Source organism: Lynx rufus, unplaced genomic scaffold, assembly GCF_022079265.1.
Source record: "Lynx rufus isolate CCGP_SWC_20201006 ecotype Redwood Valley unplaced genomic scaffold, mLynRuf1.p SCAF_6, whole genome shotgun sequence".
NCBI classification, from domain to species: domain Eukaryota; kingdom Metazoa; phylum Chordata; class Mammalia; order Carnivora; family Felidae; genus Lynx; species Lynx rufus.
In genome coordinates, this window is record NW_025814878.1 from 101,434,695 (window position 1) to 101,506,783 (window position 72,089).

The 72,089-nt window shown below is 41.3% G+C and overlaps 1 protein-coding gene across 2 annotated transcripts; it reads left to right on the forward strand.

Moving 5' to 3' along the window:
- The first annotated feature begins 11,078 nt into the window (after window positions 1–11,078).
- On the forward strand, window positions 11,079–39,134 carry ADGRF1 (adhesion G protein-coupled receptor F1). Of its 2 annotated transcripts, none has more exons than XM_047101232.1 (14): window positions 11,079–11,172; window positions 12,490–12,547; window positions 14,511–14,660; window positions 15,907–16,080; window positions 17,750–17,850; window positions 18,704–18,762; window positions 22,897–23,057; window positions 23,765–23,928; window positions 25,335–25,523; window positions 28,276–29,649; window positions 31,507–31,548; window positions 32,566–32,625; window positions 37,410–37,476; window positions 38,960–39,134. In XM_047101232.1, the coding sequence occupies exons 1-14, from the start codon at window positions 11,104–11,106 to the stop codon at window positions 39,031–39,033; spliced, it is 2,742 nt and encodes a 913-aa protein (XP_046957188.1). In that variant the 5' UTR covers window positions 11,079–11,103; the 3' UTR covers window positions 39,034–39,134. The 2 variants fall into 2 exon arrangements, with proteins under 2 accessions (XP_046957188.1, XP_046957189.1); XM_047101233.1 differs by having other exon boundaries at window positions 22,906–23,057.
- The last annotated feature ends 32,955 nt before the right edge of the window (window positions 39,135–72,089 follow it).

Sequence of the window (72,089 nt, forward strand, 5' to 3'; positions counted from 1 at the left end):
ATAACAAGTAAAGAGGAGAATAGCAGTGAGGTATGTAGCCCTCAAACTGTGAAACTGTAGTGAAATCTCGTTGATGAGGGTTCTCAGGCCCCCATAGTGTCTGTGGGTCCTCATTGTAAATTTTTTTTTTTTTTCAACGTTTATTTATTTTTGGGACAGAGAGAGACAGAGCATGAATGGGGGAGGGGCAGAGAGAGAGGGAGACACAGAATCGGAAACAGGCTCCAGGCTCCGAGCCATCAGCCCAGAGCCTGACGCGGGGCTCGAACTCCCGGACCGCGAGATCGTGACCTGGCTGAAGTCGGACGCTTAACCGACTGCGCCACCCAGGCGCCCCTCTGGGTCCTCATTGTAAATGTCAGTTTTTAATCTCTGAGGCCCACACACCTTGGAAACTCTAGTTTTTTTTTGTTTTGTTTTAAATAAAGTCTTTTAAAATTAAGACGTTAAATACAGTCTAAGATAATTTCCTTATTTGCTTTTTTATACTAAGATTAAATAAAAAAAAAAAAACCCTGATCATGTAAGTTCCTTTATTGTTTAGGGGTAAGCACCCATTTACTGTAAATTTGTGGTATTAGGATAACTGTTCACAATGAAACAGGTTCACACCTGCGAAGTTTTGGGTAAAGAGACCTTGTCTTAAGGAGATTATATTTTCTATGAAAACCTTGCACACTTGTGTTTGTAGTTTAGCCTGATTTTGTTTGAAGACTTTTGTATACTTAATCTCTTAGCGAATCTGGCTAATTGTTTCCCGTAAGAAACTTAACGATATAATTCTTAGGCATATAATACTCTACTGTATCGTTGATCAAGATACCAATTAAACAAGTAAATGGCAAAAAAAAAAAAAAAGACACAGTGGTACAATTCACAGATACATAAATCAGAATTTCACTATGTGACAAGGTGGCTTTTAAAACTGTCAAAGAGGGGCGCCTGGGTGGCTCAGTTGGTTAAGCGGCCGACTTCAGCTCAGGTCATGATCTCGCGGTCCGTGAGTTCGAGCCCCGCGTCGGGCTCTGTGCTGACAGCTCAGAGCCTGGAGCCTGTTTCAGATTCTGTGTCTCCCTCTCTCTGACCCTCCCCCGTTCATGCTCTGTCTCTCTCTGTCTCAAAAATAAATAAATGTTAAAAAAAAAAAAAGAAAAAAAAGAAAACTGTCAAAGAATTATCAAGGTGTCTTGAAAAAGAATGGTTCAGTTAAGAAACATAGTTGGGATAACTGGTTGTTCATTTGGGGGAAAATGAAAGTAAACGCCTATTTCATACCAACACCTAAAGTAAGTCCAGAAGGATTAAAAGTTTAAATGTATTTTAAAATGAAAGTTTAGAAGGAAACCTAGAATATTTTTATAATCATTTTATAAAACTTTTTTTTGAGGTTGACTCCTAGTTTAAAATACAAAATGGGAAAGATCGACAGATGTGATTTCATGAACATTTTGAGCTCTTGTGCAGAACATAAAAAGTTAAAAGACCAAAGACAAATGGGCACAGATTTATAACAGAAGAGAAAAAAAGCCAATATCCGTGTTACATAAAAGCTCCAAAGAAGCAGTTCTTAAGAAAAAGTAAACATTTCAATAGAAAAACTTAGAACAATGACTTAAAAAGTCAAGCCAGGAAAAAAAAATACAAATGGCTAATAAACATCTGAAAAACAATGCTTATTCTTAGTGATAATCAAAGACATGGAAATTAAAGCAATTAGAAAAAAATTTTGCTTATCGATTTGGCAAACACTAAAAAAGATGCTGGGGACAGGGTGATGAAACTGGCATTTCTACACCTCACTGGGGTGTGGACAGGGGTACAAACGAGGAGGGCACGTTGGCCATGCGGATCAGAAGTCAAAGTGCATAGAGACAGGACTTCACTCTAACCTGGAAAAATCCCGATTTGCCTGGAATTAAGGATATGCAAGAAGTTTCACAGAAGGAACATTTGAGGGCAGATGGTAAGAGTCCAAATAACGAATTTGCCACCATAATGCGTCTTTATCTGAACATAGAGTGGAGCCTGGAAGGTTTTGGAATATCAACTGCCATAATATTTGCAAGGTAGGGGGAATGCCAGGAAACTGGTTCTATTTCTAGAAGAATCACTTGGGGAATATGATTGAAAAACTTGCTTTTACTCATCGGGAAATTATGATGAAAATACTGTTACTAGGCATAGGGAAACAAAGAATGATTGTTTTTTGGTGTATTTGAAATAATTAAGATTTATCACTCTATGGCTCTAAGCATTGAATGGAAGTTGGATATTTGTGTTATTTAAAAAGATACCCAGGAAGAGCTTGTTACGTCTTTAATCTGAACTTTCACATAAGAAGTTGCCACAAAGCCTGTTCTCTGGTTCTTTCCAGTAGGCCTGATAAAGTGTGTTTTCATCCGTTGACACTGAAGACACTCATATTTGTTAGAAGGATTGCTTTGAAATGTATACTCTTCTTTTTCTTGAACAAAGAAACCTTATTCATAAGGAAGTCAGATGGAGATCAAATTAACAATCCGGATTTTCTTAAAATCATCTCCCAAGCAACAAAATGCATTGGCTCAAAGTCCAAGAGGAAGGTTAGATTGTTTTGGGGAGAGAAATTTAGAGAAATAGTTGATAAATTCTTTTTAAAATTTTTTTTTTTCCAACGTTTATTTATTTTTGGGACAGAGAGAGACAGAGCATGAACGGGGGAGGGGCAGAGAGAGAGGGAGACACAGAATCGGAAACAGGCTCCAGGCTCTGAGCCATCAGCCCAGAGCCCGACGCGGGGCTCGAACTCCCGGACCGCGAGATCGTGACCTGGCTGAAGTCGGACGCTTAACCGACTGCGCCACCCAGGCGCCCCGATAAATTCTTTTTAAAGAATAAAAATCTCTTTACAGGATAAACATTTAAAGATAAGTCTTTATGTAGGATTCAGGCCTGCCCTTTTCATTTTCTGCAAGTGTGAAGTGGAAATAATTCCCACTTTACTTACAACATTGCCAAAATAACAAATCAATCCATATGAAAGTATTTTGTAAACTAGAAAGAATTATTCTTATTTCTTCTTCTTATGTAACCATCACCTCCCTCAAGTGCCATGCAAATACTTTTTCAAAGGAACAATATGAGAGGAAGTTCAAATTCCATGGGTTTTACCCATGGAGTCATGTGAGGAAGAAGTCATCTGGGGATTCCAGGAAGGCTGGGTCCCCATTGCTGAGCTGAAGGCTTGGCTGGAAGAAACAGCTTGGCACCTTCTCTGGAATGCCATTGATCATCGTTTAAGGGCTTGGTGGTAATGTTGACTCTACCGAACCAAGAGTGACAGGAGAAAAGCTTCAGTTACAAGGCGTTGGAATAGAGCCAACCCCTGAGGCTGGCAGTCAGGCTCTTACAACGGGATTGAGTTGGACTTGTCTGTAGGAAATGAACTGTATTAGAACATCCATCTTGGGTGATGAGCTCAGAACAACAGTTCATCCTGTAACTAAGACACAAAGCACAGATGGAATGACTTAAAAAAGCCCAGAATCTTTGTTCGTGGGGAACACACAGCCGTGCTAGGCTGACAGCACCAGCATTAGGAGTAATCCCCTGCAACTGAAGTTCCCATGAGTGGCAAAGGACACACAGACTTGTAAAACGTATGTTAATTTTTGGAACAAAAAGGATCAGAGGAGGAGGTAGGGTCACAAGCTGGACTCTGAAGGGAGATCCCTTCGATGCAATGTTGGAGAGTTTAAATAGGAAACAGAGACCCCAGCAACCCAGAAGTTCTCCTCAAAAGTGGGTCTGGATCGCTGCTTTTGGAGTTTCTCTTAATGGGTAGAGTTAGGGTGTATGAACAGCCCGCCTGACTGTGCTGTGAACCGCCAGTGCTTGGCACGGTGCCTGGGAAATTGGAAGCTCTCAAATTAGAGTTTAGCAGATTGGTAAAATGTCCTGGGGAAGGAATGACTGAGCTAAGTCATTCATTCCTTTGGTCTCTTCCAGGCTTAAAGTTCTAGGATTCTTAAAAATCACACCTCTGTTCTCAACCCAAGGGCATCATTCTTAGTAGGTTTTCAGCCCATTTCAAAAGATGTTCCAGAATTAGAATAACCAGTTTGAAGAGAAAACAGGTATAAAGCCCAGTAAATTTTTTTTTTTTATCTTTCCCAGGTTCTATTTGATGACTGACACACACTAAGGAAAAGAACAATAAATAAATAATATGCAAATAGAACTTGGGAAATGGGCATATAACAATAGAATCTGAATGTGAATGGATTTGAACTCACCTTATTCTATTGGTTATTTTATAGAGGAGGAAACTGAGTCCAGCAAGGTTTTGTTTCGTTTTGTTTTTTAACTTTCACAAGTTCTGACAGATAAGAGACAAACCTGGGGTTGGATTCTAATTAATCTAGGTCTTTTCCACTATGTTTATACAACAGAAGCATGCTAAAAAACCTGCTAAATGTGAAATACGTGCTTAAAATTTACCGTGCACACATATTTATGCAGATACTCACTGAGATTTTAAATAACTTTAAATTAGAAAAAAATTTTATTAATGTTTACTTATTTTTGAGAGAGAGATAGACAGAGTGCAAGCAGGGGAGGGGTAGAGAGAGGGGGAGACACAGAATCTGAAATAGGCTCCAGGCTCCGAGCTGTCAGCACAGAGCCCGACACGGGGCTCGAACTCACAAGCCGTGAGATCGTGACCTGAGTCGAAGTCAAATGACTAAGCCACCCAGGCCCCCCAAGATTTTAAATAACTTTAAATTGTAGTTCTTCCAGAAGGAGTTTGTCTAGCTCATAAGGTTCACCAGACCTCCCAGCATTTTTCCAGATGTGAATGGGTTGCCTTCTCTGTCCCCACCTATCTTTTCACCTTTTCTACTATATCTGCCTACTTAAAGGAGCACAAAGAAACTTTTCTCAACGGCAGAAGGCCCAAGGATTCCTACACAAAGACAGATCCAATGAAAATGTTACCAAAGAGTTATAAAATAAGACATGAAATAAAACCAAGGTTGTATAGGTCCTCTGCCTGTAAAGCAAGCACTTCTATTTGAGTCATGATTTCTTTCAGATCCTAGCTGGAGATCTGCTCTTTGCATTAGCATGTGTGTGTGTGTGTGTGTGTGTGTGTGTGTGTTGTATACACGTGCCCATGTGAGTCCAAGACAGAGAGGAGGGAGACAACTCTACTAGGATTTCTTCTATTTACAGAGGAAGAAACAATCCCATAAATATTGGTGCCAACAAAGCAGCTCAACGGGTCAACCGTGCCTAAGATTAGAATGTTGCTAAAAATTCTGGGAAGTGTAGGTGTGAGCAGTTCCAACTAAGCACGCTGTTGATAAGGTGACAGCTGTTGACATAAATAAATAATATTTGGAGCCCATAAATACATAACTGGAAGAATGGAGAGACAATGGACAGCCTTCTCCACAGGCGTAACAGTAAGTCTTAATGATTGTTCTCTGCAAACTGAAGGACAGGGATTATCAGGAATGAATTCACTTAAATGAATTCAAGGAAGTGACGAGAGTCTTGCCATGGCCAAGCCTTCCCTCTGCAGCCAGTGCCAACACAGCTGTGGCTCAGGCATCATTGGCCCCCAGCTGCCAAAAGCAAGTGATGTAAACACATATACTCTGATGACAACAACAGCTCCTTGTTTGTGGCTAAGGCACACGGATTCAGAGAATTTTTAATAATCAGGACCCTTTCAGTTTGGAAAGGAAGTCCTGAGAATACCACGAAGGTTGCCTCGAGTAAAGGCAATGTTAAATGGGATTTAAGATTACCGTACCCTACACACACACACACACACACACACACACACACACACACACACACACAGTATTTCTTGACATCTACACTGTTGATGACCCTCCTTTGAGTCAGATAATTCAGTTACTATGAAACTGTATTACCTTGAGGCTGAAATCCATCCTTCTATTTACATAGCGGTGGCCGTCGACCTGGGAGCGTCTTTATTTGGTAAGTTAATTTGGTTCACAGTCGAAGTCAAATTCTGACACAATTCAACAAGTAACTGTAAAAACTGGTGCTGAAATTGAAATGTTAGTAATGTTCATTTTAACCACTAACATAATTGAGGCTTATCACCCGCCAGGTATTGTTTTGGTTACTTTGTATGCAATAATGCATTCAACTCTCGTAAGAACTTCTGAATTATATACTATTTCCTCCATGGTTACAGGTTAGTAAACTGAGGTACGGGAAGCCTGAGAAAATGTCAGAGGGCATCTACTTGATAATATCAAAGCTGGTAACTGAACCCTGGACAATTCAACTACAGTGCTTGTTTTGATCCATGTGCCTTGAGATACCATTTTCCCACCTTTGACTAGTTGGCAAATAGAGGATGCCCAGTTAAATTTGAATTTCAGAAAAACAACGAATAATTCTGGACAATGAATCGTGTCCCAAATGTTGTATGGCACATACTTAACACTGAAACATTAGCCATTATTTACCTGAAATCCAGTCTTCCAACTCTATCTAAGGAGGAGGGGTTTACACCAAGGGAGCAAAGAAAAAATTTTGATTAGTTTGAGCTTTGGTCCCAAGCCCCAAATTAGAATTCAAATCACAGGGTTGGCCTTAGGGCAGAACTCCTTTTTCCTATCCCAGAACCAGTCTAGAATAATAACTCTCAAACCTGCCTGGAGGCCAGCATCTCTTGGTAACTTTAATAATGCACATGGCTGGGCCTAGCCTGTTTGAGATTTAGTATGCTTAGGGTGGGATGCAGACACTTGCATTTTCTAATGAGCTTCCCAGTGTTTTCTTTTCTCATCCGCTTCTTCTTTCCCCATCTTGTTTTATAGTCTAGCTATTCATGATTGGCCTACAGAGCGGTGACTGGGAATCACTGTTCTGAAGTCCTGACTGTAAGTGACAGTTTACCATTTCTAGCAAGTCCGAGGAGCCAGCCTGGAATACACCCTCCACATGGGAGGAAGAGTGGATAAAGAGGCCAAAAGTATGAGAAAGAGTTTCCTTACGATGCCCAGGCTGTCATCTAGGCCTTATTGGGTTGGGTTTGCAGCCTCCAGTCTAGACAACATAGGTGAGAAAGAAGATTTTTCAGAGAGAGATTGAGAGGGAGAATTGAGAGAAAGAGCCATATGAGGGCGAGCCTCCCACTGGGACACAGACCCTGGCACAAGGACAGGATAGATCACACCTTACAGGCACAGAGACTGTTTCCCTCTTTGAAATCTTCACCACTACAGACCGTGGTCCCAACCGTGCTCAGGAACTGACATTAAAATGTTTTCCCTGGAGGTGGAGAAAAAGTGAAAATGGGGTTGGAAAGAGCACAGGCTTCCTCTGCAATGTGGCTGCACTCCAAGAAGGTATTGGAACTATTGGGACTTTATCAAGATGAAAAGTTTCTGCATAGTGAAGGAAATAATCAACAAAACTAAAAGGTAACCTATGGTATTAGAGAAGATATTTGCAAGTGACATATCTGATACAGGGTTAGTATCCAAAATCTGTAAAACAACTTAACAAACTCAACACTCAGGAAATGAATAATCCAATTAAAAAATGGACAGAAGACATGAATAGACATTTTTCCAAAGAAGACATTCAGGTGGCCAACAATATACATGAAAAGATGCTCAACATCACTCATCATTAGGGAAACACAAATAAAAATCACAATGAGAGGGGCGCCTGGGTGGCTCAGTCGGTTAAGCATCCGACTTCGGCTCAGGTCATGATCTCGCGGTTCGTGAGTTCAAGCCCCGCATCGGGCTCTGTGCTGATGGCTCAGAGCCTGGAGCCTGTTTCAGATTCTGTGTCTCCCTCTCTCTCTGACCCTCCCCCGTTCATGCTCTGTCTCTCTCTGTCTCAAAAATAAATAAAGGTTAAAAAAAAATTAAAAAAAAATCACAATGAGATATCACCTCACATCTGTCAAAATGGCTAAAATCAACAACACAAGAAACAACAGGTGTTGACGAGGATGTGGAGAAAGGGGAACCCTCTTGAACTGTTGGTAAGAATGCAAACTGGTGCAGCCACTCTGGACAACAGCATGGAGATTCCTGAAAAAGTTCAAACTAGAACTACTTTACCATCCAAAAATTTTACTGCTAGGTATTTCCCTGAAGAATACAAAGGGATACATGCACCCTGATGTTTATAGCAGAATTATCTACAATAGCCAAGATATGGAAATAACCAACTGATGAATGGATAAAGATGTGGTATGTGTGTGTGTGTGTGTGTGTGTAATATTACTCAGCCATAAAAAAGAATGAAATCTTGCCATTTGTAATGACATGGGTAGAGTTGGAGAGTATTACACTAAATTGAAATATGTCAGTCAGAGAAAGACAAATAGCTTTCCACAAATGTGGAATTTAAGAAACAAAACAAATGAGAAAAGGAAAAAGACAGAGAGAGAGAGAGATAAACCAAGAGACTTTTAACTAAAGAGAACAAACGGATGGTTAACCAGAGAGGAGGTAGGTGGGAGGATGGGTTAAATGGACAATGGGGACTAAGGAGGGCACTTGCTGTGATGAGCGCCAGGTGATGTATGAAGTGTGAAATCACTATTTTGTACACCGGAAACTAATATTACACTGTATGTTAACTAACTGGAATTTGAATAAAAACAACAGCAACCACACACACACAAAAACAAATAGAAATGTCCAAGGGCACATCTCAGAAATTATTAAGTTCCGTTTCACAGAATTGTTCTGTTATTTAACTATTCCGTTATTTATACATACATACTCCTACATTTTATTATATGTGTGTCTATACATGCACATGTTATAAAATATATTTCTTTTTATCGAGCCTGGTCAAAAAGTTTGAAAAACACTGCCCTAAGCATAAATATCCATCACTTTGAGAACGCACAGAGCAGGCCATTGGGAATAGGACCCGAAGAAGATAAATTTTGAGAAGCAAGAATCTATAAGAACAATCTGGAGCATAGGCTGCTGCTCAAAGAAAGTTAAAATCAGTAGATTTCGAAGGAGTTTTGGCAAGTGGGAAGGTAGCGATGGGAGAGGACCGAAATTCACCTAAGGGGAGAAGGTAAACACAAAAGTTGTATGTGGTTCATTGCTTATTTTTCTTACTTCCCTAGAAAGCCCTGGAAAGGATCGCTGCTGACACGTAGGCCATGCCTGTGGTAGTCTTTATCCTGTCCCTAATGCCTTTTTTCTCTTCTTGTAGAAGAGAGGGCAAAGTGTGGGGGCCTGTCAGGGATGTCAGGACTTGTGTGAGGGTTAAGGTACACCCAGGAAACCAGGTAAGAGCTGGAAGGCAGGGTCCAACTCTGCGTTTTCTGTGCTGCTGGTCAAGCACACTTATTCTAATGGTGGGTTATCGAGGCTAGGAATCCTATTTTTTCGTCGTTTCCTATGGCGATGTGAATGAATGTTGCGAGCCCATTGCACTCCTTCATTTCTGTCGATGCTGTCCAATACCACTTTTCAAACATTGTGAGAAAAACCCCACGTAAAATGTGCCACCTTAACCATTTTTAAGTGTGTGGTTGCGGTAGTGTTAATTAAGTATATTCACATTGTTATACACCAGATCTCTGGAACTTTCTTATCTGGCAAAACTGAAACTTAGACCCATGAAATAACAAGTCCCCATTTCCCCCTCCCCCAAGCCCTTGGCAACTGCCATTCTACTTTCCATTTCTATGAGCTTGACTACTTTAGATACTTTATACAAGTGGAATCATACAGGATTTGCCTTTTTGCAATTGGCTTCTTTTTCTTAATATAATGCTCTTGAGGTTTACCCATATTGTATCATGGGACAGGATTTCTTTTTATTTTAAGGCTGAATAGTATTCTGTGCCTAATAAAACTTTTGGCAATAACAGAAATGTCCTGTGTCTACACTGCCTAATATTGGTAGCCGCCAGCTACATGTGGTTATCGAATACCTGAAATGTGGCTGGTGTGACTGAGGTGTTGCATTGTTCATTTCATTTTATTGTAATTAAAATTAAAATTCAGACTGCCACATGTATCCAGTGGCTACTATATTGGACAGAACAATTCTAACTTACGGTGATTTTTTTGTTGTTGACACCAAATAACCCGGGTATAAATGATGAATTTTGTGACCCTGACCATGTGCTGAATTTTGTCTCAATTCTTCTGACATAACCATAAACTTGAGGATAATTTGTTGATAATTACGTCAACTATAAAGAAAGAAATTTGCTGCATCGCTTCAATATTACTTTTATGCTTAAACACTGATTCCATATTATTCCATATATATTCCAATATATATTCCATATATATTAACGCTTCTAAGGATCATTGGTTATTTTAATGCTTGCTTTTACTGATAAAAGGGAAACCGTGAAATATAAAAAGGGTGGATGTTGAATGCATTTAGTCACAAAGTTAAGCAAGTCATAATTTTAAAATAGCCTGTGTTGGGGCGCCTGGGTGGCTCAGTCGGTTGAGCGTCCGACTTCGGCTCAGGTCATGATCTCACAGTTCGTGGGTTCGAGCCCCGCATCAGGCTCTGTGCTGACCACTTGCTCAGAGCCTGAAGCCTGCTTCAGATTCTGTGTCTCCTACTCTCTCTGCCCCTCCCCCGTTCATCTTTGTCTCTGTTTCTCAAAAATAAATGTAAAAAAAAAATTTTTTTTAAATAAATAAATAAAATAAAATAGCCTGTGTTTAGGCAAATTTGAGTGCTCTTGAGCAATTTTCTGGGAAGTTTGGAAAGACAGAGACTTAATACCTTCTGCTACTGGAGCGAAAGTAATGGTATCTCAGGCTACACACGTGAAATGGAAAAATCATCAAACACTCAGGGCTTCTGATCTGCTCATTTAGGCCCAACCACTGTGTGCATTTTTAAATTTTGGCTTGAACGACTTGTTTTTTTGTTTTTGTTTTTGTTGTTGGTGGTGGTTTTTTGTTGTTTGGTTTTTTGGGTTTTTTTGGTTTCGGGTTTTTTTTTTTTTTTTTTTTTTTTTTGCATCAGCTTTGCAGCCTTGCATGGTACATCAATCATCTGGCCACAGACCGTGACCCCGGTTGAATCCACGGTAAGGAGGGAGACCAGCTGAAGATGAAATTCCGCATGCTCTGGCTCATCTCTTTCTTCACACTCACCGACGGCGGGGAAGGCTTCCTGGGGGTGAGTTGGCACATGCCCCATTTTTCCTCCTTACCGCCACTCTTCTCTCCCTCTGCACTTTGAGAACCTATCACTCCCTCAGCAACTGGAGCTATATAAGTTAGTAGACTTGGAATCAGAAGTCCTGGGTTCTTGTCTCAACATTACCAACATGAGCTGTGTAGCCTTGGACAAACAGTTTCATCTCCTGGAGCTTAGATGATCGAACTGCAAAATAAGGAACTCAGACTGAACCATCTTGGAGATCTCTGCTAGCTCAGCACATTCCTTCCTATGGTTTCTTTGACCAAGAAGAGGCATACAGATTGGCATGGGCAATCCTTGGACTCTCTTCCCTCTCTATGCTCACTTTCTTGATGCTTTCATCTAGGATCATGGTTTTAATGTTCTCTGATGGCTCCCCAATTTACATCTACCTCTCAGCCTTTTCCCCTGAACTCTAACCCCGTGTATCTACTACCTACTTGCTATTTCCAGTTGGGTGTCCAACAGGCCCTTAAGTTAATGAGTCCAAAATTAAATTCTTGAGTTTTTCCTTGCCAAGCTTGCTTCTCCTTTCTCATTTCAGCAAGTGGTGCCATTGTCCCTCTAGATGCCTGGGAAGAAAATTTATTTTCGTGCTTGACTCTCCTCATAATCCATATCTAAACCATTGGCTCTTGTTTTGTTTTGCTTTATCTTTATAACACACCTGGAATTCAAACATTTCTCATTACCTCTATGGCTACCACCTCAATCCACACCTTCAGTATCTCTCACCTGTGTTATTGCACTAACTCTTGAGATGCTCTCATTGCTTTTGTGCTTGTCTGTTCCTAACATGGCTGCGGGATTGAACCTTCTAAAAAGTAAAGTAGAGCACTCTCACCTCTGTTCAGAACTCTCTGGTGGGTTCCTATCTCACTGAAGTAAAAGCTAAACCATTGCTATAGCCTATAAAGATCTACACAGCCTGTCTCCTTGGAGATACTCTCTGATCTCACTTCCTGCCCCTCTCCCCTTACCCATTCCGCTGAGCTACTCTGGCCTACTCATTCTGTCCTCCCATGCCAGGCATGTTCTCATCCCAAGGATATTGCATGTGCTGTTCCCTCTGCCTGGAAAGTTCTTTTCCAGGGATTCTCAGTTCCTCACCTCCTTCAGGGTTGTGCTCAAAAGTTGCCTCAGTGAGGTCTTCTCTGGCCACCTCTCCACCATCCCTGGTTTGGATTTTTTAGATCCATAATTTCAATTGTTCTGGGAGTTCCAACAGCGCCTTATGAAGTACATCATTACAAGGCCATGTTGTAATTATTCTTTTGTTCCCCTCTTAAATAGAGAAATGAAGGCATGAAAACAAAAAGAGGACTCACTGTGAATAAGAAAAATCATCCAGGTGAGACTCCTGTAGAGTGTGGTGTGATAGACACTGGTGCCAAGGGACCAGGGTTCAAACCTCAGTAGTGCTTGTGACTGGTGGTATGACCCTAAATCTGTGAAATGAGAATAACAGCAATCCCTACTAGCAAAACATTTGTGAAGGTTAAATAACATACGAAGGCATAGCATCCTGCACCATACCTGACAAATAGCTCTCCCTTTCCTTCCTTATCTCAATCCTAACAAAGTCATTAGTGGGTACAACTCTCAGTCGAGAAATGGGTTGTGTTCTGAAATTCAATTTGTCGTTCTGACGTTTCAAGCACCGAATATATTTCTTGGAAATAATGATGTCCACAGATGGTTGTTCGGTTCCTGGGTCAGTCCACAAAAGCCTTTCCCCAGTGCAGTGGTCTGTCATAAAACAGCGTTCTAATGGTGTCATTGAACTTACCACCATGCAAGGCTGGCTATGATTCTTCAGAAAGTGAAATAAAAATTCAATTTGGAATGCCATGAATACATTTTCCCTCGGAGTAAAAATACAGCTAGTATTTATTGAGCTGTTACTAGATGCCAGGCACTATTTTAAGTGCATTAGACGAATTAAATCCTCACATTGACCCTCTCATTTAGGAACAGTGGTCATCTTTATTTTATAGATAGTGAAATTAAAAACAGAGCTAGGGGCAAATGGAATGATTAAAACCCAGTCAACCTGGCTCCAGAACCAGTGCCATTAACCTCTAACACTGACCATTCCCCCACCTCTTACCTGCTTGGGCAGTGGGAACAGGAGTCCCCTTAGCTCTCTCTACTTGGTGTGGCTCCCAAACCTGGGGCAGAGGCTCCAGCCTACAAAGGGAGGGGAGAGAAAGAGGCAGGGCTGAGGCTTTATGGAGTGAGATGGTGGAAGTTATGGCAGATAGGAAGCTCTTATAAATGTTCTGGAACATGTTAGCCTCAGCCAGCTTCCTGCCTTCTGAAAAGTCTAGGGGTTGATCTGCTGATTTTTTTCTCTACAAATTTCCTTTTTGCTTGGACATCCCCACCAGGTCCCTAAGAAATGGGACAGTCTCATAGAAGCTCCCAGCTCATCTGTCCCTGCAAAAAGCATGGATGTCCCGAGAAATCTAAGACTTCTAAGAGATTTCACTGCCAGTGGAAATCAAAGGAGACCCAGGATAAAAGGATATTCACCTTTTCCCCCTTTTTCTCTAAGGTCCTTCACATTCTCAATCTGGGATCCATAGATGAGCTTTGGAGGATCTTGAAACTCCATGAAATCATGCACTAACTTTCACGTGAACGTGCCTAAATGAGTTCTGGGTGAGAGAATACTCACAGGACTCATATTCTCTCTGAGCCCAGAACGCTTAACGGCCTCTCCTTAGGGAAACAAAAGGTGCTGCTCCTCAGTGATAAGGCATTGGTGAGACTTGAGTAGGGTCTGGTTTCGTTTGGCTTTTGCACATCACATAAGGTACTCAAACTTGGCTAATTGCTGGAACCTCTTCCCAGGAGAAAAAAGGGCTCTTTGCTAAGTGTGAGACTGGGGGTTTTATGCCAGAGATACTTCAAGGAGCCCAGAGCTGAGAGAGTAAGAAGGAAGAGTGACTCGGATTTTCTCCCATCTTCTCCCTTGGGTCTTGATCCCTGAAACGTGACCTTGGACGTCCTGAGGAACTGTGTAAAGTCAGCAGGGGGAGGCCAGGGTGGGTCAGGAAGAGTGGGAGCAGCTGCCTGAGCAGAAGTGGGGGGATAGACATATATCACTCACATGTGGGACTGCCTGCAAGTGTTTGTTCTGGACGCTCATTTGTACTTAATGTCTGGACAAGCAGATGTCAGTAACAAGCTTTGTGGCCCAGCCTGTGACCCCCCAGACTACATGTGATGGTTGCTTCATGGTTGCTTCCTTGACAATATTTGTCTCTCAGGCTGAAAGAGGAGACTCCTGACTCTCTTCCTCTCTTTAGGCTCAGTCCAGGAATATGAGCTGCTGCTTCAGGTGGCCTACAGAGATTCCAAGGAGAAGAGACACTTGAAGAATTTTCTGAAGCTTTTGAAGCCTCCATTGTTATGGTTACATGAACCAATGAAGATTATCAGCGCAAAGGCCACCACATGTAAATCTGCCCTCTGGGAACTGGGAGTAGAAATGGGGAAGGTGGGTGTATCAGTCAGGATAGGTTAGGTTATGCTATGGAGACAACCATCCCCACCATATCTGTGGCCAGAAAGGATACATGCATTCTTTCTTCTTCACGCTATATCTCTACTGCAGTTTGGCAGCATGGTTGTGTTTGTGTAACTTGGGAATCCAGGCTAATCAATCAGAAACTACCTCAAATGTACCCAGTTTGAGCCAAAAAGAAATGGAAAAATAGAGGGTTTCACATTGGCAGTTGAATTCTCCACCTCAGAAGTGACACACATTAGTTCTGCTCACAATTTATTGGCCAAAACTGGTTTCATGGTTCCATTCAACCTCGGGGAAGGGGAGGGGGTGGGGGCAAGATATGTAATCTTACTATGTGCCTGGAAAAGAGCAAGAACTAATTGACAAACAGCACTAATGACCACAATGCTGGGGTTCAGAGATGTTAAACGATTTGTCTAAAGCAGTAGTTGTCAAAGTATGGTGCCCAGATTAGCAGCAGCAGCATTATCAGGGAACTTAATAGAAATCCAAATCCTTGGCCCCATCCCAGACTTACTGAATCAGAAACTTTGGGATGAGACCCTCCAGGTGGTTCTGACATATGGCAAAATTAAAGAATCATTCACTGCATATCATGATGCATGTTTTCACAAAGATGTCTGGTGACTTTGTTCCAGTTTTTTGTCTATTATAAAGGAATGCCTTTTGATGGGGCATTTTTGGTCAGTTAGTAGGAACTGAGACTACAGAATTGGCTGATGGAATTTTTCCTCATGACTCTCAAAAACGTCTCTCGGTGTTTGCCATCTTGCTTAAGGGGCCTACCTAAAAACGGTGTTAGGTAGATAAGAGGAGCCTGCAATGAAGTAGTGGAGAAATACCTTCTAGAACTCTTAAATAGCTATCAGGTTTGTATACCCTCTTTTGCTTCTCTTTGCCATTCCAAGGGCTATCTACTGGGCATTCATCCTTCCTTTGGATGCTAGACCCAGCCACTTGATTTTATGTTTGCCAAGCGTTTGATATCAGCCTCAGAATCTATTGAGTTGGACGTTTCCTTACCTTAAACACATTGCCATCCTAGTTTTATCCTTCTGGCTTTTGGTGGGAAACACTGGGTTCAGATTCTAAGTCAGAAACAAGGATGAGAACTCAACGCTAGTCAATTGATAAATCAGACCCCGCGAGACCAAGCTCTGTTTTCTGTGCAGACTGTGGGCACCAGAATGGGGTCCTGCAGTGTTCCTGTGAGGACGGCTATTCCTGGTTCCCTCCCTCATGCCTTGATCCCCAGAAATGCTACCTTCACACGGCCGGAGCCCTCCAGAGCTGTGACTGTCATCTCAACAACCTCACCCAGAGCCTCAGTTTCTGCGAGAGAGCAAGTAAGCACATCAGGGTGCTGGGAGGAGAGCTCCAGGCCTGCACCCCGGCACCCAAAAAGCCATGGAGAGGAAACCCTAGCTCTTCACCCACGTATTCAACTAGCAGAGCTAGTGTTTGCAGGGTCATCAAAAGGTGGTAACAGTATACCCCACTAGGCTTAACTGCACACACTGAGAACATCCTAATTGCAGAAAATTCAGACATGCAAGTTGATATTTGAGCATCAATTCAACCCTGAGGTTCATCTAGCTGAGTTCTGCAATTCTCTGATTTTATTGAGATTTAGGGAGATGCACCAAAATCCCAAGTAGGGGAGCTGCTTGAGTACATGATTTTCTTTCCTGCCTTCTTTCATTTCTTTTGCCAACATCAGCTTTCAGAAAAGGGAAGTCTAGAGGTGTGAGAGCAGGGAGGAGCACATAGTGATTATATTGAAATACATGTTCAAAATTGCCAACAAGTAGGTGTACTGAATGCATTACCAAACAGAACAAGAAATTAAAAGTCTATTTTAGGAAACCAGTGGAAGCTGAGTGAGCTGTCGCCTTAGGTTTATGTTCAGTGGGTGATGAGGCGAGCCAAATGACATGGGCTTCAGGACTTGAAGGTCTTTAAAAAGTTTCCTCAGAGATTACTCCAGTTATCTTGAAGCTTTGGATTTGGGCAGAGCTGAGCAAAGAGTGAAGGAGAAACTGAAATAGCCCAGATCTTCTGGACATTTCTCGCTCCCCTTCCCAGGACGATGCCAATTCACGAAGGCAATGCATATTTATGAAACACCATGTTTACCCGGATCAGAGGCAAATTCTGGGAGGACACAATGAAGCACTTCTCTCTACGTATGAATTAGAAGGCTAGTTGGGGAGGTTAGGCTACAATACAAGAAAGAAGATAATATATTTTCCTCAACGAATTTGAATGAAAGTCTACCTTTTGAAGGGTGGTCTGTGTCTATTCCATCTTGAAGAGAGACAACCATGGATGAGACAGGGATTACACTCACAAAGGTCTTCCCAAAGTGGAGCAGGGACATATAAACGTGAGAAATGCTCACAAATAGATATGTCTGTACAAGAGGTTGTAAAGGGGGTATGAACAAAGGACTGTAGGAATTTAGAGGAAGGAAAGAATCTTTGCAACTGGGGATCAGGGGACGGCTTGCACAGGAAGTACATTTCACTAGGTCCTTAATGAAGGATAAATGGTATTTATCCATATAAAAATGGGCAACAACTTGTCCCTGAACAGAAAAGTACCAGCAATGGGTAAACAAGCATATGCTAGAGATAGCAAGTACTGTTTTATTGTTTTGTTTTGTTTCTTAATTTTTAATGGGGACAGTATTTAAGTTCAATGTCTAGATGGGCATGTATTTCAGGGTTAAGTGACTGATTTTTTTTTTTTTAAACCACACATGGTGGCCACACGTTTACCTATTTATAAAGTTGTCTTGATCACCAGCACTTTCCTGTTACGTTACAAATTCACGGTTGAAAATCTAGTTTTATGTACACTTCCTATATTATTTTAGGTGAACATTCATTACAAAAAGAAATTGAAATACTGCTGTTAAATAGATGGGCTCCAAATGTACTTCTGTAATTTTATGCTGTCATAAATTCAAGCGAATAATTTTTATATCTATCAACCTCTTTTTATTTCCCGTAGAGGTTTGGGGCACTTTCAAAATCAATGAACGATTTACCAAAGACCTTTTGAATTCATCTTCTCCTTCATATTCCAAGTATACAACTGGAATTGAAATTCAAGTAAGCACTTTCTGCTTATTACATAAGAAATTGTTGGCTAAACATAAGTTCAAGTGTTTTCAATTCCGCATGTTTATTGAATGCATATTCTTAATCATTCACATTCAATGAGTTATTACAGAACAGTTAATCACATAGCTCACAACTGACGTACATTGAACATTCTCTTTCTGGGAGAGTTTTAGTAATTGACTTCGTTCCATTTCTCTTGTGTTCGCTTTTGCTCATTTATGTGAGTCATATCCTACCGAGTCTTCTTGATTGTTTTCTGTTTTTTTATTTGTCAAAAGAAAATTTTCATGATCTAGGCTCAATTGTCAGCATCTGGGATTTGTTCCGGAAAGAAGCTTCTCTTGTTAGAGGCTAAATAGAATTATTGAGAAAAATTCTGGACTATATAATGAAGTCATCCAAAAATTCGGTTAGTGCCCGTCTGCCTCAGATGATGGTTCAGGTGTGATTTTCACTGAAGACACACAAATACTTTCCAATAGATTCAGTTTAAATGCATATGGAAATTTATGTCATATTTTTATGAGGGAGAAAACATACATTTCGGGGGTAAATTTATGTTATCTGGCACCCAATCCCCCCTTATAACAAATTGGTTCTTCCATCTTTATTAGCAAACTAAAAAATAAATGGTGTGACTCGTGTGTGTGTGTGTGTGTGTGTGTGTGTACATTCTCAAGTGCCATTTGAACTGTATTTGTATAATAGCAACTACCTCTTGTGGTATCTCTTTGCTCAGTGGTTCTGTTGGTTTATTTATTATCTCCATCAGTTTTTTGCTTAAATATCTTCCTCGAATGGGGGCAAAGATCAACATGTCGCCCTTTTTTCTGTTTGTAAGCTTAAAGAAGCATTCAAAAGAATTCAAGATTTTGAGTCGGTTCATGTCACCCAATTTCGGTAAGTAACACAATGGCCTTAGAAGGGCATCCTCAGAATTGTGCACCCATCCTGCAGAATTCCTAGTGCTAGGTTCCCAAATGACCTTGACAGAAAATAGGGCAGAACTGGTCTTTCTAGTATTCTTACTAAAATTAGACAAGAGTCTGTAATGCTTTTAAATGTCAGAAGAGGAAACTGAAATATTGAATGGCGTTCTCCAAGCTATAGATTAGAGACTGGAACTGCAAACCCACAGTGGGAGAACTTGGGATGAAGCAGGAGATCGTGGTGTGCACGTATGGAACAGGAAGAGGGGTGGAGATGAGGGTTATGGGTTGCAGAGGGATGGTTTTTCTCTGTCCTAAGCACAGGGAGATATGGTACAAAGCTGTATAACTGGGAGCCGTGGGGGCAGCCTACGGCGAACCATTATATTTTTCTGCAGGTATCATGTATGCACCATAACTCATAACCCAGTAGGCATTGTCTACAGCAAATAAAGAGATATTTAGTAAATTATCTTTTTGTTTATGCTTTCATTCCAAAAGTGATATGGTTAGTTAGCCATGTGTACATTGATTACTAACTATTTATAATCTGCTGGATAGAGGAAGTGGCTTAGAGGTCAGAGAACTTGACTTCATATATATATATATATATATATATTTTTTTTTTTCATAGTTAACTTAAAGAATAGCTATAGGAAATTTTCAACAGCATTTGTCATCAATATACTGTCCTGGATCTTATCCTTCCAGATATCCCATGTTCTTATATACAGGCCCATGTGGATAATTTTCTTTAAAATTCAGCACTAGGAAGGACACTGCTTCTTTTTTCTTTCTTTCTTTTTTTAATGTTTATTTATTTCTGAAGGAGAGAGAGACAGAGTGGGAGTGGGAGAGGGGCAGAGGAAGAGGGAGACACAGAATCCGAAGCAGGCTCCAGGCTCTGAGCTGTCAGCACAGAGCCTGATGTGGGGCTCGAACTCACAAACCGCGAGATCACAACCTGAGCTGATGTTGGACGCTTAACTAAATGAGCCACCCAGGTGCCCCACCTCTTTTTTCTTATACTAAAGTCTATACAATGAATCATATTTTCCTTCTGACTTTGCAGTCACTGAATGCATAGACAAACTTGAAACTTAATCAGTAATTTTTGTCTTCAATATTCATATTTTTCTTTACCTTGGTCCTGGCTTTCCATTTATATTTCTTCAAAAAAAAATTTGTTTTCAATGTTTATTTTTGAGAGACGGAGAGACAGAGTATGAGTCAGGGAGGGGTAGAGAGAGAGAGGGAGACACAGAATACGTAGGCAAGCTCCAACCTCTGAGCTGTCACCACAGAGTCCGATGTGAGGCTTGAACTCATGAACTGTGAGATCATGACCTGAGCTGAAACTGGACGCTTAACTGACTGAACCACCCAGGTGCCCCTCCATTTATATTTCCTATGTATATTCCATTCCAAATGTCTTATAAGCTGTCTCCAATAATTTGTAGAAAAAGTCAAAGCTAAAGTAGGCATAAGTCTATAAAATAATATTATTTAGGTTTCACTCTTTATGTATATGATTTAAAGTAAATCTTAATTTCTTAGTGTCTCAATTTATTTCTCTGTTAAACAGTACTGTTAATACATGTGGAATCTGATTTAGCTTCATTAAATCAAATGAAATAATAGGCAGGAAAATATTTTGGAAACAATGTTTTCTTGATAGAATAACCATATTTATGCAAAGACATTGTGATTCCCACTACGTAAAAGAATATTTGGATTTATTCATACATTGTGAGTGGTAGTTCGGTGTAGTGATTAAGAATTTGATATTTGGAGTATCAGTTAATAACTAATAATTGCTTGACCCAACTTCTCTTTAGGATTCCAGCTCCCTCAACTACATAATGGGGCTAATACAATGTGTACCTCATGGAATTATTGCAGGATTAACTTAATATATGTGATCTCACTTGCTTTCATGACTTCGAACACCATGTGTATGCTGATGTCTTCTAAATTTATTACTTGAGCTTGGCTCCTCTCATAAAGTCCAAACCCAAATATCCAACAACCTGTGAGCATCTCCACTTGGTGTTCTAGCAGGCACGTCACATATAATGTGTCCAAAACAGGGGTCCTCCAACTTTTCTTCTCAGAACTTTTAACCTACTTCTCCTGCTATCATGCCCATCTCAATTACAGCGGTGCTAGTCTTCTAGTTGCAGAGACCCAAACTTGGAGTTATCCTTTGTAATCATTTTTTACTGAGATATAATTATGTACAGTGATATGCTCAAACCTCATGTGTGCGGTTTAATAAGCTTTGACAAATGCTTGCATCAGCCACCTTTTAATAAGACAGAACATTTTCATCACCCCGAAAGTTCCCTTGTGCCTCTTTCTAGCCAATTCGATGCCTTACCTGCCACTAGAAATAACCACTGCTCATTTTTCTATCATCATAGGCTAGTTTAGTCTATTCTAGAACTTCATACAAATGGAATCACCCAATGTGTAATTGTTTTGTGTGTCTGACTTCTTTCCCTCAGCATAATGTCTTTGAGGGTCATTCTTGTTTTTCTGAGTGTCAGGGGCTGCCTCCTTTTTATTGCCAAGTGCTATTCCATTGTATGAATACACCTCAGTTTGTTTTTTCTATCCCTTGGAGTCATTCTTGACCGGTTCTTTTCTCCATTCCCAGCGTCCTTAGCAATTCCAGTGGCTCAGTCTTCAAGTACAACCTGGCCATTTCTCTCCACATACACTGCACCCAAGTTCAAGCCACCATCACCTCTTTCCTAATGGGTCCTCCTGTTTCCCCGCTTCCCTCTCTTCAGTCCATTCTGTGCAGCAGCCAGAGTGATGTTCTTCAGCAATAAACCTGAGCATACCACTGACCTTTACTAAAGAATAAAACCTTTTAATAAAAAATAAAATTCAAACTCTGAGGCCCTATTTGATCTGGCTCTTGGCTGCTTATCTAATATCATCTTCTACCATTTCTCTCCTGCTCATTGAAAACTTAGTTATGCTAGAATTAGTTAACTAGGTAATTAATTAATTTTTGTCTTCTAACTTGTACTGATTTTGTTGAACCCAATGTATTCTCCCTGGATAATTGAAGCCTACGTTGAAGAATTTGCACATTGAGAAGCAACTTCGGTTCTTGACCTGGCAGCTAGACTTTATTTTTATTTTTTTGATTGTTTTTAATGTTTATTTAGTTTTGAGAGAGAGAGAGAGAGAGAGAGCGAGCGCAAGTGGGGGAAGAGCAGAGAGAGAGGTAGACACAGAATCTGAAACAGGCTCCAGGCTCTGAGTGGTCAGCACAGAGCCCGACGCGGGGCTTGACCCTGGGACCAGTGAAATCATGACCTGAGCCGAAGTCAGATGCTTAACTGACTGAGCCACCCAGGCACCCCTGGAAGCTAGTCTTTCAATGTGTCCCACTCATAGACATTTTCCTGCATGCGGGCCTTCACACCTGCTGACACCCTACATCGATGTTCTTTGCAATACTAGCTTTTCTTCTCATCATTTGGGCCTCAGCTTCAGAGACTCTCTGCACAGAAAAGCCTTTTCTATCCAGCCTTATTTAAAGTGAGCCTCATCTCTACCTGCTATTCTTATTTTTTAAAGCAATTTTATTTTATTTTATTTTATTTTATTTTATTTTATTTTATTTTATTTTATTCTGGAAAGAGAGAGAACACACGAGCAGGGGAGAGGGGCAGAGGGAGAGAGAGCATCTCAAGCAGGCTCCATACTCAGCACGAAGCCAGCTTCAGGGCTTGATCCCATGACCCGGGGATCATGACCTGAGCTGAAATCAAGAGTCAGACCCTCAATCAGCTGAGCACCCAGGTGCCCCTCCACCTGCTATTCTTATCATTGTACCTGTCTCTCGTAACACTTAACTAAATGTATATATTATATATATATGTATATTTTATGTTATATAAATTATATATAATTGTTTATGTATGCTGGTCACTTGTTCCCTATTTGCCTTGTCTTCTCCACTAGAATGTAAGCTTCATGAAGGCAGGGACCAAATCTGTTTGATGTGTTCCTGTGGACCCAATGCCGTGCATACACACAGCAGGCCCCGCGTGACTGAATGAATCTCATTTTTCTTTCCACATAGTCATTATAGGGATGGAAGCATCATTGCTGGGTTTGAAGTTGTGGGTTCCAGCAGCACATCTGAGCTGCTGTCAGCCATCGAACAGGTGGCTGAGAAGGTGAAGGCAGGCCTTCGCAAGCTGTTCCCAATAGAAGACAGCTCTTTCAGAGTATTTGGAAAAGGTACTACCCAATTCCCTTCCCTGGCTCAGGTTACGGGAGTCCTTTAATTAGTCGCTTACTTGTGTCTTCGGGGAGTAGATTGGAAATGTTTCTGATACAGGATTGTTCTAAGACTGACTTTCCATAGACACAGTCAGCCTTTCCCCCCTCACCATGATGAAACTCAGCTTCAGTGGACTATTTCGGTGCGATCTGGTCTCCAGTTCCCAGGGCAGACACTGTGGAAGATGGGCTTTTCAGCAGGCTGTGGTGGAAACGACTCAAACTCGTGACTGGTCACAATGTGAGAAGCTTTCAAAGGAACACACGTGCCACCCTGCCACGGCAACTGCTCCTCTTTTAACCGTATCATTACTACTTTGTTCCCTCGCTCCTGCAAGAGTTTCTGATTTTCTGACACTTCCTTGCAGAGTGAAACTCTTTCCTGAGAGTGATTGCACCCTGTCTTGTTTCCACCTGCGGCTTACTAGCTGATAGGCCATCAAAAGCAAGAGTGCTGGCCCCCCCAGCCAGCCTTGGGGAAGGCGCCAGAAAGGACAAAAGGGTACTGACAAGGCTGAAGCTGGGCATCAAGGACAGATTTCTACTCCTGAATTTTGCCTGGGTTTTGCCTCTGAAAACATGACTTCTAAAGCACTGCCGTATGGTTTATACGGCATGCCGGGATATTTAGACACTTTTCCTCTTTGTTTCCATTTTTTTCCCAGCCCAGTGTAACAGCATTGTCTTTGGATTTGGGTCCGGGAATGACGAGTACACTCTTCCCTGTAGCAGCGGCTACACTGGAAACATTACAGCCAGGTGCCAGCCCTCTGGGTGGCAGGTCCTCAGGGAGACATGTGTACACTCTCAGCTGGACGAACTGAAGAAGGTGAAGCGTGTCTGTCTCGTGTTTTGAATTTCACGGTGGGCATCCCCCAGTGAGCGTGGGCTAGGCGGTAGATAATATATCAATTTGTCTCAGTGGTTAGTGCACAGAGGTCGAGGGTGTTATCAGAGCCTGGCAACCCCAGGGAGTGTGGGCATGGGTAGCAGAGTCCAGGTGGAAGTCGAGAGAGTCAGAACAAGTCAGAGTTGATGTTTCTAGTGGGGAGGGTGCTGCAGAGGAATGAGTCAATGCTGAAGAGTTCTAAGATAGTAAAACAGCAACTAAACTGGCCTTAGAAGTCCAGAAAACCGGGGAAGCAAAGATCTAAGTGAAGGTGTGAGTCAGAAGCTGTAAACTCAGTACAAGTGAGAGGATCACACATCAGAAACCTGGGCAGGGACTGGGTCAGCCAGGGGTGAACCATATACAATGACAGAGCTGCAATGGATCTCAAGGGCCATCTGGCTTGTCAACCCATTTTTGTTGATCAGGAATTGAAAGACGAAGAGGCTAATGGTCCCTCTGGTAGCAATAGCACTGAACTAAAAACGTGATCACTTGATATCCAGTCCTAGACTATGACCTCCACGTGATGTTTCCTTAGAAAGCTTCAGGTCCTGAAGGCAAGGTGGATAGAAAGATGGAAGCAAATGGCGAGGGATTAGAACTCAAGGAAAAGAAAGAAGGGACTCTGAGATCAGTTCACAGACACTATTTTGCAAATAGATGTCCATATTGAGCACAACTTATCTCCCAGCCAGAGACCCTGCTGTTGTAGATGAAACTCAGAATGATCTTTCTCAGAAGAGTATAGAAAGTTTACTGCTTCCTTTCTGAGTTTTCTCATCTGCAAACTGGGGAGGGAGATTGGACCAGATGGCTTCTGGAGTCTATCCTTGTTCTTGCCTTCTCTACATCGGTTCCAGACAGGGACCATAGCTGGGACTAGTCCCCTCCAAGTGTGAGGGCAGGCAGATCCCAGGTGCTTTGAGTAGAGGACAGCACTGTCAGTTGAGGAGAGCAAAAAGGAAAACAGATGGGATCTGATTCCTGGGTTGACTTTGAACGGAAAGGAATATCCCTTCTTGGCTGCCTTTCAAGCTAGCTCAGTGTAGCGAAGGCAGAGGGGAGCCTGAAGGAAGAAGCAAAACTCCTGATCCAATGAAAAGTGTAGTCCTATCTCCACATCTGTCCTTTTGTCTTCTCATCCCACAAGGATTTCTCGGCATCGCATGGTGGATATAACATAGGACTTAGTGCCAGTAGAGCCTACCTTTCCACTTCCCGCTGTGTAGTTTGGAAAGTCACCAAATCTCACTGAATATCAGTTTCTGTATAATCAGGGTAAAAATGTATATGAAACACAAGCATTTTGTTGTTCTCTAGAACCTAACCATTTTTATTCCTAGAATTTCAGTATGATCGCAAGCAATGCCACTGAGGCAGCTATGTCATCCTTGGTGCGAAATCTTTCAGTCGTCATTCGGCAAAACCCATCAACTACAGCTGGCAATCTGGCTTCAGTGGTGTCCATTCTGGACAACGTCTTGTCTCTGTCACTGTCAAGTCATTTCAAGGTGTCCAATTCAACCATGGAGGTATGGTCTGCCTGTGCTAGAAGAACTCACTGTATTTTTTTTTTTAAGTTTATTTATTTAACCCGAGAGGTTGGGGACGGGGAGAGAGAGAGAGAGAGAGGGAAAGAAAGAATCCCTGATGTGGGGCATGGTCTCCTTAACTGTGAGATCATGACCTGAGCCTAAACCAAGAATGGGACACTTAACTGACGGAGTCACCTAGGCATGCTAAGAATTCACCTTAGGTGTGCTCCGTCTCTTAGGAAGAATGATAAAAGCCTGAGTTGAAGACCCACCATTGAAAAAGACCAAAGAGGGGCGTCTGGGTAACTCAGTCAGTTAAGCGTGGATTCTTGATTCTGGCTCAGGTCACAATCTCTCAGGCCCCACATCAGGCTCTGTGCTGACGGTGTGGAGGCTGCTTGAAATTTCCTCTCTCCTCTCTCTCTGCCCTTTCCCCACTCGTGTTCTCTCTCTCTCTCCCTCTCTCTCTCTCTCAAAATAATCTTTGGGAAAAAAAGACTGAAGAGTCATGTAACAAACAGTCTTTGTATGAGCTTTACTGCTTCCTCCACAGTGTACAATGAAGTCACGGGATTGATTATGTGAGTTCAAAGAGGGGCTGCCTCTAGGCAGGCTTAGAGGAAGGAATGAGCTTCTCCACTGTGTGGCACAGGTGCCAACTTTCTCCTGTCTTTGCAGTTATCTTTCCTGTGGCTAAAAGCTCTAATTTTAGTAGTATATATTTTAAGAACTCCCTCATTTTGACCGGGGAATTCAAGGTTTAGTTTGGATATTTAATTTTTTTTTTAACATTTATTTATTTATTTATTTATCTATTTATTTTATTTTTTTTTAACATTTATTTATTTTTGAGACAGAGAGAGACAGAGCATGAACGGGGGAGGGGCAGAGAGAGAGGGAGACACAGAATCGGAAGCAGGCTCCAGGCTCTGAGCCATCAGCCCAGAGCCAGACGCGGGCTCGAACTCACGGACCTCGAGATCCTGACCTGAGCTGAAGTCGGACGGACACTTAACCGACTGAGCCACCCAGGCGGCCCTGGTTTGGATATTTAAAAATTAGTTTAAGGGCACCTGGGAGGCTCAGTCGGTTAAGTGTCTGACCCTTGATTTGGCTCAGGTCATGATCTCATGGTTGTGAGATCGAGCCCCATATCAAGCACTAGGCTGGGCATGGAACCTGCTTAGGTTCTCTCTCTCTTCCTCTCCTTCTGCGCCTCCCCTTCGAGCGTGCACATGCTCTCTCTCTCTCAAAAACAAACAAACAAACAAATAAAAATTAGCTTAAAATTTATGCAGGTAAAACTTGCTTACTAAGAAATGCAAATAGACAAAAAATAATAATAAAGATATGTAATCTGGTCACCCTAGAATAGCCATTGCTTACATTTTAGGTATTACCTCAGTGCCTAGAAAATGACAAAATGACAAGTAGCACATAGAAGGTACTCAATAAATATTTCTTAACTAAATGTCCTTCCAACCATTTTGGATACATGCATTGTGTATGTTAAAGTACATAATATTTTACACAACTGGATTATAGAATGGATATGTCAGAGATGACATTAAATATAAATAGGTTAAACTCCCTGAATCAAAGGAAAGATGCTCAAAAAAAATTTTTTTAAAGCCTGGCTTTGTGCTGTTTACTAGAAGCCAGCTAAAACAAAATGACATAAAAAATTTAAAAATAAACTGAAGAGCACAGAGCAGGCAAACAGAAACCAAAAGAAGGCAGAGGTTCCAAGGGGCAGTACAAGAAGCATGCTATGGGACTCAGGGCCAGAAGCCACAGAGGGCCCATTTAGGGTGAGACTCAGAGTGACAACACCTGGGGCATTGACAATGCCTGGGAACCTGAGCCATAAGCCAGAGACACGGTCCACCTTTCAAGGGCTTGTTAGGAAAAGGAATCTCTTAAACTAAGACTGACACTTAAAACCCACAATAATTCCATGCTTCCTGGTTGCTTGTCCAGTTTTTAAGGATTTTTACTTTATATTCTCTTCTATTAAATGGTCATAAACACACATGGAATAAAACTTGAACGTCCATGACATGAATTTAGAACTTCTGATGTTAGCAAAAGAAACATAATGTTGGAGAGCAGTTCAAAATAACATCTTACTCCTTGAGCCTCAGCTGAACTATTAATAAGGCAGCCATGTTGGTCATCTCTGAGGACAGAAATGGGCCCTGCTGCAACCCACATCACAGGATTCTTTGTCAGCCATGCTGGATCCCCAGTGTGCATATGAATGCCCTGGGGAGATCACTCTGAGACTTATATGATTCTGCTGACCCAAGTTTCTTAACCCAAAGTTTCCACCGTGCAGAGCAACTAAGCTGATTATTGCTGATGAATTTGAATGTGGTCCTCAACCAAGTCAACTCTCTGGGCATTTGTACTATACTTTTTGAAAAAAAAAAAAACATTTTTTTTTTTGCATTATTTATTTTTGAGAGACAGAAAGAGGCAGAGCACGAGTGGGGGAGGGGCAGAGAGAGAAGGTGACACAGAATCCGAAGCAGGCTCCGGGCTCTGAGCTGACAGCACAGAGCCCGAGGCAGGGCTCGAACTCACAAACCATGAGATCATGACCTGAGCTGAAGTTGGATGCTCAACCGACTGAGCCACCCAGGTGCCCCTGCAATTGTAGTATACCTAATATTCTAATGACTCTCTGCTCTTAGTCCTCTGAACTGCTTATTCAAAATGCAAACCGACTTTCATCCTTGTATTTCAGGATGTCATCAGTATTGCTGACCACATCCTTAATTCAGCATCAGTAACCAACTGGACGGTGTTACTGCAGGAAGAACAGCATGCCAGCTCACGATTACTGGAGACACTGGAAAACATCAGCAGCCTCGTACCTTCGACAGCTCTGCCCCTGAGTTTCTCTCGGGAATTCATTCACTGGAGAGGGATTCCAGGGTCCCAAAGCCAACTTGAGATGGGTTACAGCTATGAGGCTAAAATATCGCCCCCAAATACTTCCATTCCCATCAGAGGCCATGTGTTAATTGGGTCAGACCAATTCCAGGGGTCCTTTCCAGAAACTATTATCAGCATGGCCTCGTTGACCCTGGGGAATATTCTATCCATTGCCAAAAATGGAAATGCTCAGGTCAATGGGCCAGTGATATCCACGGTTATCCAAAACTATTCCATAAATGAAATTTTCCTGGTTTTTCCCAAGACAGAGTCAAATCTGAGCCAGCCTCACTGTGTGTTTTGGGATTTCAGGCATTTGCAATGGAACAATGCGGGCTGCCACCTAGTGAATGAAACTCCAGACACGGTGACGTGCCAATGTACTCACCTGACCTCCTTCTCCATACTGATGTCACCCTTAGTCCCCCCTGCCATCATCCCCTTTGTGAAATGGATCACTTTTGTGGGACTGGGCATCTCCATCGGAAGTCTCACCTTATGCCTAATCATTGAAGCTCTATTTTGGAAGCAGGTCAAGAAAAACCAAACTTCCTACACGCGCCATATTTGCATGGTGAACATAGCCTTGTGCCTCCTGATTGCTGATGTTTGGTTTATCGTTGCTGCCACTGCAGACTCCACAGTAAGCTTTTCTGGAGTCTGCATAGCTGCAGTGTTTTTTATGCACTTTTTCTACCTCTCCTTGTTCTTTTGGATGCTCATGCTTGGCATCCTGCTAGCTTATCGGATCCTCTTTGTGTTCCATCATGTGGGCCTGCATTTGATGATGGCTTTCGGGTTCTGCCTGGGCTATGGGTGCCCTCTCATCATATCTGTCGTCACCATTGCCGTCACACAACCTGGCAATGGCTATGAAAGGAAAGACGTGTGTTGGCTTAATTGGTCTGATAAAAGCAAACCCCTCTTGGCCTTTGCTGTTCCTGCACTGACTATTGTGGCTGTGAATTTGGTTGTGGTGCTATTAGTTCTCACAAAGCTCTGGAGGCCCACTGTTGGAGAAAGGCCGAGTCAGGACAACAAGGCCACTATTGTCCGCATGGGGAAGAGCCTCCTCATCCTGACCCCTCTGCTGGGGCTCACCTGGGGCTTTGGCATAGGAACAATAGTGGACAACCGGAATCTGGCTTGGCATGTTATTTTTGCATTACTCAATGCATTCCAGGTAAGAACAATAAGAATAACTTCTTATATCATCAGGTGATGGGAATAATTATAGAGAACTGAGGTTGGTGATACCACTCTGGAGGCTATCTCCTCTCCCGGCCCGACCAGGTCTGTAAACCAACACTGCCTAGGAACAGTGAATAGAAAACAAACAAACAAAAGGATCCATATTTTCCAAGAGTTATTCTTATACTGAAGCAGAATATTAGACTTCTTCAGTAATCCATCCCAGGATTTTAATTTTTGAGAGAGAGACAGAGCGTGAGTGGCAGAGGAGCAGAGAGAGAGGGAGACATAGAATCTGAAGCAGCTTCCAGGCTCTGAGCCGTCAGCACAGAGCCCGATGCGGGGCTCAAACTCGTGAACCATGAGATCACAACCCGAGCCGAAGTCGGACACAACCGACTGAAGTCACCCCAGGCACCCCTCCATCCCAGGATTTGAAATCTGTTTGAGTCCATATAGCTAACGTTAATCCCTCTTGCTGCTGACTCAGTCCCCTTTCTCTTGGGCAGACCTCTCTGCAAAAGCACACAGGGAAAGGGAAAGAAATCAAGAGTGATTGTTGACTCTGCATGGTGTAAAGGAAGTCTCTAGAGCTTGACAGAGCAGGACCTGGCAAACTGTAGCCAGCTCTGTTTTTGTAAATAAAGTTTTATTGGAAGACAGCCACACCAGTTTGTTTAGATACGGTCTGCGGCTGCTTTCTTTACACTGGCAAAGCTGAGCAGTTGCGATAGTATGACCTGCAAAGCCTAAAACATGTCCTCTCTGGCTTTTTCCAGAAAAAGTTGGCCTACCCCTGCTGCAAAGCATGGGTTTTACATTCCACAACCAGAGAGTGGTCAGAGAGTAGGTAGACAAAGTAATCTTTAGGATTTGATGAGTCTGGAAGAGAGCCTTTAATCCTGGTTTGACAAAAATTTGCTGGTCCCCTCTGGACAATGATTCGGGAAGGTGGTGGTTAAACATTTGAGCTCTGTACTTAAAGAGGTCTCAGCTCAAACATGTCACGTTATCAACTGTGACCCATAAAAAATTATTTAATCTCTCTTTCAATTCTTTCATCTGTTAAACGGATAATATCATTACCTGTATCATAAAGTAGATGTGAAGATTAAATGGCATAAGTTAGCTCTTAGCACAGTGCCTGGCACATAGCAGATGCTAATACGTCTTCTAAAAGCGAGTGGTTTTCCACCTATGTTAGCATACTGGTGAATGTTTTCAGTGGTGGGACAGTTGGCAAACCTCGAAAGCACGGACCTAATGGTGACGGGCTTAGGGAGCTCCTGTTGAGGGCAGACCCATGGTGATATGCTGTGTGAACAGGCACCAGTTGAGGGTGCTCTGACAGGGAAGAGGATTCCAAGGTACAAGAAAGCCTCTTCCAGGGGTTCCCCAAGGGTGGACTTGATGGAAAGGGTGCAGATAAAGGTCCTCCATTTGATCTTAGGGTTGGACCTCAATGCCCACTGCCGTCATAAATGTTTAGTCAATGTTTATTTAATGCCTATTCTAAAGAAAGACTAAGATATAGAGGCAAATGGAAGTGATTTGTATTGGGTTTAGGATGACACAAGGGGGAAAAGAAATCTCGGCATGCATTTAAAACTTTATTCACTCACTTCTTTATACATTCGACACAAACATTTTTGAGGGCTTGTGTTATGCCAGGCATTGGGGAGTGACCCAGGGTCCTTGCCTTCAAGGAGCCCGCTGTCTAGTAGGAAGACAGACAAGAAAGCAACTTCCATGTTGGGTGATAGAATAATATTACATATCAGTGCTTCATTTTTCTGGAAAAGATAAGACCATGCACGTGATCTATTCTTTTTTTTTTTTTTTTTTTTAGGGCTTTTTCATCTTATGTTTTGGAATGCTCTGGGATAGTAAGGTATGTGTGTTCATTTCTCTCTTTATCTCTTTCTTCTTCTAATCCAGGCATCCAACCCAATAAGATTTCTGGGCTTTTATTCACAATAGAGGTGAGACCCTGGGTACTTTTGTAATCAAATTCTATAATTTTATAAAAGGCAGACTCAGGAAGACTCAGTGGAAATACTCACCTCTGATAAAAAAAACTATATAGAACTGATCACAACATATAATGTGAACATTGTAGACAAAAAAGGGAAATTGTTTTTACTTTTCATTTTGCTGCTTTTATCCACCGTTTCGCAGTCATTGAAGAGCGGAAGTACTTTCAGGAAGGTTGAATTTTCTGTTTCTCCTCGATTAAATGTATGCATTTACTTACAACATGCTGAAAGAAGTATCTCCTCCCATATTTCTAGAGTTTTATATGGTAAATATTAAATAGCCTTTAACATTAAATAAAAGCTCTAATGAAGGACAACCAATGTGAGCAAAAGATTATAGAAAAAATTTTATATCAACTTGTTTCATTATTTTGCCCAAGCTTTGAGCAAGTCTGTTGAGAGACGTAAAGACAGTAAGCTAAGCGATACGGACTTTGTTTTAATAAGAAGATAAGAATATTTTATAATTAGCACAATTTTAGCACATACACAAAATCCCTGTTTACAGAGAAGCAATTTGCTGTTCCTGAGGAGACTAAATAATTCTCTTAATGGCATCATTCACATGGTCAGGAAAGTCTTTACTTCAAAGATAAATTTCAACTTAGCAATTATTATAAATTACTATTTGCCTAGGATCTGAATTATGACAGCTTTTGGTACTGTTGTTCTTTGTTGAATCTTAGATTTATTTATAGGTAAAGCAAACAAATATAACAAATCCTTTCATCAGATAGTCATGGTTAAGGTCTATTAAGCGCTTCTGGGAAATACCTCTAGTAAACAACAATTCCAATCTGTAGTTTTGTTCTGGATTTGTCTTTTGTGATTGAATATGTGCCTGTCTTCAATATTTCTTTGTTGCCTTATAGCTGCGACAATTGCTGTTCAACAAATTGACTCCTTTAAGCTCTCAGAAGCAAGCATCAAAGGTAATCATCTGCTGCCATGAGTCCAATGCCTGAAGTTCCGGTTTCATACTTTTCTCTGTGTGCCGTTTTACAGCAAGCCCACTTTTGCATAACCTCTTGAGTTTCTGGCACCATTATATTTCTGTTATCTGGCATGGTTCCTAGCACAGCGTCAATACTCATAAAGTTGAGTGAGTGAGACAATGAATGAGTGAATGAATGAATGAGTGTATAAATGAGTGAATGAGAAGGCAGGGAAAGTTACAAAGATGTTCAAGCACTGAGGTCTGTGGGTGTTCTTGTGGGCAACTACCTTACAGCAATCATTTGCTTTAGTCTGACTTGTCTGCCAATATCTAGAGTCAGTGAGACCCTTTTCTCTGAATGACTTTCTGGACCTCCTGTAGACCATTTTGCTTTCATAAAAGTAAACGGTGAAGTCCTTGATTAACTTCTAATATGTGAAATGTCCTCTCTGAGTTTTCCCTCTTAAGTGGGTATAACTGTCTCTTGCAACTGTAGCTCTTAAATCTACAAACGGAGACATTTGTATGGCAACAAAGGATTCCTGTTTCATTCTTTGCCATGATAGTGCAATCCATTTAAGGAGAATATAGTAGGAACAAACGCCTTTGTGTTCATATTTTGTATTTTTGAAGTCAATTTAGTCTTTTGCTTTTCAGCAAAACACTGAAGGCCTTTCAGAACGAGCTCTAAAGCAGAGATTTTTGTGTTTGATAGAAGTCAGCTGACTTAAGTCGATGTAAACCTACATGGTGTTTAGAGATTTTTATAAGGGACAAGATAATCTTTTGAAATAATAATAGTAAAAAAAAAAAAAAAGCCCAACTGTGAAGAAATTAACCTTTGACCTTAAAATTTTTCCCTGGCTCTGCATTTCCTAGTACCGGAAATTGCTGTGAGTTAGGGATTGGTGGCCCGTGAGAGCATACCTGCCCTGTATTTCTGACTCAGTAACCAATTGGCTGAATGATTTTAGGAAAGTCACATGGTACCTTTTGGTTTTAATTTTTGTTTCAACTGTTAATATTAACTGTTGGGCTGGTCACGCAAAGCAGAAGTTCTGACTTTCTGTGATTTTGAGTTTATGTCTTGAAGAACCAAACTCTTCAACCAGAAAATGTGAAACTAATAAATCACTCACTATTCTTCAGAAAAAGAGGGAGCTACAGCATATGTGACTGCATTATAGAAAGACCTGAAGTTAACAAGGTAACACAGGACACCCCCCACCCCACCAAGCAGGAAGTCAGAATTTTTCTCATTTGAAAACCAAAGAGAGAAAAACACCCCAACATAAATTAAAACGAAAACAAAAGTAAGGATGCCTGACAGTGTTTTCTCTCCCTGTTTCAAATGTAAAGTGTTGACACTGGTCAGCAGGCAGCTGTGGTCACTGAGGCATCTTGTGGATTTGTACTCCTTTTCCAATGTCATTTTTTTTAATTTTTTTTTTTTACGTTTTATTTATTTTTGAGAGAGGGAGAGACAGAGCATGAACAGGGGAGGGTCAGAGAGAGGGAGACACAGAATCTGAAACAGGCTCCAGGCTCCGAGCTGTCAGCCCAGAGCCCGACGCGGGGCTCGAACTCACGGACCGCGAGATCGTGACCTGAGCCGAAGTCGGCTGCTTAACCGACTGAGCCATCCAGGTGCCCCTCCAATGTCATTTTAAAATCAGATGACAAAAGTGGGACTTTGTTTTCGGGTTAGGTGGCTCACTGGCTTTAAAATAAATGTATATTTGGCAGAATAGAAGATGGGTGTTCGTAATTTCCCAAGGCTCATGGAGACCCATGGTGTCCCTTTTAATTTCATCACAAATCACCACCATTTCCTCACTTAGACATTATGTAAATTGATGACATTGATCATTGGGATCATGGGGTGCAGGAGTGTGGCTAGATTTTGTCCTTACCGGAGAGCCACTCCCCTTGTGTCAGCAACTGAGCAGTGGGCATGGGCCAGGTATTAGGCATCCCCTCCCCTCTAAAATGTTCCTGCAAAGGGAGAAGCCACCACTTGCTATGGGTGAGAAAGCACTGCCCCCTCCAGCTGTGACATGCATTGTTTTTACCCTCATCTATTGGCTGTTGCTAAAGTCAATGATATTCAGCTACAGGAAGACTGATATGTATGCCTTGCAAAGAGTTGCAATATGCCTGGAGGAGAAGAGTGGATCAAGAGGGGTGAGGAAGAGGTATTGTGTTACAAGTTAAGCTGAAGTCACATTTAAATGCTGAGGAAGTTTGAATGTAAAACAGGAACCCAGATTTACCCCGGTTGAGGAATGAGAAGGGGAGGAAAAGATACCTCTGTGGGAATGTTCCTGCAAGAAACTCGTAGTGAGAGAAAAGAGAGTGAGGGTGGAAAGCAGACGCAGACTCAGGACAGCAGTGATGGTAGAGCTGAGTCACGAGGATGTGAGCAAGTCCATATGCTGGGAGGGATGAGCCAGCAAAGATAGTCTGAAGACAAATGGGGGTTGGGAAGGATGACTGAAGGAAGAAGATTCTTGGGAAGGCACATGGAATAGCTCGACTTAAGACAGAGGGGTCAGACTCTTCCCTGGACACAGGAAGCATCAGTTTGATGCAGATAGAGCAACGTGTGCAGATTGGGTCAGGGGGTGAGAGAATTCAGACCTGGATACTTTTTTGTTTTGTTTTGTTTTTACAGTAGGAGAAAAGGCTATCCAATAAGAGATGGAAAAATGGATGGCAAAATAAGGGTCTTAAAAGGGCAGTGAAATTTGGGTTGTTGGCTGAAAGGAATGAAAGTAGCCCACAGTGTTCTCCACAAGGACCATCCCTCAAGCCGCCATGACACTGTATGGACCCGTGGTGCAGTTTCTCTCAAATCCTTGCTGAGGGCTCAGGGACCCTTCTTGGCCCTTCCATCGTCTCTAGCCATGTTCTCTGCAACTCTTCGCCAAGAGGCAGACACTGGTGGCCCCTACAGAATTTCCCTCCAGAGAGAAGATATTTAATTATTTATGGTTCCAATGATTCAGGTCCTTTTATTTGACCAAGAGCTTAACCCCATATATTCACATGTCTGAAGAGGCTGCTTTACCCCAGACCATGTAGAATCCCTGAGTGTGTTGAAATCTAAGCAATCTAAGATTCTTCTCTCTCTATGGGGCAGGATGCAGTTTTAAAAACAATGATAATGACCATAGAATTTTTCTTTAGTATATGTTTACTAAGTCCTGAATCTAGAAAATCAGTTATTATGCTTTGGAACTTTCAGACATTTCTCATTCCTCTCTCTATGATAATTTTTTTTCCAGAGCTCAATGTGGGGTAGCAGCTTCTATATTTCCATGAAAATCAGGAGCTATCACTGGGTTGCCCACTGCATATAACAAGAACCTTTTTTCTTCCATCTTGATTTAGCTTCCTCATGATATGGACAGTGATAGAAAATGGATCTTATTCTTTCTAATATTCCTGGTGCCTAACATAGTGTCTAGCATACAGTGGTACTCAATAGGAGATGTTAAATTGATGAATAAATCAACTGGTGAGTGGAAAAGGATACAGTGTATCTTAACACATTTACCTTTCCCCATAAGAACATATTCTTCATTTTAAAAATTTGATTTCAGTGAGATAATTCAGTTTTCAAATTTTTGAACTCTATTTAGCCTCTGCAGCAGTTGCTAAAGGATTATTCACAAAGGAATTTGAATGCTAAGATGAGTGAGAATAAGGCAAAGTTTTATTTGAGACCATTTTTATAGAACTATTGTTTTTCCCCCCTGGGGTTTCTTTTCTAGTGATACATGTGTGAACCAAAGAAATGTAAGCATAGACATGAAAAAAGATAATGCCTTCTTTATTTTATTTATTTATTTTAATGTTTATTTTTGAGAGAGAGAGATAGAGTATGAGCAGGAGAGGTGCCGAGAGAGAGGGAGACACAGAATCTGAAGCAGGTTCCAGGCCCTGAGCTGTCAGCACAGAGCCCAACATGGGGACCCACGAGCTGTGAGATCATGACCCGAGCTGAAGTTGGACACTTAACCGACTGAGCCACCCAGGCACCCCAATAATGCCCTCTTTAAAACTTCTTTCTGGTTTGGGGCTCCTGGGTGGCTCAGTCAGTTGAGCGTCCGACTTCGGCTCAGGTCATGATCTCACAGCTCGTGAGTTCGAGCCCCGTGTCGGGCTCTGTGCTGACAGCTCGGAGCCTGGAGCCTGCTTCGGATTCTGTGTCTCCCTCTCTCTCTGCCCCTAATCCGCTCACATTCTGTCTCTTTCAAAAACAAACATTAAAAAAAATTAAACAAAAAAAACCTTCTTTCTGGTTTGTTGTCAGAAGTTGTGAGAATATACAGGAACACAAGATTCACTTAGAAATAAGTCCTTAGGGGGCGCCTGGGTGGCGCAGTCGGTTAAGCGTCCGACTTCAGCCAGGTCACGATCTCGCGGTCCGTGAGTTCAAGCCCCGCGTCAGGCTCTGGGCTGACAGCTCAGAGCCTGGAGCCTGTTTCCGATTCTGTGTCTCCCTCTCTCTCTGCCCCTCCCCCGTTCATGCTCTGTCTCTCTCTGTCCCAAAAATAAATAAAAACGTTGAAAAAAAAATTAGAAATAAGTCCTTAGGCATTTTAAAAAGATTAAAGCAGGAGAAAGCGTAAGAAAGGAGTACTCTAATAAAACAGAATAGTGCACCATGTAAATGGAGTAAAGGTTCACTAATGACATTAAGATGTCGGAAATGCAGAGCATCACTAAACGAATAGAATTAATTTCCGAATGACTTGTTTTTCTTTTATGCAGCAGAACTCAACAGATGTATCTGCCAAACCCAAATTCCCCAAGCCTTTCAACCCACTGCAACACAAAGGTGAGTTAACAATAAGCCAAAGGTTAATAAAAAATAGAAGAAAGAATATGAATATATCACATGAGGAAAATTGAAGGGGTACTTTTAAAAACCTCAGGTGGGAAGTATAGGAATATGAGCTGGTCATATGTCTGAAGTTCATCTGAATGGTGCTCAGGGCTGACCGAACATTGTTAGGGATTTGAGGGTCATGGAGACCCATGGTGTCCCTTTTAATTTCATCACAAATTACCACCATTTCCTCACTTAGACATTATGTAAATTGATGACATTGATCACTGGGGTCATGGGGTGCAGGAGTGTGGCTAGATGAACACCAATTTTGTCCTTACCGGAGAGTCACTCCCCTTGTGTCAGCAACCGAGCAGTGGGCATGGGCCAGGTATTAGGCATCCCCTCCCCTCTAAAATGTTCCTGCAAAGGGAGAAGCCACCACTTGCTATGGGTGAGAAAGCACTGTCCCCTCCAGCTGTGACATGCATTGTTTTTACCCTCATCTATTGGCTGTTGCTAAAGTCAATGATATTCAGCTACAGGAAGACTGATATGTATGCCTTGCAAAGAGTTGCAATATGCCTGGAGGAGAAGAGTGGATCAAGAGGGGTGAGGAAGAGGTATTGTGTTACAAGTTAAGCTGAAGTCACATTTAAATGCCCAAGTCTAGGGGCGCCTGGGTGGCGCAGTCGGTTAAGCGTCCGACTTCAGCCAGGTCACGATCTCGCGGTCGGTGAGTTCGAGCCCCACGTCAGGCTCTGGGCTGATGGCTCAGAGCCTGGAGCCTGTTTCCGATTCTGTGTCTCCCTCTCTCTCTGCCCCTCCCCCGTTCATGCTCTGTCTCTCTCTGTCCCAAAAATAAATAAACGTTGAAAAAAAAAATTTAAAAAATAAAAAAATAAAAAAATAAATGCCCAAGTCTCACTACATGTTAAATTAGGTTAATATCTTTATGAGGGCAGAGAAATGGGCCACTCACGTTAGATTCTAAGAAAAATTATTTGAATTCCAAATAAAGTTTAGATGTTTGAACTTGAAAAGACTTCCCTCCCCAAATGTCCAGTGTGCCCACCCAGAAACCTTGGGTCCTGTTATCAGTGTCACCAACCAGCCTGCGTGTTGTTTACAAATCTCTTAACCTTTTTGGATGTTTGTCCCTCGTCAGTAATATGAAAAACCTAAGAGACCACAAAGTTTCCTTCTAGCAATTACATTTGATGATCTCACACCTACTTTATCTCATCTCTCAGCCGTATCTGAAAGCTGTGGTGCTTCTCTTCTCAAATGAGAGATGTCTGATGAACGCAAGTCTCTTGGGAATTAATGAAAATGTGGCTGCCTATCAGCCAACTACATTCTGTAGCTTTCCCTATCATCTTTCCGGAGCTGTCCAGAGTTGTAAGGACCTGGCTAGGCATATTTTCATTTTGGTCTCATGCTTGATTCCGACATAGAAGCAGTAACTCTTATTGTCTCTTTCCTCTCCTAGGCATTTATGCTCTTTCCCATACTGGAGAATCGTCAAATGACATCATGCTAACCCAGTTTTTATCAACTGAGTAAGGCTGCGAACCATAAAATCAAGGGAAATTTTTGGTGCAACTTGACATTTAGAACTAAATGTCAGTGAAAAAATTAGCACAATATTAGATGGAATTTTCTGATGTGGGCATCTGGAATAAAATGAGAAGGTTTCAGCAGCTCTATCCCTGCTCTTTTTATCTTCATTTAAACGGAACCATTTATTTCCATGTGGTTTGACTCAAAGGAATTGCTTCATAAACGTAGGAAAGTAGGTTTTATTAGAAGCTGCGTCCGTTGTACCAGCTTTTCACTGCCACAGACTGCAGTTTCCTTTTTCATGAAATAGCATTATTCTTGTCACATTCCCAGGCATCTGAACTGCAGTCAGAAACCGTCACGAAATCACCTGAGATAAATGGATGGCCCACGTTCGCTTCCTATCAAAAAGTCATTGGCGCAAATTTCCTAGGGGAGAGGCATTTCCCTCCCAAATTTTCCAGTTGGATTTTATCCTTTTTTTTTCTTTTTTAGGTTCAGTCACTTACCTTTGAAACTCATTCAGAAATAAAATGAAAAAATTCTATTTCACACAGCTTTGTAGCCATTAGTTGGGAAGTATAATGATATGATTTTATACGTAAGGCAGTGTTTTTCAGTCTACACCTTGTAATTTCATCTGGCCCCCAGTCCAGTGAAGTGAGATGTCCAGGAAGATCTAAAGCAGAGATGAGGAAACACATGTTCAACGAGGTGGAGATTGTGTAGCCAGTAAAGGGGTACTGAGGGCTTTTAGGACTTTTGGTTCCTAGTCCAGTTCTATGGCCCATAACAGCCTTAGAAATGACCTTCAACCTTAACAATACTTATAAGGTCAGATATGAGTTTCATTACTCCCAGAATTCTTTCGATGTAAGAGGCAAATTGAGGGAGAGTTTGGTTGTCACCTTCCGGGGAGATACCCTAACACATCCTGGTTTTCTTTTTTTTTTTTTTTCCTGGTTTTCTTTCATAACCACTGTGAGTACTTTTGGGGTTGTTTACATGTACGGCCAATGCCACTTTCAGATGAGACAGAGAGCAGCAGGTGGACAGACACCACACAAAGTGACATTTCCTTTCCATACTTTCACCCCCTGGGCTCGCCAGTGTTTCAACCCTGGCCACTGGGCCCAGAAAGACTGAGCCTTATCTGACTCGTCCCTGCTTCTAGAAATCTTAGACATCCTAAAAATCTGCAAGGGCAGATTTCTTTCAACAATAATTGTGATGACGATGGTGCTGGTGACGATAATGGTAAGAGGTCAAAGAAGAAGAAGCAACATTCATAGACTGCTCACTCCCTGCCAGGCACTAAGTGCCTTGCATATGTTAACTCTTAATCTTCACAAGAAGCTTGGGAGTGGGGAACATTACTGTCCCTGGTTTACAGCAGCAGAAACGAAGGCACAAAGGGGAAATAATGTGAGCAGGGCAACACGGATGATGAATAGCCGTTATACATATAATAGTCGTGGATGTTAATTTTAACAGGAAGTGGGTTTTATAAGTCAGACTAGAAGGCAAGGGCACTGCTTATTTAATTGTAATTAGAATCTTACACTCTCTGGTCTGTGAGGGATCTCAAGCATCATCTAGTCCCTATTTTACATGTAGTCCTCATGTCCCGAATCTCAGCAGACCATGATTACAAGATGAAGTCATGTCCACTTTTAATGGCTATCTATAGTAGTATATTAACTCAGACTGCTATAACAACATATCACAAACTGGGTAGTTTAAACAACAGAAATTCATGTTTTTCACAGTTCCGGAAGCTAGGACTTCCAAGATCAAGCTGTCTTTAGGGTTATTTTCTGATGAGACCACTCTTCCCGTCTCATAGACAGCCACCTTCTTGCTATGTCCCCACATGGTCTCTTCTCATTGTATGCTAATAGAGGTCTCTGGTGTCTCTTCTTCTTTAAGAGCGCCCATCCTATCAGATGGGGATCCCACTCTGATCACCTCACTGAACCTTAATCACCTCCTAAATGGCCTCGTCTCCACATACAGTCATATTGGAGGTTAGGGCTTCAAAATATGAATTTTGCAGACACGCAGTTCAATTCCTAACAAGCAGCTAGGGTTCTTATCTGTCTGTTTAATTGAACTTAGGGTCTTTCAACATATCCTCTCAGTTATTTCTTGAAGTCCCCAAGGGAATGATGAAGGACAATCTCAGGTGCAATGACCATAGTTTTCCAGGGTCACCACATATGGCTTTACAGGCCGTGTACTCAAGAAGGTGCCATTCTCACACCTGTGATATTAATGGTGCCAACTAAAGTGGTCTAGGCCATAATCTTCATAGTCACTTGTGGTAACCCTAATTAGGTCCACCCGCCTTGGCCTCCCTTTCTTGTTCTGCCTCTCACTCATCCACAGTTGCTGCTTACAGAATCTCTTTGGTGAAGCCTCGCCGCCACGCCCTACCTCTCATGGACGTGTCAGTGCTCATGCCAAGAGTTTGATCCTAGAGGTCTCTAAGGCTCCCGTTGCTCATGGCATCGGAGTGGGTTGGGGTAGCTTCCTCCCAGTCTCCACCTCATATTGCCTGGATATACCCACTGTCAACAGTTCTGTCTTTCAAGCTAGAGAGGTCAGATGTGAGTGCCAGCACTTAGTGAAGAGTGAGCCCATAAAGATCAAACTCCAGGTTGGACAGTCCCTGCCCCACATTCTTCCACCTTTCTACTGACAAGGGAGGAGATGTGGATGCATTTTTATTATGCCCATTGGAGTCATTGATGGAAGAAGAGCATGTGAATTTGTGCCAACCTTTTGGTTCTTAGACCAGTCTCTCTACTGCAATAGGTCCCACTTAGGGCAGTGCATCTGAATTCAGCCCCATGGACACAATGAACATTCATTAGGCATGTTCAAGTAGGACACAGAACAGATTTCTGAATGGGCTATTTTGAGATTTACAGAGTCTTTTTAAAATTACTTTTTGTATTTAAATTTTTTAATGTCTATTTATTTTTGAGAGAGAGAGACAGAGTGTGAGTGGGGAAGGGCAGAGAGAGAGAGACACAGAATCTAAAGCAGGCTCCAAACTCCGAGCTGCCAGCACAGAGCCCGATGCAGGGCATGAACTCACAAACCACAAGATCATGACCTGAGCTGAACTCAGATGCTTAACCAACTGAGGCCCCCAGGCGCCCCGAGAGTTACAAAGTCTTAAGAGTATCTGTTAGCCTTCTGACATGAATAGCCTTCATAATATACAAATAAAGAGAGCAAGGGGACCTTCCAGTTAATGGTGGTGGATTGAATAGGCATGCATACAGCAAATGAAGATGTAAGGCTCCATGTGGCACCAAGATGGAGTACACATGAGATACCAAAGTGAGATGTTCAAAAGAAATGATCAGAGACCAGTAGATGTTCCATACTCCACAGAGATATACAAATGAGAATTTTATGAGAATTTCCTTGGAGAAAGCTGCTTCGTGAACCTCCTCATCTACCCCAAGAGGTGAGAGAAGAAGAGATACTTGTCCCCTGACTTCAAACTTAATGAAGGATTTCTTAGCCTTCTATGGCTGACTAGTTGGGTGGGGGAAGACGAGGTTCTTATTCTTGCCTGGAACTGTGGCCACAGCCCTGGTCTGGGGCCCTAAATGGACTCTGTGTTGAGACCAGCCTGCATGCCTACAGTTTGTCAGAGTGAAGCATGTGTGTGTGTTTCTTACGGAGAATGGTGAGACAAGCAAGCAAGAGAGAGACAATAAGGGGTTGTCTTGGGTGCTGTGTGAGGGGGCCACCCAAAGTGGTGGAGATCGAGCAGAAAGAAGTTGGAGGTGAAGCCAGATTAGGGGATGAGCACCTGGAATATAGATGAATTTGTATGAGCTAAAGGAATTGCATGTGAGAGAGGTCAGGGATACGAAATTTCAGAAGAGTTCCCTAACACTCCCTCCCTTACATCCAGAGACCTGGCACCATATGAAGGCAACCCCATCTTGTAATACAAATCTTTCTTCCTGGACTTGAGGGAAAGGAGGTCAGAAACCTCATTGCCCAAGGTGGGGCGGGTAGAAGGAGAGGAAGAAAAGTTAAGCAAAACTGTCCATCAGCAAAGATGTGCCAGTGCAAAGAGCCAACCCAGAGTAGGACTCAGTCGGAGAGGGAGTTGGGGGAGAATAGAAATTTAAGCCAAATTATTTGTAATTATTATTACATGAGACTGAGCATCTTAATAACCAAACTGAGAGTGTGTGAACTATCCAAAGTGACCACAAAGCTGCTATTATTGGAGCATGTTGGAGTAATTTCTGGAACATATCTGGTGGGAAAGAAAAGCTTTTACTCTTGAATAAATTTTATAAGGATAATGAGAGACAAAAAAAAAAAAAGGGTGTTTGATCACATGTCATAAGCCACGTTTGTTTAATCCACTGATTACACACACGTTCACCTCAGATACTTCCCAAAATGCTACTAAAAACGATAAAAGAGTCAGAAAAAGAGTAAAACATTGCAAAAGTTCCTATTGCTGAATTTAAAAATTGCCACAAACAGGGGCTTAAAGCAACACACGTTTATTATCTCATAGCTTCTGAGTCAGGAGTCCAGACACAGTTAACTGCGTCCTCTGCTCAGTTTCACAAGACTGTAATCAAGGGCTGCATTTTCAGCTGGAGTCTTGACTGGGGAACTCCACCTCCTTCAAGTTATTGGCAGAATTCATTTCTCTGCAGTTGTGGGAATGAGAACCTTGACTTTTTGCTGACTTATTGGTTAGAGGTTACCCTGAGACCCCGGAGGCTGCCTATACTTCCCTGACACAAGAGATTCTCTAACGTGGCCACTTATGCCCGTAAGCCTGCCAGAACGGTCTGTTACTCCAGTGGGCTTTTAAGACAAAGTATAACATAATCAGGTGAGTGACATCTCACGACTTTTACCATATTCAATTACTGGAAGTAGGTCACAGGTCCTGGCCACACTCAAGGAGATGATAGGTGAAAATAGACCCACAGTTAGGTTTGTGCCCCTCCAAATGCATATGTTAATACCTAACCCCCAAGTGATAGTAGTAGGAAGTGGGGCCTTTGGGAAGTAGTTAGATCGTGAAGGTGGAATCTTTGCGAATGGCATCGGTGCTCTTACAAAAGACTCCATAGAGCTCTCTTGCCCTTTCCACCAAGTTGGGAGTTGGCAGTCTGTATCTCAGAAGAGGGTCTTGCCAGAAACCGACAGTATTGGCATCCTGATCTTGAACTTCCAGCCTCCAGAACTATGGGAAATAAATGTTTATAAGGCACCCAGTCTATGGTATTTGGTTATAGCAGCTTGAACCAACTGAGATGACAGCATTGTGAAATTTCTTCTATGATATTCTGTGACAGAAGAAAAAAAAGAAGAACAAAACGTTTTCAGAGGGGGAAAAAAAGGTTTTACGTAAAAGGTCAAAATCAGAATATTATCAGACTCCTCGCAGTAACGTTGTAAACTAGATAACGATGGAGAATGCTTTCAAAAGGTTGAAAAGAAATTATTGCAACCCAGAAGCAGTTAAGTGTGAGGAAGAATAAAGATAACTTCAGCCACAGAAATTCTCCATAAATTTTCCTGCAAAGCTTCCTTTCCCAAAAGCTGTTGGGAAATAGTACCAGACGTGGCAATAGACCTAGAAAGGAAAAGGCTTGGGACCCCAAAAACAAAAGATGCTATGAAAGAGAGAGCAGAGGGACTATCTAGGGTGGGCTTAAAAGGAGTTTGTACCCAGACAACAACCTGGGGCAGATCCAGGCTAGATCTGCAAGAAAGATTGCTCAAGAAGATGAAAGCGAGACTAGGATACCTAAAAGATCTGAGTGTTACTACTTTTTTAAGTGATCTATTTTATTTTATTAATTATTTTTTTAGAGAGACACAGAGCACGTGAGCAGGGGAGGGGCAGAGAAGGAGAGAGAGAATCTCAAGCACATTCCATGCTCAGAGTGGAGCCCAATGCAGGGCTCGATCCCACAACCCCGGGATCATGACCTGAGCCGAAATCAAGAGTTGGACGCTCAACCGACTGAACTGGCCAAGCACCCCTGAGTGTTATCTAGAAGAGATTTACATACCCAGGGATGGGTTGGGATAAATTTTTGATATGAACACAGAAATCCAAACAAGTAAAAAAAAAAAAGCGTTACATCTAACAGAAACAAAATGCTGTGCTGAAAAGAAAAAGTACTTAAACATACTACCTAACACAGCTATGAATAGAGTATACAGAGTACCAATAATGAAAAGTGATTTTGATATAAGCAAGACAATAACACCATAAGTGTTTGGGAAAGTGGAGAATAGGAAGTCTATTTTGAGGGATGGCAGAAGAGCTCTAAATCTTTCTTTGTGTTTGGAAATCGATAAAACTGAGAAACGAAGAAGCAACATTATAATCAAGATATTTGGAAATATGGAAATAACTATCAAAGGAATAAAACAGTTAACAGAGATTTTCTCTGGGAAGCAGGAAATTAAAGGTTTTTTTTTTTTTTTTTTTTTTGTCTTGAAACCATATCCCTGTAACTGTGGTTAAACATAAATAAATGTGGAATGTGTGTGTATGAATTGAAGAAGGCATGGGCTATCTTAAAGTTGTAAGTCCCCTTGATTCATTTCCTCGAACTCAGAAGTCACAGGGCTCTCCAAGCTTATGTGGCTTCGGCCAGCTGCTTCAGGTTTTTGAGATGCCTATGAGAGCTCCAATTTGAGATGTCAAGTAGGCCACTGGGTATAATAGTCTATTGTCAAAGGAAGAGCGGGGCTAGAGATGTTGCTTAAAGCCATGGGGCCAGACGAGATCACCTAGTGAGTACAGGGCAAAAGTGAAGAGGTCCAAGCACTGAGCCAGGGCACCCCAGCATCTAGAAATAGGGAGAGGAAAAAGATCCTGGAAAGGGGAATGAGCAAGAGCAGCCTGTGAAGCAGGAAGGAAGCCAAGAGAATGTGGCATCCCAGAAGGTAAGAAAAGCTTTCAAGAAAGATTTCAAGGAGAGCAACCGGGTTAAAAACTGCTGAGAGTCAAGACCCTGACTTGCTTATTCCCATCTTGTATCAAGATATAAGAATATAATAGGCACTCAGAATAAGAAATCCCACTGTTGGGAAGTTTCATACTGAATATATAGCATGGACTTATGTTTAGACTTTGCTTGGCCTTGTATTGGATAACCTCTTCCAGATCCGGAACTAGCTATTTTAGAAAGATTAATTTTCTCCAGGTTTTTCTGACGCTTTCAGAATAAATAAAGGGGCTGAACAATAGTCATTCTGTAGCACCTAGAATGTTTCTCAGACTGATAAAGATTTTGGTAAGAGCCCCAAAGCTATGTCCTTTCAGAGGACTCTTAAATGGAAAGACGATTTACCTTTTGTTGAGAAGGCAGCAGGGCTGTGCTGCACTTACCTTTATCAAACTTCAGGGGGCGGACTCTGACCAAGAAATAAATCTGAACAAATTGCTCAAAGCTTAAACACACCTGAAATACACTTTGGAATTTGGGGGAATAAAAGGCGTTTTAATCCAGCTACTCTAATTAGGAACAATTTACAGTGTTTCTGTGGTGTTTTGTACAGTAAAAGAGATTAGGAAGCTAAGAACATAATTGCTGTTCTGGGACAGCAAACAATACCTCTGTTTCCTGGGTTTGTGCCCAAGGGTGCTGGTGAATAGCGAAGGCTGCCTGCTTCTAAGCCAAGCAGGAATTAGGCACGGTCGACTCGAGATTTCCACCTGCTAGAAAGGCAGTGTTTTATTTAAATTTGGGCTGCATCAACAGGATGTCCTTGGGTACTTTGGACTAATACAGAGTTAATTCAAGCACGTGGTACAAAATAGATTGGGGATATCCTGAGGTTTTTGGATTCATCTCTTCCTTTGGGAGGAAGGAGTTTAGCAAATTTTAGAGTTTTGTCGGCCAGGAGCCACATACTCCATGACTGAGCTATCCAAACTCTTTATAGATTCCATTTTGTACCCAAGGTCTTAGGGGTGGACAAAGTAATACAAGTGAACATAAAACTGTATTTAGGCCCTCACAGCTTCCTCCGGAAGGATCAAGGTGCTTGAAGCATACTCCTCAGCCCTCCCCTTACTGCCAGAGCTTGCCTTAGCACACAGTGTGGTATGAAGAAAGGGTGGGAGAGGGAACAGAGACCATGGAGCCTTCAATATCCCAGTTTCTGTGCTAGACTCAGCATAGATTACATCTTTTGGTCCTCAAAACAGCACAGTATGCTGTATATCATTTTCCCCTCCGTAGAAGGATGTGGGGACTCAGGGATCAGATGAGAACAAACACGGAAGCAAAGAGATCCGGCACCAAGGTGCCCCACTCTGCCTCAACTTCTCGTGTTCAGAAAGCCTCTGGGCTCAGTTCACACGAGCAGCCGCAGCGCTTGGCATGTTCTGAACAGAGATTGGCCCTTGGGTATCCCCGAGCCTGTCTTTTTAAAATGATATCACGGTCCTAAGATACCATGATGTAATTTTTCCAGATACTTTACTCCGGATTCTCCTGAGAACTTGAGGGAGGCTAGGGCGGAGGGCTGGGACTTGAGAAACGACCGAAGCCAGAAGCGATGGGGGAAGAGTCCCCTGTTTGCAGATGACAACAGATCTTCCCAGAATGGGTGTACATTTCACCTGGCTTAATCCCAGCCAGACATGCCTAGTTACATTTCCCTGATGGCCTCCTGGGGTGGACGTGGAGGGTTCTTTCTGGGAAGGAGTCCCGGTGAAGCCTGGCTTTCAGGAGTGCCAGGCATTTCTCTGCCTTGCGGTTTCCCATCAGTGAGATGCGCAGATCTGCCCTCATTAGATAAGCCTAGAGAACCCTGCCAGTCCCGACTTTCTCTGATCCCGTGTCCCCTCATAGGTAACATGCTGAGAGAAGAGAAATTTATCACCAACGAGAACCAGCCCAAGTGGGTTTGGCGGGACCTTATCTTGCTGGGTAGGAATCCTAGATAAAGCACCGCCAACAGCTACATTTGTGCCAACCAGATGGGAGGCAACGCCCCTTTGGAATTCTGACCCGATGCTTGAAGCCGGAGTGCCCCAGGGTGGCGTGGCACCAAGAGACACAGTGCTTTTGTGGATAAGGTTTCCTGGTTCTTAGATGTCAGCCATGTCCCCCAACAGGGAGTGGGCAAGGCAGCTGTGAATTCCATGACAGTGTGCTGCTGGACATTGCCAAGGACAACTCTCCGAGGCACGAACGGCCCGCCTGGCGCTGGTGATGATGTGAGTTTGTTTTCCCGACGTTGGCTGGCTGGGCGAGCCGGTCCCACCTGTCGGCTGTTTCACCCGCTTGTGGGGAATGTCATACGGCCTGCACCCTCACCAATTTTAAAAAGGAATAGAAGGAAGTCACACTCACGGAATCATTTCCAGAATTTATATCGACAATTATTTACACATTAAAGTCTGCCACAACATGAAGTGCCCACGCCCTGCTTTCTCTCAGGCCAGAGCAACGATTCTCCAAGTGTATCTCCAACCAGCAGCATCGGACCTGGAACTTGTTAGACATGCCAATTCTTGGATGTACCCCAGACCTCCTAAAGCAGAAACTCTGGAGTGGAGCCCAGGGACTTATGTTCTAACAAGCCCCCCCCCCCCCCCCCACCGGTGACCCTGATGGCGTGCTCCGATTTGGAAAGCATTGACTTAGCAAACTCAGAGAGGGCGTGTTCCCTACTGAGCAGGGTTTGAGGCCAGGTTCCAAAGCTTGCTAGAGGTATTAACTTGTTATATTCCCAGACCTTAGTTATTTCGTCTGTAAGCAAAGGTCAGAACTCCGTGTAAAGTTAATGCTGGGAGCACATGAGAGAGGCCGAAAGTTTTTAGCATCCTGCCTGGTATTTGGTAAGCATCCAACAAATGGTGACTATTAATGATATTAATAATGCTAATGTTAATAATGGAGCATGGATTCCATAGGACATTGTTACCACATCAAAGCAGTGTATTAGGAGGAGAGATACACTCTTCAGAAACCAAATACAAAGCTTCAAACTCAGTTCTGCTACTGGCCGCCTTGGACAGGCTATCTTATCTCCATTTGTAAAATGGGAAAGATCACAATTACTTTGCAGGGTCATTGGAAGGCTTAAATGAAGTCGGTAGAGTAGCTTGTTTAGTGTCTAGATACTATAGGTGTTAATTTTTCTTCCTCTTTCTCAGTGGGAAAACAAACACAAGTTTTTAAGTTGTCAGTGTGCCAGAGATTTAACCAAGGAAAATATCCATAATGGGACATTCTATCCGGATGGCTTAGGAAATACTTGTTTAAAAGGGAGGGAAGGGGCGCCTGGGCGGCTCAGTCGGTTGAACATCCAACTTCAGCTCATGTCATGACCTCACGGATCATGGATTTGAGTCCCGTGTTGGGCTCTGTACTGACAGCTCAGAGCCTGGAGCCTGCTTCCGATTGTGTGTCTCCTTCTCTCTTTGCTCCTCCCCCGCTCACACTCTGTCTATCTCTCTCTCAAAAATAAACATTAAAAAAAATTAAAAGGGAAGGGAAAGACATAGGGAGCTGTGAAGGAGAGAAGGACCCCTTATGCAGTTTTTTTTTTCTTGTTCATTATTTAATGACCCATGATAAGTCATAAGAAAAAATGCCCAGGCAAAAGAAGGCTTTTAAAAACAAGAATACTGAAGAGTTACAAACCAAAAGAAATTTCTAATTATTTTTATCTGGTGAATACAAAGTGGACTTGAAAAGTATATCAAAAGAAGGGGTGCCTGGGTGGCTCAGTCGGCTAAGCATCCGACTTTGGCTCAGGTCAAGATCTCACGGTTTGTGAGTTCGAGCCCCGCCTCGGGCTCTGTGCTGACAGCTCGGAACTTGGAGCCTGGTTCGGATTCTGTGTCTCCTTCTCTCTCTGCCCCTCCCCAGCTTGTGCTCTGTCTCTCTATGTCTCTCAAAACATAAATAAATGTAAAAAAAACCTTTAAAGTATATCAAAAAACATTACTGTAACTTCTAGTCAGGACATCTCTCAATATGCAATGCTCTCAGTTTCCCCAATTACAAGGTCTTTCTAGCTTGTCTCTCTCTCTCTGCCTTTTGTTTCTTACTTTAAGGAAGACCAACCAGCAGCCTCCGGTATCTTTTTCTGGGCTCTCTTGCTTTCTCCCTCTCTGACCGCCAACAGGGGTGGCAGGTGCTGGGAGGGGTGATGGCGCCCAGTTATGCACATTTGATTGAATGTTTAAGTGAACCAAAGTTTACATTCCAAGTATAAACTTAAGATGTATGGAAGGTGTGACGATGAGGTAATGAGACTGACTCTTTGTTCCCCCAAGAGGAATTTGAACTTTTATTTGTTTATTCAGCTGAGGAAGTTTTAGTGTGGTGACCAGAAGTATAGAATCTGGGCTCCTCATTTACATTATAGCTCTTATACTCAGCCATGTATCTCTGGCAAGTGATTTATCTCCTCCAAGACCTCAATTTCCTCAACGGTAAAATTGAGGCCGTGATAATACCTTGCCCACAGCGTTGTTAAGGTAATTGGATCAAATTATACGTGTGGCAAAATTCCTGGAACATCGTAGATGTTCAGTATATGTTTAGTGAACATCTAAAAGCTCACTTTTAGCTTTTATTTTATTATAAATATAAAAAGTATATAAGATACAAGGTAAAAAGCTCTTTCCTTATTATACTTTTGCCTCCCCCAGCCCTCCCCCCCGTCCCCCAAGAAATTATCATTATTAAACATTTGGAATATATCTTTTAAGACTATCCTGCCCCGCAAAGGGGACCCGCTGTATGCATTCTCCCTTGTAAGTTTATATTTGATGTTTATTTCAAACATTCACATCAAGGACATTTGGAAAATTTCCATGAGATTGAACTAGTATGAAATACAGAGGGAATAGATCTTATAACTCTATAGAGCTCTAGAGTCATACCTAACTATCAAAACAAAAACTGCTCTGTTCTCTATGGCTACTTATATCCACAAATATGGATCTGGAGAAATTTGATTTCCTCAAAAACTTCACACCCGTCTCAAAGCTGCTGGTTCTGTCATCATATTTAGGAGATTATGAGGCTGACCCTGAAGGTAACTCCAAGAGAAGAGTTAACTCCGCACACATGGCCTTCCTCCTCCCATCTCCACACCAGCCTGGTAGTGCTATAAAGTCCCAATTAAACGTGTTAACTCTGGGATTCCCCCTCCCGTGCAGCTGGTAAACCAGGTTCATGTGTAAAAATATACAACGGACATAGATATAGGCACTGAGCAACTTTGTTCAAGACCTGATGTCATCTGCACCTTGGCAGGGACCAGCAACTTCTACTGCCAAGAAGTGAGACTTCATTACTGAATTCTAACTTTCCCTTTGCAAACACTTCTTCTGGATAAACTAAAGTACATTGTGTGTGTGCTCAGTTATCTTGCAACATTCCCAGGAGGAGGAGTGGGAGTAGGGAGTCCAGGATAAAGCACACATATGTACACACGCACACACACACACACACACACACACACATGCACAGACACCACTTTAAGACATAGCTCTGCCTCCTGGTTGGACATCTGCCTAGGTACAGGTGCATTTTTCTTGTGCCACCACTGACTTAGTGCTCATGGTTATCATCTCCACCTTGTCCAGAAAGAGTTCACTCAAGTCCACTTATTAAAGACTTTTAGACTCGACAAGCCTTCTATTACAAATCTTCTCTGTCCCAGTTACATGTCTCAACATCAGATTCTTTATGTAGAGAATGGCACTTCATCCCCCCTATGATTATCCTCTAGGTTCTATAGGTGAGGAAACAGAGACCAAGTTTACCTAGAAAGTAACAAAAGTGAGATTTTAAGTCAGAAACTCTCTCTGAAACCCTTGTTCTTTCTGTTCGAAAACTCTTCAAGATCCAAGATTTGCTGAAAGGCTGGTAAAAGAGAAATTACCAAGATGCCTGCTGGTATCTATCATGTTTTTCTACTTTGGTTAATGTCTTCCTATCAACCTATTTAGCCCTAGCAAGAAATGTCATCAGTTAGCCACTAAAATACTGGCCATAGAGTTCATAGTTGATGGTCTTCTGCTGGGTCTACCTATATCCTTCACAGGCTGTCACAGACTCCAATCTTTGCTTCCCCAAACTTACCCCCATAAGCCACGGACAGACAAGAATGTCAAGAAGGTCGAATGACCTCCCAGGAGCGTGAGGACACATTCACAGGAAGCCAGTCTTCCAGGCTAAATTTCTTGAATGGGAAGATAACAGCTGTTCTTTCTCCCCCAGTGAAGGTGTTGAAAAGCAGGTCATTGAGAAGCCATGGGAAATACTGCACGTGCCTTCTCAGCCCTTCTCTGTGGGATATGGGGACGGAGGACACCTGCCAACAAACAAATGAAAAATAAACACATAAGTAAAAATCCCTTACTGGATGTTGGAAAGCATGAAGACTTGAGAGGGACAAAAAAAGTAAAAAGGGGGAAAACAATTATTTCTATTTCTACTGCTACTGAGAGTATGTTTTGGAGAAATCACAATGGGTTTCATGTTCCTAGAAGAAAACAAAGTGCAGACACTGAAGGTTACTGTATGGAGGACATTGATCATTCTCTTTCCCTGAAGGGCTTGTGAGACCACACAAGGATAAAGATATGTATTGGGGAGAATCTCTTTACTTCCTTCTGTTTGTCAAAAGTGAAAATTCCAGGTGGAGAGCATAAGAGGACAGTGTCATTATGAGAAAACCCTGAAATAGCACAGTTGCCCCTAGTTTTAGGAATAGAACACAGTCTCTTTTTAATATTCATCTTATGAATTGACATGTCAACTCACTCCATGTTTTCTTAGTTGGGGCACTTCTTCCTCCCAAATATATCCTATAAATCTTGGGACGGATCCTTTCTTTGTATTTAGTTGAAGCTAAATCTGAGGATTTGACTAGATTCGAAACCATTATGCACAATAAACTCTACCACACATACTAAATTCTCAGAGTGCACAGATGACACAGGCAAAATAAATAACTGGCTTGTTTGTAAAGGGCTGAACACTTTTGTGACCTTTATTAACATTGGTAGTCATGCAGACTTTGGAATGAGCAATCAAACTTCATTCTACAGGGTCTGGGCAGGGAGTAGGTTGGCTCAGAAAAGAGTATTTACCTTCATGCACTTCTGAAGGGAAGAGAAAGAACATTCTTTGAGGGCTTTTTTTTTTTTTTTTTTTTTACCTTTACTCTAATGGAGGACTGGACTATGTTTTTATAATTTTTTTTTCAACGTTTATTTATTTTTGGGACAGAGAGAGACAGAGCATGAACGGGGAAGGGGCAGAGAGAGAGGGAGACACAGAATTGGAAACAGGCTCCAGGCTCTGAGCCATCAGCCCAGAGCCTGACGCGGGGCTCGAACTCACGGACCGCGAGATTGTGACCTGGCTGAAGTCGGACGTTTAACCGACTGCGCCACCCAGGCGCCTCTGGACTATGTTTTTAGCAAACACCACTGGAGACCAATCCATTCAGGAAATCAAACATAGCACTCACTCTACACGTCTCTAAAAATGGTTCTGCTTGGAAGTATACAAACCTGAGTCTTACTTTGAGCCTTTCCAAGATTCATTCATCTACTCAGCAAAAATCTACGGGGCTCCTGTTACGGGTCAGGCACTGTTGTAGATATTAGGCATAGAGTATTGAGCACGATGAACAAGGCAGGTGAGGTGCCTATCTATGTGGAACCTATGTGTTCCTCATCCATCCTGCATTTCCACATGATTACCAACCTAGCACAAGCCTACAACTTCTCAGCTTTCCGGGTCAGTTTCTTGCTCTCTCCTAACCTCTTCCATCTTTCAAGTTGTTATTTTTATTGATTTGGAGTATGTAGGCCCCGTCAATAAATAACTTGGTATTCATCTACATTTATGCTATAGTTGCAAAAGAAAAACATTACCACTCACCTAAAAAACCCACCCACTCTATCTTCCACCTTGGCAAGTCTCCTTGACTCTTCATGGTACAGGTGACATCCCATGTCCTCTGTGAAGACATTCCTGCCTGCTCCTGCCTCTGTCAACTTCCCTCTCCTCTGAGCCTTGTACTCAAGTAGCCACCAAGATGTTATGAAGGGTATTTATTGAATACTTTTCCTATTATTTGCTGTTCTTTGTCTTTTCTTTCTTTTTCTTTTTTTTTTCTTCATCTCCTTTAATCTTAAGTCACCTGCTAGATTATACCCTCCTCTGCAGCAAGGACTGTGCTTTATTCTTTGATGGTAGCTAGCTCATTGTATTAGATTTGAATATGAATTGTATACACTTGAAATACACCTTTTCATTTGCTAATTAAAATCTTTTAATAAAAGATAATCTCTTCAACAGATGGTGTTGGGAAAACTGGACAGTAACATGAAGAAGAATGAAAATGGACCACTCTCTTACATCATGCACCAAAATAAGTTCAAAATGGATGAAAGACCTAAATGTGAGAATGGAAACCATTGAAATCCTAGAGAACACAGAGAGCAACCTCTTTGACCTCAGCTGTAGCAACGTCTTACTAGACATATCTCTGGATGAAAGGAAAACAAAAGCAAAAGTGAACTATTGGGACTTCATCAAAATAAATAGCTTCTGCATAGCAAAGGAAAACAATCAATAAAACTAAAAGGCAACCTATGGAATGGGAAAAGATATTTGTGAATGACATATCTGATAAAAGGTTAGTATCCAAAATCTATAAAGAACTTATCAAACTCAACACCCAAAAAACAAATAATCCAGTTAAGAAATGGGCAGAGGACATGAACAGACATTTTTCCAAAGAAGACATCCAGATGGCTAATAGACACATGAAAAGATGTTCAAAATCACTCATCATCAGGGGAATACAAATCAAAACCATGATGAGATACCACCTTACACCTGTCAGAATGACTAAAGTTAATAACACAGGAAACAACAGATGTTGGCAAGGATGTGGAGAAAGGGCAACCCTCTTCCACTGGTGCAGCCACTCTGGAAAATCATATGGAGGTTCTTCAAAAAGTTAAAAATAGAACTACCCTATGACCCAACAATTGCACTACTAGGTGTTTACCCAAAGGATCCAAAGATACTGATTCAAAGGGGCACATGGACCCCAATGTTTATAGCAGCATTATCAACAATAGGCAAATTATGGAAAGAGTATAATGGAAAATTGCTAAGTCATCAAAAAGAATGAAATCTTGCCATTTGCAATGATATGGATGGAGCTAAAGCGTATTATGCTAAGTGGAATAAGTCAGTCAGAGAAAGACAAATAACATATGATTTCACTCATATGTGGAATTTAAGAAGCAAAACAGATGAACAGGGGAGGGGAAAAAAAGAGAAGGAAGCAAACCGTAAGAGACTCTTGACTATAGAAACAAACTGAGGGTTGTTAGAGGGGAGCTGGGTGGGGTACGGGCTAGATGGGTGATAAGCATTAAGGAGGGCACTTGTTGTGATGGGCACTGGGTGTTATATGTAATGAATATAAATGAGTCACTAAATTCTACTCTTGAAATCATTCGTGTATAAATTCTGAGTTATGTTCTGAATCATCCGTGTATATATTCATTTAACATATTCTGAGTTCCTATTAAGTTCAAAACAGTGTGGTGCTGTGGGGGATATAGAAAGGAAATTGAAAACACAATATATGCCCTTGAGGAGTTCACATTTTCCAAAATGAACCAAGAAAGACCAAGGAGTGATTCAATAATTTTGAAATAAAAAATAACTGCTTGTTGTAATTCTTGGTTTTGGTTACAAGAAATTGAGTGTGTGTGTGTGTGTGTGTGTGTGTGTATGTATGTGTGTGAGTGTGCCTTCATACGTGTGTGTGGTGTGTATTACATTTAGTTGATAAGGGGAAAGGTCAGCTTTGCCTTATTTTGGACAAATTTTATATTTCGCTAAAATTGTCTGCAGGAAAACTAGGCCATTGGATAAAATGGCCTCAGGGGATAAAATGGGTAAGATATTTCCCTCTTTGTGCAATTTGGAAAATTGTCACCACTGTGGTCAAAATCATATTGCTTTATTTATTATTTAGTTGTAAATCTGCTGTAGAAAAGTAGTAGTTCTGGGTGTGGCAGAAAAAAATATGGTCACGGAGACCGGGAAAGTGAGGCCCTTTCATTTAATATGACTATATACCCACCTCAACGCACCATAATCCAGAGCCACTCACACCTCCCTGGTTTTCTTTGAAACACACAAATGAATGCTTCGAGCAGCTTTTTGGTATTTTCCCATCTCAATTTTCTCCATTGTTTGCCAAGCCTTTCTGGACAAGCCAAAATGAGAAGTATTTCCCTTCTTGCTGGTTGTTTGGCCTGTGGACCTGTGCGTGCGTGTGCTTTGTGCGCCCTGCCTGGATTGTAGGTAGAGATTTCCCCCACACCCCTGGGCTTTGAATGGGGCAGAAAAGTGGAGCTTGTTTTTTAACTTAGTAATAACAATGCTGAGTGCTTAAGAAAACACCCAACACTGCATCAAAAGAGCTGACGTAGATGTTACACACAGCAGCTGTGACGGTCATTAGAAATGGCGCCGAAGACAATTTTTATGGTTCTTAGAACCAAATAATACCGGGGGTCGAGGCGGATTCTGCATATGAGGGGTAAGAGAGGAATATTTTTTTTCCCCAAGTGAGATATGCTGATTTTGTTTGGGTATTTCTACAATCTTTTTGTTTGTTTTTCTGATGTTATGGTATTTGCCACTTTGTGTCTATGTGCTTATTATACTTGTATCTATTAAAGAACATTTAAAATTTATTCTTTCATTCAATTAATTATTTATTTTGATGGAAAAGAAACGTGTGTTTTTATTTTGTTCTATTTTGTCATTGTTTTGTTTTGCTTATCTTGCCCTAAAACAAATGGCAAAGCCAGGAATGGTGTCAGTTAAATTACTGTGAAATCACTAACGATAAAGTGTGGAAACCTCAGTGTCACTTGCGATGTCTCCTTCAGATGTCTGTCCTGTCATTCTAATGTCTTGAATAACAATGTAATGTGCCTTTTGGGCATGGGAATTGAAAGGGGAATGAGTGACTAAATGCCAAAGTAAATAGTTCAGATTCTGCATCCATAGGTGGCAGATGCTTTCGTCCCCAGCTTAATAGTACATCCTGGGATTTGGTCCTGGCCTGAAAACTATAGACCCATGGAGGAAGGACAGTTCTACTGTAAATGCCCTACCTCTATAGCTCAGGTAGAATAACCTCCCACTGACTTTCTAAGTTTCTAGATTGGAACATGCGGGAACACTCGGGGTTTTGTGGGGTAAGAAGACACCTTTGTCATATGTGGTAGTTTACCCTTTATATGTTTCTTTGTGTCCCCAGGTTCCCAGCCCTTCGGACAGAAGACTGTAGAGCCTACTCATCTGGATGGCCCTGTTCCTAACACTAATTCTGTAAGGTTTGTTCACTGAATGAAGAAATGAAAGATTGTGTTTAATAGACAGAGAAACAGAGAATTCTTGCTGAGAAACTCTTCTCTCTACGATTGACTTTCCAAGGTAAATTTCCATTCTTTGACTTTAAACATTGACACAAGGCCTGGTTTGGGGACAAAGGCAATAGGAAGGAAGAAGAAGCCTCTGTTATCCTGTAAGGAAACACAGAACCTGAATGGGAGAATAAAAAATTCATTCCATGAAAACTAAATGTGAGCAACTGAAAAAAATCATTAATGCAGAAGAATGCGGATATAGCACAAAGACCTCACACACTCACATGCACACACACAATTTAGAGGATATACACAAGACTATGCTCTCCAAATTTACCCATGTCATAAGTAAGTTTCAAAACAATTTTAATGAGCTGCACACTGTTCCATTATGTTGTTGAATTATATTTAATAATTTAACCAATTCCCCATTTGCAGGGCTCTGTACTGAAGAATTATTCTTACCCAAAGAGAGGTTTGGCATTTGGCTTTGGCTACTGGAAGGTATTCTCTGGGCCTTTGGAATGTCCTGTCTGATAAGAGTGTCTTTGTTTACCTTAGGATCTTGTGCCATACTGCAGTCTAACAATGCGATTTATGACACAGGCTTTAGGCCATGTGGCTTTTGCTCTACCTCTAGAGGGGCTGGAGACTTAGGTAGGATATGCCACACTGTCATAGGGCAGTCAATCATGTATATGTGATTGAGTCCCAATAAAAACTCTGGACATCCAAGAATCAGGTGGCCTTCTTTGGTTGGCAATACTTTGTCATATTGTCACACATTGTTGCCAGGGGATTTCATGTGGCCCATGATTCTCCTGGAAGGTGACAAATGGAAGCTACACATTTGGAATTTTCTGGAACCCTGCCATATGCATATCTTCCCTTGACTGATTTTAAATTCTTTCACTCTAACAAACCATTACTGTAAGTATAACAGTTTTCAGTGAATTCTGTGAATCCTTCTACTGAATTATCAAACCTGAGGGTGGCCTTAAGAATCCCCAAATTCAGTCAGTTAAGCGTCTGACTTAGGCTCAGGTCATGATCTCATGACTCATGAGTTTGAGTTTGAGCCCCCACATCGGACTCTGCGCTGACAGTGCAGAGCCTGACTAGGATTCCCTGTCTCTCGCTCTCTGCGCCTTCCCCACTCATGCACCGTCATGCCTGCTCTGTTCCTCTCTCTCAAAATAAATAAATAAACTTGAAAAAAGAAAGAATCCCCAAACTCTGCAGTTGGCATCTGGGTGATTTTGTGGACTGTACTCCCTAATTTCACAGGAGCATTAATATTTCCCTTTAAGTTGTCAATGATTTTTAAATGAGACATGGTTTTAAAATACATTTCATAGAATGAAAGAAAAATTACCGCAGATATACACCATCTGTAACATGCATTAGAGAAGTGAGATGTGTTAAAGTACAGCTCTTAGAATTAGGAAAATAAGGTAAATTGCTTCAATTTTTTATAATGTAAATAATATAGTAATATATAGCACACACATCTGTTTGTATCTTTCACCATTTCCTTTCATTAGATTCATAAAAGTAGGATTAATGAGGTAAAATTCCTGGGCATGAAACTTGAAAAAGTTCAAGATATATAGCAAAGCTGTAGTAATCAAAAACAGTTGATGGTCAACTCATCTACAACAAAGGAGGCAAGAATATGCAATGGGGAAAAGACAGTCTCTTCAACAAATGATGCTGGGCAAACTGGACAGCTACATGCAAAAGAATGAAACTGGACGACTTTCTTACATCACGCACAAAAATAAACTCAAAATAGATTAAAGACCTAAATGTACTACCTGAAACCATAAAAATCCTAGCAGAGAGCACAGGCGGTAATTTCTCTGACATTGGACATAACAACTTTTTGCTGGACATGTCTCCTCAGGCAAGGGAAACAAAAGCAAAAATAAACTATTGGGACGATGTCAAGATAAAAAGCTGCACGGCAAAGAAGACAATCAGCAAAACAAAAAGACAACCTATTGAATGGAAGAAGATATTTGTAAAGGACATATCTGATAAGAGGCTAGTGTCCTCTTACAAAAAGAACATAAATAACTTATATAAAGAACATAAATAACTTGGTACCAAAACAAAAACAAAAACAAATAATCCAGTTAAAGTGGGCAGAAAACATGAACAGACATTTCTCCAAAGAATACATACGGATGAACAACAGACGCATGAAAAGATGCTCAACATCACTCATCATCAGGGAAATGCAAATCAAAACGACAATGAGATGTCACCTCACACTTGTCAGAATGTCTAGAATCAAAAATCCAAAAACTGATGCTGACAAGGATGCAGAGGTAAGGACCCTTATACACACTAGCCAAGCTATTGCGAAAAATGGCATGGAAGTTCCTCAAAAAATTAAAAATAGAATGCCATATGATCCAATAATTCCACTACTGGGTATTTACTCAAAACATACAAAAAGGCTAACTCAAAAAGATACGTGCACCTTTCTGTTTATTGGAACATTATTTACAATAGCTAAATTATGGAAGCAGCTGAAGTGCCTATCGATATATGAATGGATAAAGAAATGTTGCATATGTGTATGCAATGGAATATTAGTCATAAAAGAGAATGTAATCTTGCTATTTGTAACATGAATGGGTCTAGAGGGTATAACGATAAGTGATAAGTGATAAAAAATAAGTCAATCAGAGAAAGATAAATGCCATATGATTTCACTCGTATGTAGAATTTAAGAAGCAAGCAAAACGAGTGAACAAAGAAAAAAGGAGACAAAAAAACCCAGACTCTTAAATCCGGAGAACAAACTGGTGGTTCCTAGAGGGAAAGTGAGTGGGGGGGGATGGGTGAAATAGGTGAAGGGGATTAAGAGCACTCTTATCATGACGAGCACTGAGTACTGTATAGAACCGTTGAATCACTACATTGTGCACCCAAAATTAATAAAAGAGTGCGTTTTTTTACTGCATGATAATTACACTGGAATTAAAAAAATAAAATATAAAAATAAAATAAAACAAGATGAATTGCCACGTACATTTTTTACATTTCTGATTTCATTCCTAATATGGTCACTATTGGTAAACATTTAGAGCACGAGAATACAAAAATGCAAAAAAGCTCTTAATTTTTAATGTCTAGAGTTCCTGAGACAAGCAACTGAAGCACTGGTTTCAACAAAAGAAATGTTTCCAGCAAAACTTGCTGGGAGAAAATGCATTTTAGTACATTGCTTCATTTAGAATGATAGAACTTTTTTTTTTTTTCACTATTAGCATTACAAAGGGGAAAAGCTCATTCAATTGAGCTTTCCAGAGGAGTACCTTACTAGATACTTCCTCCCTTGATGGGCTAGAGAATAAAAATGTCATCAGCCAACTGTCCTCTTCCTGCAAGGTGCAGTTCTGACAACCAAGAAGAGACAGACCGAACCACATTTGGAGCCCAGGTCAAATTTAAAGTGCTCCTACTTTGTGCGCCTAAGTGACCAGGGAGAAAATTCTCTTCTCAGGCGAGGAAGTGCCTTCACCCTAGATTTCAGTCTCAACAGAAGGCTCTGTCTCTCCTGCTTTCATGCTCATTTCTTTCTTGTTTTTGAATATATTTCAGAGGATTTCAGAAGTGATGGCTGTATGGGGGCTGCACGCAGAGCACAACTGCTTTGTGTAAGACAGTGATACAGCCGTGAGGTTCCCAATTTGTCTAGGAGTGACGGCATGATCCAAATATCAGCTGCACCACTTTACTAACTGTGAGACTGACCTTGGGCGAGTACTTAACTTTTTAGAACCTCAATTAAAATGTACACACTCACGCCCATCTTTTAAAGTGGTAACAAGCATTAAGTGAGAAAAAATGGCATACGTGAAGTGCTTATCGGTGTCTGGTTTGTATTATATATGTATATATATATATATATAATAAATACTATAATTGTAATAACTTATATCAAAAATGCATAGAGCCTGATTCTTCATTTTTATATCCCCAAACGTGCTATTCCACACTGTGGGAAACCTGTTTCACAAAAACTAACTTTATGTGTCTAAGTCTATTTAAAAAGCATATGATAAATATAACGATAATTATAGTCAAAGGTAGTGAGCACATACTGTGTGCTAGAAGCTGGTCTAAGCACTTTTATGTACATTAACTCACTTAATCTTCCCAGCAGTTCCATAGAGAGGTATACAGTGCTTATCCTCAGTTTATGAACGAGGATGCACAGAGGCCGAGAAACTTCCCCAGGGTCACATGCACAGTCAATGGCACAGGTAGGTTCACTCAATGGGCAGCCCTCTTCGTTTCTGTCAACGCAATTCAGTCCGTGGTCTTGGCTTTGCATTCCTCCCCGGTAGAAAAACCTTTCTGAAATCAGGACCTGTTCTTTACACGCCTCTTACCTCTTACAAAATTGAAGGTGCTGTACACAACATCTGTTCTTGAATAATTGACTCTATCTTGATGTTATATTCAGATTTTAATTTAGGAGAAAAATCTGGTTTTTAAAGAAATATGTTTAGTAGCCTTAATAAATAATTATCAAGCCTAAGCTTGGGAATCTTTAAGCTTTTCCTCCACGCTCGTCCGTATATTTCTCACAATCCCACTCTAATTATGATTATAGTTGATTCCACCTCGGAATTTTGTTCACCATTGTGATGCACATTCCACTCTTTAAATTTTTTCGTGGTCTCATTTCCTGCTAACTTTGGATTCTCTAAGCCCATTGAACCAGATCATAAACAGCTCTCAGCTAATAACTGACATTTCCTCTACAATAAAAGCATCTGAACCATCTTCCAGACAGAAAAAAACAACCCTGATGTTTTCAGCCATGGGCACCTAGTTCTTTGAAGGCCTAGTTCCCTTTGAACGTTTACCATCCTATCTTTTCAAACCTCCTTCAGAAGAACTCAATTACTGGCAGTGTTGTCCTTCTTCAAGCAATGTTGCTTTTTCCAGTCATTGAAAATTAGGCCTTACATATTCAGTAACACTATCTTTCTCTCCAACAGCTTGTTCCCAGGAGACTTGTTTCAAAGCTTCAGGAGGAACCAGTTTCATCAGACGGTGGCGTGGCCTTCTCTTGATGAATTCAAAGCACAGGGGCTATAGTGGTGGGCTTAAGGCTGAGTGGGAAGGTTATCTTGTGAACTTTTATCAAAGAGCAGAGGATACCAACCCTCATAGTGGGATTTTAGAACGTGAACTTTTTATTGTATTTTCTTCCCCATCTTTATGAATAGAATTATCTATCCTATCGACAAAGGACTTGCTTAACTCCTCCATCAATTCATCAGTTTCGAAGTAGGTAAGTCAGAGGGTTGATGTTGGTTGACTTGGCCATTCTCGTTTGTCTTTGGGCTGGCAAAAGAATAAAACACCTAAATTATCCTACATCTTTTCTTTTTCTTCTGGTTGAAGCCATTCCCCATTCATCTCACTTACCTTTTTTCCCTTCACACTCCAATCTGGCCTAAGGGCTCCATTCACCAGAAAGCCTGGTAGTCATTCAATCAGCATGTACATGTGAATATAAATTGAAATATAGTCCACAGTAACTTCAAAAAATACTTTCATTAGACATAGACCACGACGTAAATGCCTGTAGTGACAGGTCAGACTGGATGGACAAGTGCAAATTGGGAATTTTTCAGACTCCTTAGAATTTTGTGCCAGGTTGTGACAATGCAGAGACAGGCCATCCTCCAGCCACACGTCTCCTCGTAGGGCCAAAGGGACAAGCGCATCCAGAGCCCATGACCCTATAGTCTCTAGACTTCACTACAGCAACCCAGGATCCTGGAACTTCCTGCCAAAGACCTCAATCTTGTTTTCTTGTAAGCTCCCCACCCCCCCCAGATGGATTGTACCATTGGTGTGCGTGTCTCTAACCCCACAGGATAACCAAGAGTGTGAGGTTACAGTGGCGCTGTGCTAACCTGGATGTTCATACCTGTTATGTGTGAGACCCCTTGTGGAGCAGGAGGGGGCCAGGAGGGTTAGGTCGGGGGAGGCCATTGCTGCTCAGATCTGGGGACCCCATGCCCCTCTGACTTGCTAGGAGGCCTCTGTTGATTGAGAGGGGTGGCAGTTCGAATCCCCTCAACTATTTGATCAGTTCTGTCTTTATTTTTTTATTCCTCTACTGACAGCATGTAGTTAATTATAACTTTAATAGTTAGATGTGCTCTGGAGACCCACCTGATTGGGCTGAGGGCACAAGAAGTGGTATAGGTGGAGTCTGAGGTATAGGGAAGCTTCCATCTTCTGACTGGGAGGAATGAGGTCTCTCTTTACTTCCAGACTCTAGGGGAATGACTTCTACCATCACATCCTATGCAGGAAAACTGGCAGTGAGTGCAGGCATCTGTGATTCTTATCTCAGACACCAAAGAAGATCCTTCTCTCATCTTCCCCTTCTCAGGAAATGTCTCCATCATTGGTCTCCTTAGTCCCTCTGGCCTGGTCTTCAGTCCCTTCCTCTTCCTCACCATGCTGTCTCCCAACTGGTCTACTAGAAAAGCCTTCTTGCCTCCTAAATATTTCTCACCATCTGCCCCCTCCTTTTTATCTGCACTGCACCCACCAGTTCAGAGAAGGGCCCGGGAGCTGAAGGTACAAAGCAGGGCATGGTTTAAGCCCCACGTCTTCACTGTGAGGTCTGGGCCTTACTAGCAGCCTCCAAAGTGGCCAAGGATTGGAGAACAGTTCAAGGTTGTAATGTTCTTGCTTTGTTCCATGGTTCTTTACAGGTGTATTATACTGTTGATTCTGCAAATATTTTGTATTATGTCAGAACTCTGTGTGATGGAATCATGCGTAACGCACACAAAATAATAATGGACTGCAGACATTCAAGGTTTTTCATTTTATATAAGGTTTTAAAATTACATGTCATGTTGTCTCAAAGCCCTCTTCCCTCAAACTAAGAACGTTGTGTAAGAAAAAAACAGCTTTCTTTTTGACATTTTTACAAAGTCTCCAAAGTATTTGTGAACCTGCTCTTTTATAACTTACTTTTCTGAGACTGATATGTATGTGAAAAATCAATTTTGTGTTGGTCACAGCCATATATCCTGACGGCTTGGGTAAATATTTGTCTTAATGTTTCAGAGGGGTAGGAGTAAAGTGTTGAAATAAATGTATCTCTTGCCTTCTTTGTGAATTGCCCTAGTAAATCTCAAAATGTTTGCTTTCTTAATGCAGGGACTTCTCGGTTTTGTCAGATGATCCACGTCTTATCAGGAGGTGTCTGAACTTTGGAGGAAAATAAGAACATTGGAGAAAACACCCACATAGGTGAAATAAGAATGATATTTATGAGGAATGAATTAATTATCCTCCATTAACAACATGGCATATTTATGGCTTTGCAAGACAATTATCTTTAGGGAAAAATATTACTTCCACTTTTCCCAGGCTCAGGCTTTGTGCTTTCTTTTCTCTTTCTAGAGGACAGAATGTCCCTCAGCATGGAAACGAGCAGACCAGGTAGCCAAAATATCTTAGAATATTCTCATTTAAACAAATAGGAACAAACATCCTTAGAAAGGTTTTCTCTTGTTTGATGTTGGAGTTCCCGTTGAGATTTTTCAAACAGAAGTTATGAAAACAAATCGACTCCACAATCTCCCACCCCTGTAAAGCAGTAGTCATTCCTTTCTCTGCAGGTGTTTTCATGCCCATAAAAACTGAGATCTTTTCCTGGAGCAGCAATTAGATTGTTATCCCTGTATGTGTTTTTAGGAGTCATTGGTCATTGTCTCCCTAAACTGGTGATGCTAGTACTCAATGGCATCTGGCATAACTGTTTACACGAATATGGACAGGGGGCAGGAATAGACGTGAAACTTCGCTGACATTCAAAATTCTGCGATCTAGCCCAGTTTCTGGCCTTAGGGAGCAATGTGGCTTACCACCAGTCATTCCAACTTTCTGAGGTCCAATCTCTCCACCTGTAAATCCAAAGAGTTGAACCAGATTAGGCTCATCGAATGTACTGCACGCATGCTGTCCCTTCTCCTCTATCCTTGGCAGATACAGCCAGCCCATCACTGATCATTGCCACTTAGCCTTGACTTTGTATTACAGTCCTTCTCGGTTAAATGCTATGAGCAGCTGCTGCTGTAGAGTTTGTTTTGTTTCTTAAATTCCACATATGAGTAAAATTGTACAGTATTTGTCGTTCTCTGACTTATTTTGCTTAGCATTATACTCTCTAGCTCCATTCATGTCGTTGCAAATGGCAAGATTTCTTTTTTTATGACTGAATAATATTTCGTGTGTATCTATACCTTATTTTCCTTATCCATTTATCTCTCAATGGACACTTGGGCTGCTTCCACATCTTTCTTGGTTATTGTAAAAAGTGCTGCTATAAACACAGAGAAGCATGTATCCCTTTGAATGAGTGTTTAAATTATTTTGAATAGTGTATTCAATTATAGTGTTGAATTGTATTCTTTGGGTATATACCCAGTAGTGTGATTGCTGGACCGTAGGGCAGTTCTATTTTTAACTTTTTGAGGAACCTCCATACAGTTTTCCACAGTGGCCGCACCAGCTTGCGTTCCCACCAACAGGGCAAGAGGGTTCCTTTTTCTCCACATCCTGAGATGTATGAGTCATTAATTTTAGCCTGAGTCATTAATTTTAGCCATTCTGACAGGTGTGAGGTGGTATCTCACTGTGGTTTTGATTTGCATTTCCCTGATGGTTAGTGATTATGAATACCTTTTCATGGATCTGTTGGTCATTGGGATGTCTTCTTTGGAAAAGTGTCTGTTCATGTCTTCCACCCATTTTTAAAATGGACTATTTGTTTTTGAGGTATTGAGACTTATCAGTTCTTTATAGATTCTGGATGCTTATTCTTTATTGGCTATGTCATTTGCCAATCCTGGGATCTCTTGAATGGGATAGAATTATAAGGTATTACTGTTAGCTTGCCCTCAGATTTGGAGGACTGAGGAAACCTGTTAGGGGAAATCGGTAGGATTTCATTTCCACTTCTTTTCCACTTTTTGTAACGCTGAAGGAAAGACAACTCCAAGTCATTTCTGCTTAAAACTTACAACTAGCCCAAAACATTAGGCTGAAATGAGTTTGTCCACAGATCTAGAATTGGAAACATTACTCATACAATGGGGAGCTGTGAAAAGAGATTATTACCTTTAATTCCTCAGAAGAAGGAAATTAGAGCCATAAATTACTGGTTATTCAAGAAAAAGAAAATGTTTTCATAAAAAATTTAATCTGAGTAGATATTAAAACTGGCTCATTTAGAAAAGGAAGCTTCTATAAATCTCCATTTAATTTAATTCAGCAAATCTTTAGTGATAATATTTGTATATATAGTATCATGTGAAGGATACAGGGGAGACGAAGAATAGAAAGACCAAGACTTTGGGGTGCCTGGGTGGCTCAGTTGGTTAAGCGTCCAACTTTCAGTTTCGGCTCAGGTCATAATCTCCGGCTTTGTGGGTTTGAGCCCTGCGTCGGGCTCTGTGCTGACAGTGCAGAGCCTGATAGAGATTCTCTCTCTTCTTCCTCTCTTTCTTACCCTGCCCTGCTCACTCTGTTTCTGCCACTCTCTAAATAAATAAATAAACTTAAAAAAAAAAAAGAAAGAAAGAAATACCAGGACTTTGACCACAAGAAACTCATAGTTTAGTAAGGGGAATAAGAGAAGTAATCAGACAACACCAAAGCAAGAAGAATGTCCTTCCCAGAGGACACTAGGAGGTTCAAGAAGGAGGTATCCTCTGGTTGAAAGGATCAGCTAAAGCTTCGTGAAAGAAGAGGCAAATGAGCTTGATTTTGAACAAGGTACGAGGAGGATATCTACAAGCGAAAATCAGGCTGAGATTTTGAAGAACGAATGTGGCACCAGTGTGCGGTTCGACTTGAGCAGGAAAGAGCCTAGGAGAGGACTTGAGAATCTATTTAGAAGTCTGGGCCTGAGGTAATGATGGCCCAAACTAGGAAAGTGTTAGCAGACGCCAAAAGGCAGGAGACAAGAGAGACATTGCTGAGGTAACGACTGTCAGGATTTGGTAATTGACATCCACCATGAGGTGAAGGAGAGGAATGAGTTAAAGACAGCCCTAACTGTACAGCCGAAGGACTGGAGGCATAGCCGTGCTATTAGGAAGGGCTAACCTCAGAGGAGTTGGTTTCATTAACACATTTGGATAGGCTGATACTTCAGCATTGCAGGCAGAATAATTTAAAGGAGGACATTTGGTCTGCAAATAAATAGAACTACCACTGCAGAAGCTTCTAACTTTTGCCTTAGTCCTTCCTGATAATTTGAGTGGTATGATAAAATGGCTGTTGTCTCCCAAACATATTTATTTATAGATACAAATACCGGAACAGATGCTAATGTACTCAATTAAGGATGTCCTTTAAATTTTTAATTTAAAGGTTTCCTTGCATGAAAGTTTCTGGATACTTTAACAAAACCGATAAAACCTCTGCCTTCTAACAATCTAATTGGTTTTTATAATGCAAGTTCAAAGCCAGTGTTTTGAGACTACTAATGCATGTTGCACAATCCATTTTCAAGGTCAGCTTTGGCCAATGAAGATATTAGTGACTGGAAGTTCTTAGGTTTTCAAAAAAACAGAACATAAACAATGTAACCCCCCCTCCCTAAGTAAATGGCAATTATCAGAACTAAAAAAAAAAAAAGGCTGAATAAATGGAAAACAATTACTAGTATTTAATCACTGAAATAGACCATGAGGAATTGGGTGAGATTATTAAAAGAATAATGTTGTGTCCAATATTCATCCAAGCACATTGATGTTTTGTGGCCATAATAGAACAATATTTACAGAAAACACTGGAAAATTTTTCGGTTAAGCAGAAGTGATTTTGAAATTTGAGGCTAAACTGGACACACAGATAAAACCACAGATAAAAAAAATTAAATGAGCACTATCTGGAATGGAAAATTTTTAAAGGGACTGCAAATCATGAATAATAAAATAAGAATATTTAACACATAAAATTTTAAAGTATGCATATCTCTGGTCAACTAGATTATATGATGATAAAAGTCTTGTACACCTACATTTATCAGACAAATGACAAAAAAAACACTAGATGAAGAAGTAAAGAAGTCAAAGTAAAGAAGTAAAGAAGCAAAGAAGTCAAAATTTACAAGTGCCTTCTTGGTTTTTACATCTGGTGTAATAAGTTCTGGCTTTTATGAAAAGCTGAAAAGACAACTTTCAATTTTAGGCATCGACTGAAACATTTGTTGAGAATTGTATTCAGGTGAAGAAAAAACACATCAGCCAGAGTATTCAACGTGGTTTGAGTTTGTTACCGGGACACAAAGCATCAACTTGTGGATAACAATTGGCATTCTATGGAACAATTGAAAAATTATATGTTATTGTCTGTATCCATGTCCGAAAGATGGAAAATGGAAGAAATCAATATCAAATTTGACCACGCGACCATCAACAGACATGTCAGGGCAAGGCTGACTGAATGTTGTTAGACAATAAGATTGAATTTAGACCAAATATCAGATGATTAGGGGAGTTAAGTGACACAACAAAAGAGCTTCAAATAAATAGCAAACTGTGGTCTTCCACAGAAAATGCAATTAATTTTGAACATTAGCTGCCCCCTTATTTTGTTATTGGGAGTGAACTTTGTTTATTTGGTATAAATAGTTAGGCAAAATCTTATGAAAAGAGAAGATGAGAATTTGGCTACTTCACTTACAAAAGAGGTAAAAATGTTTTTGTTTTTGCTTTTAATTTTTAAAGGAAAAGTGTTTTTGTGAATCAAAAGAAACTGCATGTGACCTGTACAGCAAAGGGACATTCCGATAAAATATAAGTTAATTAAACAAGGATACAAAAATGTGTACACGAATATAAAGAAGATTCATGTACAAATAATCCCCAAAGAAATTTCTGTAAGGATGATTTTCTTGCCATTGTGGATCAAGGTGTGCTCTCTTCTGAAGAGAGATTTGAACAAATGAAGCAACATAATGCTACTTTTAGTTTTCTCTGCACTACCTCAGCTTTGAAAAACTTGAAAGAAAACGAAATGTAAAAATATCATATGTTTATAGCAGCACTAGCAACAATAGCCAAATTATGGAAAGAGTCCAAATGTCCATCGACTGACAAATGGGTAAAGATGTGTATTCACATACGATGGAATATTACTCGGTGATCAAAAAGAATGAAATGTTGCCATTTGCGGCAACATGGACGGAACTAGAGCGTATTATGTGAAGTGAAATAAGTCAGTCAGAGAAAGACGAATATCATATGATTTCACTCATATGTAGAGTTTGAGAAACTCAATAGATGAACATAGGGGAAGGGAAGGAAAAATAAGATAAACACAGAGAGGGAAGCAAACCATAAGAGATTCTTGAATACAGAGAACAAACTGAGGGTTGCTGGAGAGGGAAAGGTGGGTTAAATGGATGACAGGCATTAAGGAGGGCACTTTTTGGGATGAGCACTGGGTGTCATATGTAACAGATGAATCCCTGGGTTTCACTCCTGAAGCCAAGACTACACTGTATGTTAATTTTATATATATATATATATATATATATATATATATATATATAGTTTTATATATATAGTTTTATATATATATCTTATACTCACATTAATTAGATCTATATTATATAGATATATAAATATATAGATCTATATGGTATATATAGATAGATCTATATGATATATCTATATCTGTATCTATCTATCTAGATATCATATATATCTAAATTTTGGTTTGTGAGATGGTTAAAATCACAATATGTGATATGATTAAATTTATATACTAAAATTAAAATATTTTATAGTATTTCCTATGATAATGCTAATTTATTATATGTGATTATATAATAATATTTGAAAAAGGAATGTAAAGTTCATGTTTTTTTCTCAATCTAAATATTAAGACATTTTTAAATAATTCCAGCATTATCTTCCCCACAGAGCAAAAGCGTTGTTCAATTTAATAGTAATCTAAGTGTTGCCCTGAAGGTATCTTAATAGATACGATTTATATCTATCATCAGCTGATCTTTTTTTTTAATGTTTATTTTATTATTATTTTTTTTTGTTTTGAGACAGAGACAGACAGAGCATGAGCAGGGGAGGGACGCAGAATCTGAAGCAGGCTCCAGGCTCTGAGCTGTCAGCACAGAGCCCTGAGCGGGGCTTGAACTCACGAACTGTGAGATCATGACCTGAGCCGAAGTCGGGCACTTAACGGATTGAGCCACCCAGGTACTCCCACCATCCACTGATCTTAAGGAGATTATCCTTGATAATCTGGGTGGACCTGATTATATGACTTGAAAGGCCTTTAGAACAGAACTGAGGTTTCCTGAGGAAGAAGAAATTCTGCCTGTGGACTGCAGCATCGGAGCGTGCCCCAGAGTTCAGCCTATTCTTCCTGACCACCTGCCCTACAGATCTCAGACTTGCCTAGCCAGCTCCCACAAATGCATAAACCAATTTTTGCAATAAAGCTCTTAATACGTATCTCCATCTAGCTCTGTTTTGCTGGTGGAGCCCTGATTGATAGAGTTAGCTTCATTTATAATCTTTTGATATAGGAACATAGAGGATGTGGCTCTCTAAGTGTACTCTTGATCAGTCCTACAAGCGTAAACACAAGCCTTGAGGCATGGCGCTGGGTAGGGTAGGTGCAGACTGACGGCCTGATAAAAAACAAAAACTATGAGAGCCTAGGTCTGGAGAGCAGGCCCAAGGCCTGAAAGCTTGGCCCTTCTCAAAATGTCTTCTCCAAATTTGAATTGCAGAATTGCAATAGCTACTTTTTCTCTTTCCTTATCTTCTCTTTGCTCTATCTGGTCTTTTTTGCCCAGCAGCAGGATTTTGACCATTCCATTGGTATTCTACGTATCTCAAGCTCTTCCTCTGACCTCCAACACCGTTCAGCTCTACCCAGTACTCGAGTGAGCCCAGCGGCCAATAGTCCAGAACAAATGCTCCTCAGAGATGAATGATGGGGTGGGGGGGTGCAGCAAATCATCTCACAAACTAATTTCATTTCTCACTTGTAAACTAGAGACGAACAGTTAAGCTCTTCCTGTTCATCCATAACCATTCAGCTTCGAATACTATTTTGTGTTCCTTTCTACCAATTCTTTTCCAATGACATTCGAAGAATTGGTCCTTCTCCTTTCTTTGGTGTAGCAGCCTCGAGCTGGGCACCTTCAGGCCACTTGCATATGGAGCTGGGGGAGGCAATAAAGTCTGCTAAAACTCAAAGGGCCCACCTTCCCCAGGTACGCAGGACTCTGTGGTTGATGCTGGGGGCCTGTTCATTGTCTTACCAACATGTTCCCTTAATTCGGGCGAACTCTCTCGGAACTGGGTCTTTGGCAGACCTTTGACCACTAACCTACCTCATCAGTTTTTGAATGCCTGATGGGCCTTGGGTCTGTTCTCCAGACCTAGGCCCTCATAGTTTCTGTTTTTTATTGGGCCTTCAGTCTGCACCTGCCCTACCCAGCGCCATGCCTCCAGCTTCCAAGTCTTGA

Excerpts from the sequence above, each read along its gene's own strand:
- ADGRF1 (XM_047101232.1), top strand. The coding sequence starts at position 11,104 with ATGAAATTCCGCATGCTCTGGCTCATCTCTTTCTTCACACTCACCGAC. Across the intron at positions 14,661-15,906 it reads CAGCGCAAAGGCCACCACAT|ACTGTGGGCACCAGAATGGG; the intron begins GTAAATCTGCCC and ends TTTTCTGTGCAG. Across the intron at positions 29,650-31,506 it reads CATTACTCAATGCATTCCAG|GGCTTTTTCATCTTATGTTT; the intron begins GTAAGAACAATA and ends TTTTTTTTTTAG.